The sequence below is a fragment of the Bidens hawaiensis genome, unplaced genomic scaffold, assembly GCF_021521415.1.
Source record: "Bidens hawaiensis isolate Kalapana, Puna unplaced genomic scaffold, B.hawaiensis_p1.1 tig00001032_1, whole genome shotgun sequence".
Lineage (NCBI taxonomy): Eukaryota > Viridiplantae > Streptophyta > Magnoliopsida > Asterales > Asteraceae > Bidens > Bidens hawaiensis.
The window spans coordinates 4,041,725-4,113,112 of record NW_027491060.1 but is presented as its reverse complement, the minus strand read 5'-3'; the positions used below and the strand labels follow the sequence as shown (position 1 = coordinate 4,113,112).

General features: G+C 36.4%; 6 protein-coding genes and 2 pseudogenes across 7 annotated transcripts; 4 read left to right on the top strand and 4 right to left on the bottom strand.

Annotated features, from left to right (window-relative positions):
• Positions 1 to 15,246: 15,246 nt before the first annotated feature.
• Positions 15,247 to 17,829, bottom strand: LOC143553911 (putative phospholipid-transporting ATPase 4). The gene is made up of 6 exons (XM_077043800.1): positions 17,737 to 17,829; positions 17,232 to 17,441; positions 16,926 to 17,051; positions 16,518 to 16,616; positions 16,235 to 16,426; positions 15,247 to 16,175 (listed from the first exon to the last, which is right to left on the bottom strand). The coding sequence occupies exons 1-6, from the start codon at positions 17,791 to 17,793 to the stop codon at positions 15,498 to 15,500; spliced, it is 1,362 nt and encodes a 453-aa protein (XP_076899915.1). The 5' UTR covers positions 17,794 to 17,829; the 3' UTR covers positions 15,247 to 15,497.
• Positions 17,830 to 25,842: 8,013 nt separating this feature from the next.
• On the top strand, positions 25,843 to 26,592 carry LOC143553905 (zinc-finger homeodomain protein 2 pseudogene; annotated as a pseudogene).
• An 11,713-nt stretch (positions 26,593 to 38,305) lies between these two features.
• Positions 38,306 to 40,602, top strand: LOC143553896 (protein CutA, chloroplastic-like). Its single transcript, XM_077043786.1, has 6 exons — positions 38,306 to 38,490; positions 38,589 to 38,707; positions 39,404 to 39,466; positions 39,905 to 39,936; positions 40,046 to 40,140; positions 40,228 to 40,602. The coding sequence occupies exons 1-6, from the start codon at positions 38,342 to 38,344 to the stop codon at positions 40,307 to 40,309; spliced, it is 540 nt and encodes a 179-aa protein (XP_076899901.1). The 5' UTR covers positions 38,306 to 38,341; the 3' UTR covers positions 40,310 to 40,602.
• A 1,356-nt stretch (positions 40,603 to 41,958) lies between these two features.
• On the bottom strand, positions 41,959 to 44,278 carry LOC143555380 (14-3-3 protein 10-like). The gene is made up of 4 exons (XM_077044947.1): positions 43,687 to 44,278; positions 42,473 to 42,595; positions 42,212 to 42,328; positions 41,959 to 42,108 (listed from the first exon to the last, which is right to left on the bottom strand). The coding sequence occupies exons 1-4, from the start codon at positions 44,176 to 44,178 to the stop codon at positions 42,088 to 42,090; spliced, it is 753 nt and encodes a 250-aa protein (XP_076901062.1). The 5' UTR covers positions 44,179 to 44,278; the 3' UTR covers positions 41,959 to 42,087.
• A 2,074-nt stretch (positions 44,279 to 46,352) lies between these two features.
• Positions 46,353 to 48,445, top strand: LOC143553884 (uncharacterized). The gene is made up of 2 exons (XM_077043777.1): positions 46,353 to 46,569; positions 46,675 to 48,445. Exon 2 carries the CDS (start codon positions 46,793 to 46,795, stop codon positions 48,338 to 48,340), a length of 1,548 nt encoding a protein of 515 aa, XP_076899892.1. The 5' UTR covers positions 46,353 to 46,569; positions 46,675 to 46,792; the 3' UTR covers positions 48,341 to 48,445.
• A 1,639-nt stretch (positions 48,446 to 50,084) lies between these two features.
• On the bottom strand, positions 50,085 to 51,407 carry LOC143555362 (uncharacterized). Its single transcript, XM_077044934.1, has 5 exons — positions 51,223 to 51,407; positions 51,063 to 51,140; positions 50,842 to 50,917; positions 50,353 to 50,426; positions 50,085 to 50,282 (listed from the first exon to the last, which is right to left on the bottom strand). Exons 1-5 carry the CDS (start codon positions 51,352 to 51,354, stop codon positions 50,211 to 50,213), a joined length of 432 nt encoding a protein of 143 aa, XP_076901049.1. The 5' UTR covers positions 51,355 to 51,407; the 3' UTR covers positions 50,085 to 50,210.
• A 1,640-nt stretch (positions 51,408 to 53,047) lies between these two features.
• On the top strand, positions 53,048 to 58,675 carry LOC143555802 (glucose-6-phosphate isomerase 1, chloroplastic-like). The gene is made up of 13 exons (XM_077045299.1): positions 53,048 to 53,548; positions 54,413 to 54,535; positions 54,613 to 54,711; positions 54,784 to 54,867; positions 55,113 to 55,256; positions 55,342 to 55,407; positions 55,504 to 55,572; positions 55,665 to 55,772; positions 56,755 to 56,807; positions 57,136 to 57,431; positions 57,514 to 57,592; positions 58,015 to 58,081; positions 58,423 to 58,675. Exons 1-13 carry the CDS (start codon positions 53,048 to 53,050, stop codon positions 58,555 to 58,557), a joined length of 1,824 nt encoding a protein of 607 aa, XP_076901414.1. The 3' UTR covers positions 58,558 to 58,675.
• A 2,026-nt stretch (positions 58,676 to 60,701) lies between these two features.
• Positions 60,702 to 66,426, bottom strand: LOC143555372 (ubiquitin carboxyl-terminal hydrolase 17-like; annotated as a pseudogene). Its single transcript, XR_013139192.1, has 11 exons — positions 65,801 to 66,426; positions 63,582 to 64,641; positions 63,399 to 63,487; positions 63,219 to 63,304; positions 62,973 to 63,135; positions 62,775 to 62,895; positions 62,544 to 62,701; positions 62,365 to 62,449; positions 62,052 to 62,263; positions 61,629 to 61,690; positions 60,702 to 61,542 (listed from the first exon to the last, which is right to left on the bottom strand). The product of XR_013139192.1 is annotated as a ubiquitin carboxyl-terminal hydrolase 17-like (transcript).
• Between the last annotated feature and the right edge of the window lie 4,962 nt (positions 66,427 to 71,388).

Below are 71,388 nucleotides of genomic sequence, written 5' to 3'. Positions count from 1 at the left end.
TTTATGTAATGCTCCAGCCACCTTCCAACGTTGCATGGTGGCCATATTTCATGAAATGATCGAAAACTCCATGGAAGTTTTCATGGACGACTTCTCAGTCTTTGGAGACTCCTTCGATCATTGCCAGAAAAATCTAGACAAAATGTTAGCTAGATGTGAAGAAGTAAATCTAGTACTCAACTGGGAAAAATGCCACTTTATGGTAAAGGAAGGCATTGTTTTAGAACACAAGATTTCTCAAAATGGATTAGAAGTTGTTAGGGCCAAAATAGAAACCATATCCAAACTTTCGCAACCAACTTCAGTAAAAGCCATTAGAAGTTTTCTAGGTCACGCAGGTTTCTACTGACGCTTCATAAAAGACTTCTCAAAAATCTCAAGACCTATGACCAAACTTCTGGAAAAAGACGCACCATTCGTCTTCTCTGAAGAGTGTGTTGAGTCATTCAATACACTAAAAGACAAACTTGTCAACGCACCAATCATGACCACACCTGATTGGACCCTTCCATTCGAAATCATGTGCGATGCAAGTGACTTTGCAGTTGGAGCCGTACTTGGACAACGCAAGAAAAACACTTTCACTCAATCTACTATGCCAGTAAAACTCTTAACGATGCACAAGAAAATTATACCACAACAGAAAAAGAGTTATTAGCCGTAGTATTTGCCTTTGAAAAATGTAGATCCTATTTAGTTCTTTCCAAAACCATAGTTTACACCGATCATGCCGCAATACGGTACCTATTCAACAAACAAGACGCCAAACCTAGACTCATCCGGTGGATCCTACTACTACAAGAGTTCGACATCGAAGTTAAAGACAAGAAGTGAGTAGAAAATGTAGCCGCAGATCACCTCTCTCGTTTAGAATGTCCAACTTCCAAAGAACTTCACAAAGAAATTATCAATGATAATTTCCCACATGAAGTCCTCATGCACATTCAAGACGTAATAAAGGAAAAAGACGAAAGTCCATGGTATGCCGACTTCGCAAATTACTTAGCTTGTAGGATTCTCAGAAAAGGACTTACCCATCAACAACGAAAGAAATTCTTCTCTGATCTTAAGTTTTACTTCTGGGAAGATCCGTACGTATTTAGGATAGGTGCGGATCAAGTCATTCGTAGGTGCGTAGAAGGCAAGGAGGCCTTAGACATTCTCAAACACTGCCATGAAGGATCAACAGGCGGACACCACGGTACCGCCACCACGGTCAGGAAAGTGTTTGATGCAGGATTTTTCTGGCCCACTATATACAAAGATACACATACTTTGATCCAAGCATGTGATGCTTGTCAAAGAGCCGGGAACATCTCATCAAAAAATGAGATGACTCAAAAAGGCATTCAAATTTGTGAAATCTTTGATGTATGGGGAATAGATTTCATGGGGCCATTTCCTAACTCATTCGGAAATAAATACATCCTTGTAGCAGTCGACTATGTATCTAAATGGGTAGAAGCACAAGCTCTTCCCACCAACGATGCTCGAGTAGTTGTACGATTTCTGAAAAAGTTATTTTCAAGATTCGGAACACCAAAAGCCCTCATCAGCGACAGAGGTACTCACTTCTGTAACACCCTGATGACTAAGGTCTTAGCACGATATGGGGTTCACCACCGCCTGGCAACACCATATCACCCGCAGACCATTGGACAGGTGGAAGTCTCGAATCGAGGAATTAAGAGAATTCTGGAAAGAAATGTTGGGATGAATCGCAAAAATTGGGCAGAAAAATTAGATGACGCAATGTGGGCCCTCAGGACGGCCTACAAAACTCCCATAAGAACGACATCCTTCAAGCTCGTTTACGGGAAAGCATGTCATCTACCGGTAGAATTGAAACACAAAGCCTACTGGGCCCTTAGAGCAGTGAATTTTGATCTAACGTCCGCCGGAGCAAACCGGGAAGATCAAATTCATGAGCTCGAAGAACTAAGAACAATGGCCTATGAAAATTCCTGGTCATACAAAGAAAAGACTAAACGCATACATGACGCTCATTTAAAAGGAAATAAAAAATTTAAAATTGCGATCGTGTACTGCTATACAACGCTCGTTTACGTCTTTTCCCAGGAAAACTGAAATCACGATGGTCAGGTCCATACGTAGTTGAAACAATTTTTGACTATGGAACTATCGAAATTTCAAATTCAAACGGCCAGAAGAATGGACATCGATTAAAACCATATATCGACGGTCTACTTGAAGAAGTGTTGGAGGTATTAACCCTCCAAACTTATTAATTAAGAACGTAAGGAAGTAAGGTCTGACCAAGACCTTCTAAAAACTAGGCACTGTAAATATTTTACTCAAAAAAAAAATAAAAAACTTATATAAAAACACGGGGGCGTGCTCTCAAAAGCACGGTCCCGTGCTGAAAAATGCGGGCCGGCATCTACGCTGCAAAAATCTCAGTCAGACTGGTTTGTAATTGAATTGTCAAACTAAAAACATGGGGGCGTGCTTCCATAAGCACGGTGCCGTGCTTGGTTTCCTGTTTGGTTATAAAAGGCACCTTGTGTCATTGCATTCCTTGCACAAACCAAAACCAAAAACCTCTGAAAATTCAGCATGCCAACTGAGATGAATGAAGCAATTCCCATTTCTCGACAACCGAGAAATGATGCCCGCCATGTTTCCAAAACCGAGCTTCTCTTGAAACTTCAAGAACTCGTGAAAGAACTCACCGAAATGAATCTCCTTGCGGAGATGCGTCTAGTTCAACTCACCGAATCGGTGGAAAACATGAAAATGGAACTCCGAGACATCAACGAGCAACTCCAGTTTCAAGTTCTTCGTTTCACGTACTTTACACCACCAGGACCATTCGAAGGAGGAGAGTCTTTCGGAGAACTCTAGGAAACTTTATTTTATGCTTATATGTGTGTTAAAAAGTGCATTAGGCACAATGTGTTAGGACTTCGGGCTTAACCCGATTATTTTCTGTTCTTAGGAAATTCGGGCTTATCCCGCAACTGTTCTAGGATCTTGATTTAATGAAAATTAATTTTTAGATTACCAAACTTCCATAATATCACAATAAACGTCACTCTAAAAATTCCGGATCATGAATTATGTTGAAAACTAAAATAAAATTTACTAAGACAAAAAGCACGGGGCCGTGCTTTCCTAAACACGGCACCGTGGTCACCCTAGAATCTTCAGCATGATACGCGCTGACTCCGTACAATTCTCTGAATCAAAAACATTTATTCTTCTAGCAGCACGGGGCCGTGTTTCCAAAAGCACGGGGCCGTGTTCAACTTTCTAGTCTCTATATAATGCATGCATAAACTAACTATTCCATTCACACCAAACAAAAACTACCTAAATGGAAGGAAAAAGGGTTGAATGGAGGCCAGTGAAGAAAGGGAAACAACATAAATCTTCCCACCTTGAGGAAGAAATCATGAGGTTGCAATGTATTGTAAGAGACCAAGTTGAAACCAACTTGCAAACTGAGGCTCGAGTAGTCGAGTAGGTCAACAAAGTGGAACTACTCAGGTTCGAAAACTTCCATGTGGTGGATGGCCACCACAAGGATGTAACTTCCAAGCTCAACTTTCTCAACCGAGAACTCGTCACGCTAAACAAAAAGCTTGACGAACTTGTGAAAGCCAAACGAGCACCACCACACATCCAGAACTTGTTTGGGGGTGGTGGCCATTGAAGTTCTCACTTTGTTGCAAGTTAGGTTGTTCCCGCTAGGATAATGTGTTAGGACCCGAGAATTGTTGTAACTTTATCTATCTTAAATTATGTCTTTACTTTTGTGTTTTAATGAAGTTTAGGATTTTTAATTACCAAGTTTAAAATAACCAGGAAATAAAAACCCAGTTAAAAAAAAACCAGCTCGACAAATAAACAAAACAGTACTGTCTGCACTTAGCAGCACCGTACCGTGCTCAAAAAGCACGGGGCCGTGTTTTTGGTGTCTGGGCAATTACGAGTTTCAACTTTAATAAAATAACTTTCTATCACTTCCAACCCTATTTTTCACTACGGTAACCGCCGAAACCTCAACTATTTCACGAATTTCTTCATCAGTTCATCAATTCTAAACCTAAGGTATGCTAATTTAACAAATGTATTGTCTAAATTCGTCATTCTAGGTTTAGAGTAACCCTACAATTGTTCAAATCAACCAAATCGGGTCAAAACCCGAAGAGGGTATAGGTTATTATACTTGATTGTGATGAATGGATTGTTGAATGATTGATGGTTAGGGTTTAATTGAAAGAAACAAATCGGGTTTTGGGTTTTTACACAAATACCCGACCCACCATTAAACCCAATTGATATAACCAGTTAGAGACGTAGGTTCGAGTCTGAGTAAGTTAGAAATAGATAGTAAAAACACGAGCCGTGCACAGAACAACACGAGCCGTGGTCAACCAAAAGTTAAACTTCAAAGGAAACTGAACCAGAAGCATCAGCACGGGGCCGTGCTTCTGAAAACACGCCGCCGTGCTTTGCTCTCTGTTTCAGCAAAATGAAAATTTTTCATGAGTTTTGACTAATCTAAAGTGTAAATTGCAGATGGCCGAGTACGGGGACGATTTTCATGCATTCTAGTCTTCGGAAACAGAAAGAAAAAGGACCAATTGGCTAACGAAAGATTAACATACTTCAACAATAAATATCCGGAAGCCCATTTCCGTGCATGTGAAAACACCCTAAGACACGTAAACCAATGGGACCGCTACCAAAACATTGTAGAGGGACCTTGGGGACGGGTTTTTAACCAAACTGGGGATTCGGTTACAGAACTCACAAAAGAATTCCTAGCTTCGTTCAACTTCAAAAGAAAAAGTTTAACATGTGGGATACTAAGGCGATTGAGTTTCGTTGTGGGGGTGTTTGGCATACAACCTCTGTCACTCAATTAGGAATTGATCTGGGTATTTACACGGCCGAAGAAACTGACACGGCCATCTGGTTCGAAGCAAAATCAACATTCACAGATGAAGGTGACGATGATGAAGCCGAAGCGGGTGTCATAAGGGAAGAAGCTTGGGAACAATTAAGTTATGGAACAACAACATACAGGCCAAGCGTTTCTAAAAGCACAGCATTGCGTGACCCGCTGATGAGATACATCCACCGGCTGTTGAGTCATACCGTCACGGCTCGGGGTCAGAGCGAAGGGGTTGTCAACCTAAAGGATCTTTGGGCATTATACTGAATGAAAAACAAGATACCTTGCAATATCACAATGCTTTTTTGCAAACTTTACATGTCAAATGCTACTGCCCGAGGGAACTCCCCGATTTTCGGTGGTCCCTGGATCTACAACCTCTACAGGGCCTATGGTGCAGACACAGAAGGAACCCCAAGCCCGGACACGATCGCTCCCAACCTTGACTACTATGAAAGCATGAAAATGGTTCAGGAAATCAACCCGGGAATGTGGAGATTTTGTGACAAGAACAACCAAGTGTGGGACCCGGAAAACCCGTCAGAAATGATGATTCAGGATGTGCATGAGAGAAGACAGTCACCGCCCAGACAACAACGCCGCCGTACCTATCATCAGAGAGGAGGGCCATCTTCATCAGGGGCCGGCCCCAATTCATCACATGATAGCCGATACTCGTTCGAGGGTATATTTGGACTTATTGATCAATTTTCAGCTAACACTACTGCCTCGTTTAACAGGATGTCAGAACAAATGGCTGCCGCGGATGCACAGCGAGCAACCGAATACACAGAGACGAGGCGGGAGATTGAGTGTTTGGGCTATCGCATGGACAGGCAGTGGGGACCATTTGACCCGGATGCGGGTAACTGATGATTGGTGGCACAGGTAGTTTGGGCATGGGTTGGCAGCATTTCATGAACTTATTATTATTTGTGTTTCGAACAATTTACTTTTCATCGTACTTGTTTATTTGTGTTTATGTTGGTTTGGATATTATTATGGCCATGAGTGCCAAAAACATTATTTAGGACTAATTTAGCCCAATAGGGCAAGGGATGGATGATTCCATACCCAATTTTCAGCAGTTTATGCTTGGTTGTTTGTGGTTGTTTGCAGTTTTATATTATACAGGTACAAAAGCAGGAAAACGGACGAAAAACAGGGGACGCTCTGTCGAAATTTCGTTAACCCTTAGGGAAGTAACTCTCCATTTTACCCATAATACTAAACTAGAATTTTTTCATGAATCTTGTCACATTGAGGACAATGTGAGATTCAAGTGTGAAGAGGGGAATTACTTGACCAATTGTTTGTCCAACTAATTATAAAAATTCTCTAAAACAAAGATTACTCTAAACCTAAAAAGAAATCCAAGAGAATTTTTTGCAAATAACCAATCATTTAAAAGTGAAAAAATAAGAAAAAGTTTTGTAATATTGAGAATAAATTTATGCAAAATATGGCGTTAATACCCAATTCCTCCGTTACTGTGGGATAAACCTCATGCCGTATAAATATTTTTCGGAAGCTTTGAGTGAGTCATATGTTTCGTGTGATTTAGAACTTGTCGCAATTATTCATTTCAAGACCGCATGAAGCGTTGTATAAGGAAGAAGGTAATATTTACACAATTCATCAAACCCATTACAAAACCCAATCACTTTATCCATTTCCACCGGTAAAATACAACACTGGTCTTTTACCGGCAGACCCTAAAGAACTGGAAATGCATTCTTTCGATTTCAATTTCCTTTGCTGCATACACTTCACAAAACCTAGGTTGCCTCCAGAAATTAGGGAGAGAATCTTTCTCTTTAGCAATGAGGTGAGGAAAAAGTGGCGCCAAAACGAACAAAGGCCACCATTCTGTGGAATCTCCAAAAACGCAATGAAGAGAAGAGCAAAAAGATATGAACGATGCTTAGGTTGCGGAAACTGGTCCCACGAAGGAAGATGTAGAAAAAGTCAAACTCATTCTCAGCATGAATATACCGAGCTAATGAGCGTGGGGGCTATTAGGCTCAAAGCCGAACGATCCGTTAGAGTTGGAAGTTATATTCAGAACAGGATTGAGGAAGAATTGATCCACATCCTCGATAAAACCGGTCTTGACGATCTGAACTTAAAAGAGTCATTAGGCATATAGAGAAAAAAAAACAAAGACGAAGAAGAAAATGAGCTAACCATTGAAGACATCTCAAAACTCCCGACAAACAGTGAAAGTTGAATTTACCATTAACCCTTGAACCACCACAAAATACCAATCTCTACTCACACTAAACCGAAACCCCTTTTTACCTTCTAATCTATGCAACCCTTCAAAAGGTGGAGATTTGAACTTGTTACAAGCTTATTTATCACAGGTTGCATTATGGCTAAGAGTGTTCACATACCTACATCACAGGTATAATCAGATATAAAACCGAGTGTGAGTGAACATTGTGAGAACGTGACGTTTTGCATAAACGGAAGCTCATAAAAATAAAAAGTTTTCTCTCTTTTATCACTAACATAAAGTTTGGTTATTTTGTTTCATCTTCTTGGAGCTCGCTGAAGGAATAGTTATAATCTAAATTTGCTGTTTTTAGAGGATATCTATAAGGAGATTGCTTGAGTACAAGCAATGTTCAAGTGTGGGGATGTTTGATGTACATATAAATATACATCTTTTCGGCATCAAATAATCTCTAAAAACTGTAATTTTTATCTAATAACATAGCATAAAAGGCTACTTATCATAATAAAACATAATTTCAGGTGAAACCAAACCCCAAACAAAGAAACAAGCAAAAAGACGAAGAAAAACAGAAGAAAACACAAGAAAACAAAGAAACACGCCCCCATGTCTCAAGAAACACGCCCCTATGCTTCTGAAACAAGAAAAGACAAAATCTGAGGTCAAAAGCACGGGGTCGTGCCCATCATGCACGGGGCCGTGGACGGGAATACAGAAAAGACAAAGAAGAATTGAGCACATGTCACTAAAATACACGGGGTCGTGCCTACTAACCACGGGGCCGTTGCCAGCTCACACAAAAGACAAAACAAATCTGGCACATGTCATAAAAATACACGGGGCCGTGCCTGCTAACCACGGGGTCGTTGCCACGTCACAGAAAAGACAAATCAAATCTGGCACATGTCATAAAGCTACACGGGGCCGTGCTCATCTTGCACGGGGCCGTGCCTCACCATCCAGATTGCCTATAAATAGTGGCTCATGTTGCATTCATCAAGTGTGCCTTGAAAAGAATTCTCTCCAGTTTTCACTTATAAAAACACACACTAACACTCACTTTGAAGATCTCGTGAAGAGTTTGAAGGTTTGGAGGTCATCACCACTAATCATCATCATCAACCATCATTACCATCATTAAGAAGAAGGATTCATCTACATTTGGTTAGATTGTTCCAAGTTTGATCATGTATTTGTTATTATCAATCATCTTAATGTTTATCATCATTCTCATTATGAGCTAAACTCCTTTTACCATCTAAAATCTATGAAGAAGCTTTGTTTTACTTGATAATTAATCAAGACATGTGATGTAGTCTAGTAAAGTACATGGTTATATTACAATTATCTTTTGATGAGAAATGTTTCACCATCTTAAATCACTAAATCAAAGTTGGTGGTTGTCAATATCATTGGCAATCGTTCATGATCGATTCATGTTCTTGAAAGATAGAAATACTTTGATACATTATCGAAACACGGATCCTTATATTGTACTTTGAAATGATGAGATATAAGTTATGGTGTATTTTTCTAAACCTTGGTAATCCGAAAATGGTTTTGCTTAGGATATCAAATTAGCTAAAGAAACCATATGTTAACGGAATGTGTAATTATAACCTACATAAATCAACCAAGGGGAGGTTGTGTGATGAACAACAACCATCCGAAGTTGTTAGAATTGGTATTTGAGAAATCGAAGTCAATCCTAATCTTTCTACTTTACGAAACTACTTGCCAACTTAAATCGACATCATTGAGATGGTTTGACATTAGGAAAGGGTGGACTTTAAAATGCGCATACTATCTCCTTAGTGCCGAAGATGCTCACTTTGGGTTAAGGATTTATCTATCATATATTGCTACGGCAAGTTTATCACATGTCTACATATTAATTATCAATGCTAAAATGGAGTGGATTCTTGATCTTAGATGGTAACCTTCGCATAATTGAACAACTCGTTTAGAATCTCTTTTCTTGGTCACCTACATATTATATATAAGTATTATATTTTATAAAAAGTTCAAAAATTAACCCCAAAATGATTAAAACCTCTGATTAAAGTAAAACAACGATTTATTATTAGAAACCTTTGTATCCACGGATCGATACTTGGTTCTTACCAATACGATTCTACATATACGATAGGTACACTTGCCTATTTTGTGTGTGTTTAGTATTTGTAGAAATCACTTTTATAAATTTAAAACACGATCTTGTACAAAAGAAAATCATTCCATCCTCTTATATTTTATAAGACGCACACGCAAGCATCAACAACATACGCCAGGTAGGCACCACACCCTCGCCTTAACAAACCCTCGGCTTTTATCATCGAAATGACATTAAGCCTAGACCTTTCCTTATCACCATAAACCGTCACCTCACTACCATCCAAGGACTTTAACCTTACTATCCTTCTCTTACACACTATCTGAGCTTCATACTCAGACAGCCAATCCATCCCTAAAACCACATCGAACCCTCCTAAGGTCATAACATACAGTGTAATAGGGAACTCATGTCCCTCTAACTCTATCTTACAGTCCTTAACCATTCTCATTATTTTAACCGATGTATCACTAGCAGTTTCTACGATAAAATTTTTGGACACTCGGCAACATTTCATTTTAGCTAGTTTACTAAATGGCGTGGCTACGAAACTTTTGTTCGCACCCGAATCAAATAATACAGAAGCGGAAACACCGTTCACTAGAAACGTACCTGTGACGACATCGGGAATCTGCTTGGCTTGTTCTTGAGTCAGCATGTAGGCTCTGGTCCTTGGTCTTGTTGCTTCAGCATCCTTCTTCTCACTTCCACCAGCTTCACCACTCGTACAAGTCCTCGCCAAATGACCTGTCTGTCCGCACTTATAACATGCGGGTTTTGCCTGGCAATCCTGAGCAAAATGCCCCACCTTGCCACATTTGTAACAAGCATTTGACCCTGATCTACATTCCCCACCATCGGACTTTCCACACTTATGACACACATCAGACCCAGTGCCCCACTTGCATTCTCCAGCGTGCGTCTTCCCGCACGTCCTACATGACCTCTTCTCCCACACTTTCTGTCTCTTATCTTTCGAGTTCCATAACTGAGTACCGGGTCGCTTAACAAGAGCAACCCACTTCTTATCTTTCTTTTCTTCTTCCACCACAGCGTCATCCGCAGCCAGGTCTGCATAAACCATCCCTGCGAGTTCGACAGCAGAGTCAAAGGTAGCAGGTTTACTTGTCCTAACTAGCGTGCAGACTTTCTGTGGCAATCCCCTCACATAACACTTGATTCTCTTAGCTTCAGTGTTAACCATATTGGGCACCAACCTAGACATTCTGTTGAACTCGGTGGTGTACTCACGATGTGTCATCGTTTCGGCCTTCAAGTTCAGAAACTTCATCTCCGCCCTTTCAACCTCGGCGTCAGCACATAACTTCTTCATCACTAACTCCTTCGAATCCTCCCACTTCATCACTTTGATCTCTTCACGGGTCTTCCTCTGCTCCACACTCTCCCACCAGTACATAGCTTCCTCTTCAAACGATTGGGTGGCATAACCGACGGCTTGATCGGGACGGCACTCGCTAATGCGGATAATTTTATCCATGCCGGTTATCCACTGAAGAGTAGCGATTGCGTCTCCCAACCCAGTCAGCTTTGGCGGGTCACATCCCTTGAAGGACTTATAGTTGCACCCACCTCGGCTTCTCTTCCTGTCATCAACTTTCACAGACTTAACCACACTCGAGGCCTCTCTTTCCCCTTCATCATCCTTCCTACCATCATCTCCTGCCCCTCCAGCGGTTCTTTCACGGCTCCCAGCAGACCCTTCAGGGGTAATATTCTTTACAGCAGTGGTTACAGCTTGAACACTAGCTGCTTGAATTGCAGGATCCAGTTGAAACCCTTCGTTGTTGTTCGGGTCTCTTCTAGCTGCGCTTCCTTCATCTCCGGTGTTGGAAGCGGTCTCAACCGAAGGTTGTTGGGCATGAAGAGGCCTGCCACGACGTCTATTGGGGCCCTCAGTTCTCGCAATCACTCCAGCTCCTGCATTGCCTCCCGTTCCAGCCATCGTATTCTAAAAAGGGAAAACACAAACGTCATCACTCAAGGAACTATTTAGCACAAGGATAGTAAGGCTAACAGGTAAGAACATTGGCCAGCTGTGATTAGATGATCACGTTACTTTCCGTGTCCTATACACTTCCCTTTATGAGTCTATTTGTGCTGGTTCTACTTTAAACAGTTAGTCCATCAAAGCAATCAATTAATCCTATCCCTATCGTTCATATAACCTTCCTTATCATTTCACATACGTCTTTTAACTATACACATTACCTTTACTGAGCTTGCTTGAGTGACACATGGCATTCTTGAACTGGCATCTTCTTACTTAAATCCCATTCTCTGTTCGAGTCTAAGCATGTAGGATGCTTAAATCTCTCGAACTTTGCTCTGATACCAACTTGTAAGGCCCGTTACCGGTGCCTCACATTTGGACGTTGGATTTACTCATAAACGCAGTTCTAAAATCAGAGTTAATTAAAACATTCGCGGAATATTATAAACTGTCAACCATCCATTACAAACATCCATAACTTGTCTTTTAAAAGCATAACATAAAACATAGTTTCAAAACAACATGAAAAATCTTCAGATGCCAGCCTCTTCAGTGTTGCCATGTGTCTCCCTCAAGCCAGCTGTCTCAGTCGATTAGCCTGCGTGCATACTAAAAGTCAGCTACGCTGAGTGAGTTCTAGTTAATCAGGCAACATACAATACATTCACATATTTACCTATGCACCCGAAGGTACATGCCTTCCTACTATCTTACATACTTACATACTTGCGTACTCTCATTCATTCTTTCATAATAGCATACGTACTTTCATTTCATACACATACGTTTCAAAGAATTTTACGTCCTAAAACCTTCGCCGATATTATTAGGGTCGGTCCCCTATATTCGCCGATATTATTAGGGTCGGTTCCCTACATTCGCTGACATTATTAGGGTCGGTTCCCTACATTCGCCGACATTATTAGGGTCGGTTCCCTACATTCTCCGACATTATTAGGGTCGGTTCCCTCGTTCTATCTATACCTTCCGTACCTTTCTATACATTCTTAATTATAACTTTCATATGTCGATACATTAACTATACATCATATCTTTATACTATCCCTTAATGGCACATAATATCCGAAGATCATTCATGCATCGTCAAGCATTCATTTATACATAAATCATATAGGGCATACACTTACCACTTAAGGTGAGTGTATTAACTAATCACATTGAGTATGCACGCAGCCCCGAAAACATAACAAGGAAATGGGGCTAGAAACTCACCTGTATGCGGTTACGTTCACCTTTAATGGCAATCCCTTTCTTCAGTTGTGCTCGGCTGATTGTATAATAATTACACGTATCAATTAACTATCACTACTCATATCATCTTTCTAGTCTTAGTCATTACCCACAACGAACGGGGGTCCGGGGGTAGCGCCCCTGGCAGCGGGGTCTAGGGGCGGCAGCCCCTAGCAGGGTCCAAGGGGCAGAGCCCCTGGCAGGGGTCGAGCTGCCAGGTCAGCTTGGAAAAATTTTATTTACATAAACTGTCTTAACGCATTTTCCATTAGGATTTTAATTCATTTTCTAAACGAACTTAACTTTTGGCGAACTTAATATTCGGCGAACTTAACATTCGGCGAGGTTAGTGTTCGGCGAACTTGGCTTTGGCGAACTTATACTAGGCGAAGTTCACAGTAGGCGAGCTTGTATGCTTAGCGAACTTATACCAGGCGAAGTTCACAATAGGTAGCGAAATTGCTGGGCGAACTTGCTGTGGGCGAAGTTACCCAGCTGCAGCTACGGCTTGTCCCAAAACCTCTGTAATCAGTCGGTTTTCAAGGTGTAATATATCGATAAGATGTTAATAATTCGCGCAAACATTCCTTTAGCCGTTTTTGGGTAAAACACGACCCGAAAGTGCGTAAAGCTTGGACCTTTAGATTACAACGTTCAATTGGTTTATTTCTAACGAGCCATAGTGGCCGTAAGTTCGTTAAGTTCGTCTCTAATATCAAGTTTACAACTTTACGTTTCATTCATACCCGATCTATTCTAGACTCAAGTTTCAAGGCTAACCGTCTATAAAAACATAAACTTTAAGATCGAAATCATACCTTTACGTTTTGTTTGGCCTAGGCTAGCTTGTTTATGAACTATAAATCTCGTGTATGGCTCGAATAGTCAAGATCCACCAAAACGAATGTTCACTCGACCTCGCTTTCCCTCTTTCTCTCTCGGCCGTAAGGTGGTGTAGGGTGTGTGTGTGTGTGTTATGAGTGTGTTAGAGAATAAGATGGTAAGAATGAGGATTTAGGGTTTTAGGATGGTTTAAGGGGTATTTATATCCCTTAAAACCCATGGACCTAAGGCCCATTACCCTTAACCCACCATAATTAATCCAAGTCCATGACATTTTCCTTGCTAGTATTAATTACTTATTTAGGCCCAATAACTAAACGCGACTTTATTTTATTAAATATGGAAATTTAGGATGTTACATCGATGCTACCGAGCATCCCTGGAAAATGCCATCTAGCCTCGTGCGCGGCGTAAAGACGTGTAATGTCGTGTCTTGTTGGTTTTCGTTGAAACTCTTTGCCATACAATTTAATAATCACGTTACAAAAGAATTGTGGACATTCACGTAAAGTTCTCTCAGACATTTGTAAGTATTCATCGAATTGGTCGGGTGGGTTACCTGTCGCTAATTGACGAATAGCGGATGTGCATTTTTGAAGCGCCGTAAAACTTCGTTTGCCCCTCGCGTCGTAAGATTCTAGAAACCATTCTTCGTTTGCTTCGACGTTGGCTACAATCTTTAAAAATAAAGATTTCGGCAAACGAAAGCATTCCCTAAACGTCTCGTCATTGTATTTCGGCTCCTCCACAAAATAGTCGTTCATTAGCACTTCGTGGGCATGTATACGATCACGCTCCACCATTTTTTTCTTTGGACGGCTCGCGCCTTCAAGTTCGTTATATAACAACGGGAACCATTCGAGAATGTCATCGTCCGAAGACGAAGAGCTATCGGTGTCGAAGGGAACCAAGTCTTTCGGAAATTCCATATTTTTTGTTGTGAATGAGGGGAAGATTGAGAGTGTTTTGAATTGGATTTGGTTATGTTTTGGTTTTATATTGGTTATTTTTTTTTATTTAACCCCCCCCCCCACCTCCCAACGGCTCCCTCCCCCTAACGTTCATATTTTTCTCGAAATCTCCCCCCTCACTTGCTTGATAGCCATCACGCACACTCTCCCCATCACGCTTGATGGGGACCGGCGGCGGTGTGCGTGAGGCCATCACGCGTGATGGGGTCCTCACCACGCACCAGCACGTCCTCTCTCATGTCACACATGACCAATTTATTGAGGGGGGGGGGGGTCTAGTGAGACCGGTAGAGTAAAGAGTGTCATGTGGCTGCCACCTAAGATCAGTAGATAAGATCAGTAGGTTGCCCACTTGTAAATACCTATCAACCTAAGTGACCAAAAGACACGTAGCCATGTCCACACAAACAAAATGAAAATTCATAAGTTGCCTTGTGTTTTGTGTATTTTTATTTGGATTTTGTGTATTTGCTAATGCATCATGAGAGCAAGTATGAACATGACTTTATAGACTAGAGACTATTGTTTTATAAATAAATTAATGTGAATAACTATGTCATCTTTTGAACCAGGCTTTTGTCAGCTCCACCTCGTTTATAAAAATTATAATAATTCTATAAGTGTTTCAAAAACGTTTTTGCTATTTTCATGGTAGGCCATTAAACCATTAAATCAAGCTATGACTTTAGATATCTTACTTGATAAGGTCCCAACTTAAAAATGCTAATATTACATGGGCTTTGAGAAGTAGGATTTTTTTTTCTTGTTTTGTTTGAGAGACCGCGTTATATATTTTATCATTTTTAACTTAATAAATTTTCCTCCACTCCCATTTTGATTTAAAATAAAATTATTTCAGACTACTCCTTAACCTATACTAAATATGTCCCTGAGAATAGCCATTGCCAAATTGGCAATGTCAACGCATATGATATTGACCATTTTCACTTTGCAAAACAGTCCTTGTAATATTCTAAATACCAGTGTCAACCTATACTTTCTCCATATATCAAGAATGAATTAAAAAACCAAAAATTCACCAGAAAATATAAAACCTACACATAACTATAAACATGATTCAGAACTTCTATAAAAAACCAAAAAAAAAAAGAAAAGAAAAGAAAGAAACTTAAAAATCAAAACTACTATGTTCTTGTCGCAGCCAAAGCAACACGAGGACTCAAAACCGACGATTTCTTCTGCAACATTTGTCTAAAATGTCTAATCTTAGCATCAACTCGTGCAGAAAACCCGATCTTCGTTTCTTGTCTAGCTTTGGATCTTTCACGGGTCCACATATGCTGGTCTTCAACGTGTTTTTTATAATACTTAATTTCTTGAATAACATGATGGTCCATCGGACTAAACGATCTCTGAACCGAAATATGAGCCATATACGGGAGATTACATGCAACCGTCACTAATATAGTGGTCAGCCAGAATAACGGAGCGGGCGCGAGAGCTTCTAAAAAGATTCCATATGCGTTTCCGGAATATTCCGGAGGCAGCATGCCGTATATTATTAGATACGCGTACCATGCAATGATACTGAAACCGATTAAAATGTGTTGTATCCAAGTGAAGTGACTCATCGTGAGAGCGATTTGGCAATTTACTGCGTAGATGACGCATGTGAACATGGCGGTCCCCAGCGTGGTCATGTCGGCTGTCTGCCCGCCTGCCCGAAAAGCTTGGTCATAGAATATTATTATGTTGAGAAAAAAGACGATAAGGGAACAATATAGCCCGTTTCCCATCCACCCGAGTATCCGGTACCAATCGAAAAATAGGTTTTTCGGCCCTTGCTGGTATAGTGCGGGAAACTGAAATCGTTTAAAGAGGCATAAGTATTATACTATTATGTTTGGAAGTAAAAGCTAACCTGTAAGCAAATCTCAGAAGAAACATCTTGTTCAAAAACACAAAGCGCGATCACAGGCAATGACGTAAGAACAACATTGAATAAGATCATATACCAATCATCATACACTGACTGGCCCGAGAAGCCCGTGAATGCCTCGAAATAGAACAATGTAAGCCCAAAGGCAATGTTTTTGTAGAAGAAATAGCATATCTGTGTCAAAGAATCATTGTCAATAATCAATATAAATATAAATATATATACACATTAACAAATAATAGTCCCAATTTGTTTATATCTTTACCATTTGAGCAATTCTTTTGTAACACCAGTGACCGTGTACAACCAGAAGCCTCTCAAGAAACCGAAACTGAGCAATAGCAAAATCACTAGCCATCACATCCTGCACATATTGTCATAAAGTTTGTAAGCCAATAACAAAAAAAAATCTAAAATGATTAGTTACACCATAATGTAACATTGTAACATAATTTCACCATGTATTGAAGGTTAAACAGTGATGTGACCCCAAAATTTATGATGATGGTGTGATGTGCTATGTCACCATTTCAATCTAAACTCTAATGTGAATTTTGGTGTAATAAACCTTTTCTAAAACGTTGTTTCTTTTAAAACCAATTACACATGTGAACAAGCTTCAAAAATCCATTATTATTGCTGAAAAACAAGTTTGCATGCATCAAATACAAACCTGCATTCCTTCAACACCACTAATTCCAACACCAATATCGGCTTCTTGAATCATTCCAACATCATTCGCACCATCTCCGATTGCTAAAGTCATTTTCCCCGTGCCCTTTTTCACCAATCTTGTAACCTAATGTCAAAACAATAATAAAAATGTAAGACTAAAATATTTTATATGAAACCAAAAAAAAAAGGTGACCAGAACATAGGTCATTAATGCTATTATGTTTTATTGCTAACAACCCTGTCCAGACTATTTCCACCCAAAATTGTTTTGACCCATTACCACATCTATTTTAAATGATCTTACCATAGCCTTTTGCTTGGGAGAAACACGACAACATATAACAGAAGCACAATCAACTGCTAAACTCAAGAATTCACGTTTTAAATCTTCCTCTAAAGCATAAGTTAACGTCTTTCCATCAATAACCAATGCAAATGCAGCATGTGGGTCCTTTTCAAGCTTTATCATTTGAGATGCATTAGTGATTTGCATTGCAATGTTCTCCTTTACAGCCTGATCATAACATAATAAAAATAAATAAAGAATTAACCGCATTCCATAAATGAAACTAAAGTTGCAAATTTTAACTGAATTAGTTTCATAAATATCCTTCTAAGTATGTCATATTTACCCTGCTGAAACACTAAGTATATCATATTTACCCTTTTGACAGCCTGATCAGTAACAAAATAATATTAACTAACTGCACTTTACATAAAGTGACATTAAATGTTGGCTTTTTTTAACTAGATATGTAGTTTTAAGTAAAACTGTGAAGGGCCTTAATTTAATAACAATAATGAAGTACCTCTTTGGAATCTTGGTTTAGCATGTCAACATTAGTTGATATACATATTTGCTTCATGCCCTGCCGAAGCAAACTGCATGCAAACCTGCACAAAGTAATCATTGCAATTTTAAAAAGAGATATAAAATAATTTGTTGTGACCACTATGTACGTTAATGGATTCTTTCTTTTGTGGAGGTTACTAGTGGCGTGAATTCTTTTATTTTTTGGAGGTTATTAGTGGCGAAATTTTAACAAAAATGTAGAAGACGGAGTTAAATACCACAAAAACCTAACATGGATATCATCCTCTTGCGTACTCAACATTTAATATTCTATGTATGTTCATATAAATTTACGAGTGAAGTGACCTCTAGATATTATAATACTTTCTCTAATACAAGCAATCTTTTACATCAACAAGGCGGGAAGCATTTCAAAAGATTGTAAATGGTTATCCATGTCAATTTAAATAGAATTTAGTGAAGAAACTTATCAACTGAAAAAAAAAACACGAAGGTAAGATGAATTGGGTTTCCGTCTAGGGGTGAGGGGTTCCTAGCCGGACTTGGAACATCTGATAAATGTGGACAGTTGAAATCCATACACATACAGATTCGAAAGAAAAAAAAATACAACGTTGTTAAAAATAAAACAATTATACTATTGAGGATAAACATTAAAACGGAGATAACCAAAATCATATATAATTATCTGTAAATATTTGGGTATGAATTATGATTTTGGGTTATCTCCATCTTCATGTTATCCTTACTACAAATAACCGGTGTATTCGATAAAATGATAAGACAACAAACCATGTTTTCATAAAGAAAACTAGTTTGTTTTTATTACTTATATGGGCTTTAGAGGTGACTATCACGGCATGCAACAATCAAGTTTGAATTATCATTTAATTATAAGTTTACATGTTAAGCTCGTTTAATTATATGGGTTGTGTTTAAGTTATACTAAGTTTAAACATGTCGATCAATCAACCCAATAAAAACTATTATTAAAAAAAATAAATGTATAGGTTCAACGTGACGAATTGTTAACTCATTTAAAGCACCTCGAGCTATTTAAGACTCATTTACAAACAAATTAGCCCATTCAGCATTTGCCAGCCCGTTTAAATAAATGGGTTACAAATGTCATGTGTTAGTTTATTAATTTCTAACCCTCAAACATGAACTTGCCCACCGACACATCTGTCACCCATAGCTAGCATCATAATCATACATTCTTTAAGCGATCTGGCGTGATACCTCGTCTGGTAAAAGAGACTAAGAGAGTATGAAATGGCGAAACTAGCCTATTTTGAAAAATGTATAACTACACGTTTAGAACATTACTATTAAGTAATTCAAAACAAACGTTGTTATTTTATAGTATTATACTTTATATAATAACCATTCGTTTCCAGTTTATAAGTGACAATAACATTTTATCTGTTTTTTGTACTCTTTTTTGAAAAGTGGATGATGGAATCAGGGATATTTAAGTGTATTGTGGTCCTGACATGGATGGTTCGACATTTTCAATAATGACAAATCATTCGTGGTGTGATCAGTTCCAACGTCACTTTAAATTTGCATTCCTTTGACAAGGACAGTACATTATTATTCAAAATTTTCTTCATAGAATGTCACAAGAATATACTTTTTTTTCTTGAATAATTAGCTTCGTCTATATTGATATACATTAGTTTTGTATAAATTTTCCACCAGAATATTCTTATTTTCTGTATTTCCTTTATACAAATACTTTAATTAACACAAATTATTTTTAGTAACAAAGTATTTGTTTTTATAATAAGTTGATGATGCCCTCTATATGTAATTATGACTTGATACAAATTCATTGTTTTATATTCTCCAAGCCATATCGATATTGAAGGATCAAGAGATGAAAATTGCAATAAGGCCGTCTCAATCTTTATGGGACCTAAAACACATCATAAAACTGGGGCATTTTAATAAAAAAATTTGTGATTATGTTTGCGACACAAGATTAAGTGATTTTAAGTGATTCGAACTCATTTAGACACACGCTAACCCACAAATTTATTTATAGAGTTTTCAGCTTCATTTAATGTTAGAAATTCACACCCAAATCACACGATCTAAAAAATTCATGTTAAGTACACATTTCATTGAAAATCATACATCCACACATGTAGGTAAATCAATGATAGGAAAATATAAGCTTAGAAGTGTCAAGACCCGGGTTTGTTTAACTTATAATATGTTACACACACACACGATACCTGAATGTGATAACATCTTATTACAAAATGTTCTAAATAACTAGAACAAACCGGCGAGATGATTGGGATGGATGAGTACGGTTTATGGATATAACCACCAACAAATCTATACTATATATAATACACCAAACAAGAGCAAATTAAGACACTAGATTTTAAAAGATTTACAATTGCTTAAGCACATGGTACAACTATAAAGAGGGACAAAGTGGTAATTGAACATTATCTTTCTCTATAATAGTTACAATCTTAGTCCTTCAACTTTATTTAAGTTTTTATAATTTAGAAAATAATTACAAATTTAACCTCTATCTTTTGCCTATTTACTCCTTTTAATTTCACTTTAACTCAACTTCCCCCACGATTTTCAAAAGCTTATAACTTTTTCGTATGATAATATTTTTTATTTTAAATTGCACTATAAAAATGAGCGTTTTATCCTCTTTAATTTGAGTATGGTATTGTCATAGTTTGTTTAAGTTATAAAATTGACATTTTTTGTGGTCCAATTTTGATCGTCTTGAATTAAACCGTGAGCAAAATCATTAGTAATGGTATTTTGTCGTCGAAAATTGAAACCGGAACGTTGAAAATTGAAACCAACCAAACCGAATCATTATCAACGATTTGGTTCCGATTTGGTTTGTACTTTGATAACAATTTGAGTTTAAAATAAGAATGATTAATCCAAATATACCAACAAACGGCTTCACGATTTCAAATAAAACAATAAACGCCCATAAATATATTACATTATTACTAAGGTATGTGTTTCCCGCTGCATCGCGCGGACACCCGTCTAGTCATCTTACAAAGTACAAACGAGGATTTCGAATCCATCCATTGTTGATGGGTTTGTTGGCGTACGGTCCAAACAAACTAAGCCCAACATGGTTAGTTTAAAGTACTAGACACCATAAACGAGCCCCTAGCCCAACAACCCAATAAAGAGATGTATACATACACGATACAACATGAATAAATACACAATTACTATCTAATTTCTCTCAAACCAAAATTTAATAATAGAATTGTCAGTTGTTGTATGTTTAAATTTAAACATTATATTTGTATATATGTCGTGTACAAAATAAAAGACAACAAAAATACCATTAGAATTGTCAATTATTGTAGTAATCTAAGCAGATAAACTCATTCAGGTAAAAAAGTACACATAAAAAATGCATCAGTTATGAAATAAACATAAAAGTAATATTACATTTGTGTAATAATTCGACAACAATAGAAGTAAAAAAACTTAGCATTACACGTGTGTAGTACATGACTTGCTTGCTAGCTTACTCTTCAACAGTAGCTAATTTCAAGAGATTATATTGCTTATGTGTATTATATAAAATAAAAGGCTAACTTGTAGTTCAACAACAAAAAAAATGCAAGAGATTACATATTAAATTGCTGGAACTTGAAGCAACATCAGCATAGGAGCTTGATTGGGCATTTTGATCAAACAGAACATGGTCTTCATTGACTAATAACTATTAACTAATGATTTTACCCGCGCCTCGTTATGCGGGTTCTTGTGTTTCTACGTTGATTGTTGTGGAACCAAGACCTGCAAAATGCAGCAAGTAAAACAAGAATTTATTTAGTTAAACACAAAGGTAAAGAGTGACAAATAACTATAGTCGCATTCAAGGAGAAAACGGCGACCCAACCGAGCAATACACCAAAGAACACATACATAAATAACAAACACCCATACTACTTTAAAACACAACTATAATTAAATAAACAAAATATACTTTAACACCTTGTAAGTGCAAATGTAAAAAAAAATATCCTAAAAGCAAGTGTCTATAACAACTAAAACAACCGATGCGCGAAAAAGCTACATATAAATATGAATATCAAATTGAACAATTCACAACTAAGCTTTAAAAACGGAATAGCCTAACTAAGCTTCACACAGACGACAAGTGTAGCGGTAGCGTAGCGACGCAGTATAGAAATTACGAGTATCGAACACAATGACACATGAGGTGGCTTAAATTACTTAACCCTAACTATGTTCTGCCAAATAAATATAAATGTTTTATTTTATTTTATAACTAACTTAACTGACTTAAGTAAATGACTTGACTTAACTAACGGGAAAACTTAACGAAACCTAACGGGCTCTTGGATATGATGAAATGGAACCACGTTGGTAAGGATTCTCAGCGATTATCAACAATAGTGTTAACTAACTCACAAAACCAGATTCAAAGATGAACTACCTAGATAAAGGAGAGGTTAAATAGGTTCATATGGTCAGTTTTACTAGAAAAACTCTCAACGATGCTTAGACAGCTCGTTATTGCTTTAGAACCTCTCATTTCCGTAACTTAGTGGCATTACACATTTTTTTTCAACCCGTGGAAATTTTGGACGAAAATACCCTTTTTGGAATTAATAAATCTCAAACCCTAGCGTCATTTTTCTTGCCCCCTTTTCTCAATCGATAGATCGTAAACCTATTGACCTGCGGGTCCCCGATCTTGATCTCTCTTTTTTATGCAAAGTAATCACCTTTGCTCCATCTACTCTTGATCGCGTTGCTTATTCGCAATTTGCTCCGATTTGCTTGCATCAATTTTGCGCCAACTATTTCAGCACAATTTACGATATCCTTAGGTAATTTATACGTTACTTTTGTATCTTACTCGATCAATATGCCTCTTTTATGAGTTGTTGTTTCTTTTCAGATTGATTTGTTGGTAAATTTTAACTAGTTAATAGTTTGATCGTTAGATACAAACTACAACATTTTCTAAATACATTAGATTTTTAAGAATTTGCTTTTGTTTCAATTAATAAAGAAAGATTTAGATTCTAATTTATTTACAAATATTTTGTGGAACCCAACATTTTTAATGGATTTGTTATGTGAAGTTAGATCAATTTGGACATGATTGAATTGTCTTCAATAAATTTGAAAGATACCATTCTTGAGCTCCTAAGGAAATCACGCATATATATTTTTTTTCATATTTAAAATTTTAATATTAAAGATATTTAAAATCAAATTGTAAATGAATGGAAGTCTACTGTTGTTCATCACACCAAGTAAAGGAGCGGCCAATGGGTTTCGCTCGTGTATAGGTGTTTCAGAAATCCGAAAAAATAAAGTGATTTATACCGCTCCTAATTCTTATTCAGGTATTCGTGTCAGATCGATCCGAATAACTAATTCTGATTTGGATCAGAATGGATACGGATTTTTAAAAAATTGGGATTACTCAGATTATTCAGATATTCGTTTAATCCAAATAACAACCATGTTTTTAGTGGTATTTACCGGGTTTGTATGTTCATTTAGACCATTATTTGAAGGAAAAAAATTGAATTTGTTTCAAGACAAATTTGTATTTTCCGTTTTGCATGCTCTTTGTAATTCTAAACTAGTCTAATGTTAGAAATCAGAAATAAGAAAAAAAAACAAATTAAAAATAAGTAATCTCACATTTTATGTATTGCCCGATAATAATTCATCTTTAAAAATCTATGTCACCGGTCCAACCTTTCAATTATTTTTTTCTCAATGGACCTCCGTCAAAAAACATTTAACGTCGTTGAGTGTTTTTCCGAATTTCAAACCGATGTTTTAGAGCTTTTGGTCAGAAGAAATATAAAAGTCGACCGACAGTAAAACTTATCTCAAAAGGGTTATTCAAATGGTTGATTTTTGTTAATTGGAAATTCAAACACCCGAATTGAAACATTGTTTCGTTATTTAGATCATCTGTTCGAGATAAGTTTTACATCCATCAACTCGTATCATTCATCCGATCAAAAGCCCAAAAACATCTGTTTGAAACTCAGAAAAAAAAAAGCTTAACGATGTTAAGTGTTTTTTAACGGAAGTCCATTGAGAGAAAATAGTCGAAAGGTTGGACCGTTGGCGGAGATTTTTAAAGGTTTGATTAGTATCAACCAATACATAAAACGTGCCAAATTATTTATTTCCAATTTGTCATGAAAAGAATTATTAGTTGGTTTATATCGGATTGTTCAGTTAATTTTGGATTATTTAGATTTTATACGAATCCCATCTGAATTGAATTATGATTGATTCGGTTTGGATAGGATTTCAAATGGACTTCTAAAATTTTCAAACTCAAGAAAACCGAACAACATGTTATCTGTAACATCTTAGGCAAATCCCACATAGGCAAATCCCACATCGGCATGGACAAGAGAGATACTTGGTTTATAAATAAATGTCCTGCCTCTTAAATCACCAACGCGTTTTGGGTTTAACGATAGTGGACGAGAGGAGGGCTCCACAGTTAAGCGTACTCAGGTGAAAGTAGTACTGGGATGGATGACCTCCTGGGAAGTCTCAACCTGGGCAACCAAAAACAAATCCGTGAGCTCTTCGTGAATAAAGCGGACAATATTGGTTGTACGAGGAACCGGATGTTACATTATTGATCTGAACCAATGAGCACTCCTAGTTTCTTGTATTTAAATTCTCTAAACTAAATCCATGTGATAATTTTTTTTTTTGAAAGTGTTATTCGGTTTAGACCAATTATTAATCCATATATTTCTGTAGCACAAACATACACATTTCTTATAATACAATCTCCTTCCAAATAAATTGTGAAGTTTGTCACAGTCTATTGGTATATCACAAATTTGAGAGTTGGTTGAAATCGTTGCAAGTGAATGATAAGATGGAATTTTAGGTTTTTAAAATTTTATTAATAAATAAAAGTAAATATATATTTTTTTATTTTACCGTATAAACAGTTAAAAAAAATATATTGTACAAATAACTCACAAATTAATTGTTTCTTTTTCCACTTTAAAAGGAGATGGATTGATCTGAGCCTCAAGTTCCCAATTCCTTTCGGCTTTTGGTTCCGGTTCATTTGAGAGCGTACCCGAATCAGTTGTATCTATGTATTTATATGTAAAATGACCTTGATAGGGATGGCAAAAATAACGTAAGCTCGATAAAAATGACCGAAACATCTGATGAGTATTTGGGAAATATACGACATTTAAATAAAAAATTTCGTATGTAAGGAACGGATATGAGATAAGGTGATACTCAGCCTGATTACTCAAAATTATAAACCTATTTACCCAAACCATTTTCACGAATAATATGCCCGGAAATTTTTACTTTTACTTTCCCTTAAATTTGTCTAATAATGCTTTTATTTTATTAGTTTAATTACGTTGAAAATGAACTTTTCTTTGGTAAAATGTACTTTGATAATAAAATCAACAATTACACCTTCAATATTTCAAATATTTTATGATGATAATTTGAATACAGATTATCATAATTTCAATAATTAGTAGTTATTAAAATCATTAATTTATTTATTTAAAAAATTAAAAGAAAAAAATATGCTTGAAATTTCAACGGGCATTCTTTAACCAGATACCCGACATGTAATTACACACAGATACCCAACATGTAATTACCCGCAATACGTGCTAGGTATTGCATAGAATCTAAGACATGGTTTTATAATCAGCTGGTATAGTACTACTAGAATACTAGGAGTCTGCTACACGTATATGGGTCAGAAATGCGTAGCGAACACCCATTTGTGACAAAAATTCTATAAATTTTGCGAAAAATCTATAGGTCGGAAGTTGCTACGCATTTTGGATTAGCTATTTTAAATTGTTTTTAGTATAGCTATGCAGTTGTGACACAAATTAACTTCCTACATGTTTAGTGTCATTCTTGTTTGTTAATTTTGTTTGCAATTTTAAAATGGTTTTAAAAATGATAAACACGAACAATAAAACAGAAAAAATAATCCAGATTTTTCTGGTAAAAATATGCATTGTGGTATTTGTTATATTAATTGAAGAAGCAGATTGTGTATGTTAATTAGTAGACTGCTGATGTGGTATTTGTTATGTTTGCTAAAGCAGCAACAAAACATATGGCGAATCAAGAACAAGCTGCAGCTGGTAACATGGGGAGTAAGACCTTTGAGTATCAGTTTTTCCAATTCTGCGAGTGTTCAAGAAACCGAACACTCAAGGCTATCCCAAACATTGACGGATGCCTGAGGTTTTCCCCAAAAGGAGCTAACGGAACCAGGGATGCGTTGATTTGTGGCGCTTGCAATTGCCACCGAAGCTTTCACCGCAGAGAACTCATTGTAGTTCAGACACCCGCAACAAGAGAGTGTGTGAACAATGATCAACCTTCTGCCTTGGGAGTCAACTTGGGAGGCGGGTCCAGTGGTGCTGGTGGCAATTTGGAAAAGCGTGTTAGAACAAAATTCACTCAGGAACAAAAGGACCGGATGCTGGCATTCGCACAGGAGTTGGGGTGGCGCGTCAAGAAAGAAGACGAGGCGAGTGTTGAAGGGTTTTGTGTGGAGATAGGCGTCGACAAAAAGGTTCTCAAGGTGTGGATGCACAACAACAAACACACCTTGGGTAAAATGCTCTAGTGATCATAACTCACAAACAGTACTCATGGAATAGTTTATTGACAGTGTTTTTTAAATGCATGGTTCTGGACTTCTTGTCATTGTTGCTTTACTTTTAACAGTTACTTGTTTCATGTTGCAAGGTTTTGCATTTGTCACATATCCTAGATTCATTTACTTTTATCTCTTTAGCAATTTAATTTCTTCCATATGTCAAACTCACATTAACAGGTTGTGTATCTTGCTTCTTTAGCTTGTAATAACTAAAAACATTGTGAAGTGATCAAATACATATATGATTAAATATTATACTAGGTTTGATAACTGTGTATTATATGGGTTGAATAAATGAAACACTAAATAGCTACTATAACGAAGATTTAGGAATTATAAAACGATAAGACGAAAATCAATTATGTTATCGAACTCAGCTGTTTCTAATTAAATCAGTCTTTAGTGAAAATATGTAAACTTATTTAGTGAAAATATGTTTTCACTTATTTTAGTCACAAATAATTATTAGTATTTGTTTTTAATATATGGCACGATCGTGTTCTTCTATGTAAGAGGGATCATGGTGAACCAAAACATGTCCAAAATGGTGTTGAGAAGAATGCTAGACAGACAAGTTCATGTTGTGGCTGTTGTATCCTAGGAGACAAACGAGTTTACCTGAGTGGCCCAAAATCTGTTTTAAGGGACCTTTATTCAACAAAAATCCTCAAACACTCGTCCACTCCCGCATTTCGTTTTGCTTTGAGCATCTAGTTTTGTTTTTCTTCCGTATTTTAATTTAGCTTCAAGGAAGTAATAGTGTGCTTTGTATTTCGTTTCTTCTGTTTCCTTATATCGTAATTTGATATATAGTGAAAAGTATTATCTTTTATATTTGTGAAGGGTTGGCCTACAAAAAGAAGCTAAGAAAAAGTAAGTTGGGCTCACAAAGTTGTGCACGTCGTTTCTATGTTTATAGGGTTAAGACGTGAGATAATTGAGTGGCTTTCGGTTTTTGAGGGTTAAAGAAGTGATGTAATAAAACATTAACAACCAATACTTGTTTATACCAACTTAACGTAACCTGTTTCCTAATTGGGATGAGTACACACATACGATAACTAAATGTGATAACATCTTATTACAAAATGTTCTAAATAACTAGAACAAATCGGCGAGATGATTGGGATGAGTACGGCTATGGATATAACCACCAACAAATCATCTTACAAAGTACAAACGAGGATTTCGAATCCATCCAATCAAATGTGTTGACGGGTTTGTTAGCGTACGGTCCAAACAAGCTAAGCCCAACATGGTAAGTTTAAAGCTAGACAGACAACCCAATAAAGAGATGCATACATACGTAATACAACATGTATAAATACACAATTACCATCTAATTTCTCTCAACCAAAATTTAATAATAGAATTGTCTGTAATAATTTAAACATTATATTTGTTTATATATACTATACAAAATAAAAGGCAACAAAAATACCATTAGAATTGTTAGTTATTGTAGTAATCTAAACAGATGAACTTATTCGAGTAAAAAGTACATATAAAATATGCAACAGTTATGAAATAAACATAAAAGTAATATTACATTTGTGTAATAATTAGACAACAATAGAAGTATTAAAAACTTAGTATTACACATGTGTAGTACATGAGTTGCTTGTTGGCTTACTCCTCAACACTAACTAATTTCAAGAGATTATATTGCATATACGTATTATATAAAATAAAAGGCTACCTTGTAGTTCAACAACAAAAAAAAATTGCAAGAGATTACATGTTAAATTGCTAGAACTTGAAGCAACATCAGCATAGGAGCTCGATTGGGCATTTCATTCAAACAGAACATGGTCTTCAGTCACTAATAACTAGTGATTTTACCCGCACCTCGGTGTGTGGGTTCTTGTGTTTTTACGTTGATTGTTGTGGAACCAAGACCTGAAAATTATACAACTAAAACAATAATTTATTAAGTTAAACACAAAGGTAAAGAATGACAAATAACTACAGTCGCATTCAAGGAGAAAATGGCGACCCAACTGAGCAATACATCAAAGAACACATACACATATAACAAACACCCATACTACTTTAAAGCGCAACTATAATTAAGAAAAAACAACATATACTTTAACACCTTATATGTGCAAATATAAAAAAAAATATCCTAAAAGCAGGTGCCTACAACAACAAAAACAACCGATGCACGAAAAATCAACATATAAATATGAATATCAAATCGCACAATTCACAACTAAGCTTTAAAAACGGAATAACCTAACTAAGCTTCACACAAACGACAAGTGTAGTGGTCGCGTAGCGGCGTAGTATAGAAAGTTCGAGTATCGAACACAAGGACACATGAGGTGGCTTAAATTACTTAACCCTAACTATGTCCAGCCTAATAAATATTAATGTTTTATTTTATTTTATAACTAACTTAACTGACTTAAGTAAATGACTGTAAGGCCCCGAACCCGGTAGCCCTACTTTAGCGTCGGATTTACTCATAAACACAGTTCTTCAAATCAGAGTTTGTTAAAACTTTTTGCGGAATATAAAACATCAATCATTTGTTACAAAACATTAAATCTTTTCTTTGATACCATAACACAAAACTTTATATTTAAAACATCTTTACTTCTTTCTTCAGATGCCAGCCGTTCAATCCATGCCATGTTCCATCCTCATGCTAACTCTATAATCAGCTCACCTGCGTGCATACTAAAAGTCAGCTACGCTGAGTGAGTTCCAGTTAATCGAACGCCATACAATACATACACATACATACATATCCGAAGATACATATCCATACTTTACTAGTTACCCTTCTGTCCTACATACATACTTACTACCATACATACATACATATCTACAATCACTAACCTCAGTCTACCGAGAGTACGTTCATAGTTCACCGTCTATACCTGTACTCAAGGTCGTGAACACGTACAAGGTTCGCAGTCCTTACCTATGTTCACCATTTATGGTACGTACAAGTATCGCGGTCCTTCCCTATACCATAGTACATCCACAACACGTACAAGGTTCGCAGTCCTTCCCTATGTTGCAACCTAATTCATAGCACGTACGAGGTTCGCAGTCCTCCCCTATGCTACAAAATCAGCACGTATAAGGTTCACAGTCCTTTCCTATGCTGAAATACATCCACAACACGTACAAGGTTCGCAGTCCTTCCCTATGTTGCAACCTAATTCATAGCACGTACGAGGTTCGCAGTCCTCCCCTATGCTACAAAATCAGCACGTATAAGGTTCACAGTCCTTTCCTATGCTGACGCCTATCTACATTACGTATAAGGTTCGCAGTCCTTATCTACGTTTACATATATCATCTACTTCACGTATAAGGCTCGCAGTCCTTAACTACGCCATCACCAGCCGAGTCTATGTCCGACAGAAGCTAGAGGGATTTGCCATCCTAACTTACTATGTCGAACGTAGAACTCACATGCCATTCGTGTACCTATATACACATACTTACATTATAACAGAAGAACACTCTAGGCATCCTTTACCTCATTCATTTAACAACCATACCCCTTGTCGTTACGTGCAATATCCGAAGATCGTTCACGCCCCGACAAGTATTCATTTGAAATATTCATACATCTTCGATATATAATATTCGTACCTTTATTTTTAACCTGACAGTACGCGCAATATCCGAAGATCGTTCGCGTACCGACAAACAATCATTCATATCTATCACACATATCACATATGACATACACTTATCACTTAGGATAAATGTATTAACAACACATCGAGTATGCACACAGCCCCGAAAACATAACAAGGAATGGGGCTAGAAACTCACCTGAACACGGTTACGTTCACCGTTAATCGTAATCCCTTTCTTCAGCTGTGCACGGCTGACTGTATAACAAGTACACGTATCAAACAACTATCACTACTCATATCATCTTTCCAGTCTTAACTACTACCCACAACGAACGGGGGTCCGGGGGCAGCGCCCCTGGCAGCGGGGTCTAGGGGCGGCAGCCCCTAGCAGGGTCCAAGGGGCAGAGCCCCTGGCTGGAAGTTAACCCTCGGGCGAACTTAGCTCTAGGCGAAGTTAACCTTAGGCGAACTTAGCTTTAGGCGAAGTTACCAGCTAGGCGAACTTAGCTTTACAGCGAAGTTGCCATCAGGCGAACTTGGCTTCAGGCGAAGTTGTCATCAGGCGAACTTGGCCTCAGGCGAAGTTACCAGTTAGGCGAACTTAACTTTACAGCGAAGTTGCCATCAGGCGAACTTAGCTTGCAGGCGAAGTTCATCAGGCGAACTTAGCTTGCAGGCGAAGTTCATCGCTTTGAAGGCGAAGTTGCCCAGTTGCAGGCGAAGTTGTCCAGATCAGCCGCTGTTCGGTTTCTGTCCAGCATTTTGAGCGATTTTAACACCCTTGCTATGGTTCAATATCACCCACTACGCTTCCCGACCATTTTCGGTCGCTTATACACTAAAAAGCTTGGATCTTTAAACTTCAAAGATCAAGAATCATACCTTTTTGAGCTTGTTTGGATCTCGTTTAACTTGTTAACACACTAATCGCTCTCTCTCTCTCTCGGATCTGCCCGTTCCTCTCCTCGGCCCGGCGGCGGTGTAGATGGTGTGTGTGTGTTTTTGGAGTGTGTGTGTAGAAAGTAAGGAAATGAAGATATTTTTGGGTTTAGGGGATATTTATATCCCTGAAATCCCATGGACCTAAGGCCCATTCTCATTTAACCCGTCTCCATTAATCCAACACTAGCCCGACTCATACCAACTCCTACTCTGTTATTTATTTCCTGACAACCCGAGTAAACTTTCCCTCTATTAGTAAGTATTATAATTAATATCACTTTGAAATTTCGGGATGTTACAATGACTTAACTTAACTAACGGGAAAACTTAACGAAGCCTAACGGGCTCTTGGATATGATGAAAAGGAACCACCTAGGAAAGGATCCTCATCGATTATCAACAATGTTCGAGTGCTAACTAACTCATAAAACCGGATTCTAAAAGAAATACCTAGATAAAGGAGATGTTAAATTGGTTCCTATGGTCGGTTTTACTAGAAAAACTCTCAACGATGCTTAGACAGCTCGTTATTGCTTTAGAACCTCTCATTTCCGTAACTTAGTGGCATTTCACATTTTTTTCAACCCATGGAAACATTGGACGAAAATACACTTTTTGGAATTAATAAATCTCAACGCGTCATTTTACTTGCCCCCTTTTTCTCAATCGATAGATCGTAAACCAATTGACCTGCGGGTCCCCGATCTCGATCTCTCTTTTTTATGAAAAGTAATCACCTTTGCTCCATCTACTCTTGATCTCGTTGTTTATTCGCAATTTGCTCCGATTTGCTTGCATCAATTTTGCGTCAACTATTTCAGCACAATTTACGATATCCTTAGGTAATTTATACATTACTTTTGTATCTTACTTGATCGATATGCCTCTTTTATAATTTGTTGTTTCTTTTCTGATTGATTTGTTGGTAAATTTTAACTAGTTAATAGTTTGATTGTTAGATACAAACTACAACATTTTCCTAAATATCTTAGATTTTTAAGAATTTGATTTTGTTTCAATTAATAAAGAAATATTTAGATTCTTATTGATTTACAAATATTTTGTGGAACCCAACATTTTTAATGGATATGTTATGTGAATTTAGATCAATTTGGAAATGATTGAATTGTCTTCATTTGCTTTGATAGGTAGAGGTGCACAAATCAGGTTTTTTAAATACTCAGGTTCGGGTATGGAACCGGGTTTAGGTATGACCGTGTATTGAAAAATCGGGTATTGGTAAAAACCGGGTCGAGTTCGGGCCCGGGTATTGCCTCTAAAAACCATACCCTATGCATCGGGTTCGGGTCGGGTATAGAACCGGGTATTTTAAAACCAGGTATTTTAATACCCTATTTTCGGGTATTGAAGAAACCCTATTTGTGTGTTTTTCGGGCTTTTTTCCGGGTATTTTTTAGGTATAGATTGCGTTTTTTAAAATGTTGCACTTTTTAGGGGTATTTTTCATGTATACATCATATATTTGAAATACTCAGTTTCGGGTATTGGAAAAACCCTATTCCGGGTATGGAACGGGTTCGGGTTTTCGGATATTATCGGGTACAAATCGGGTCCGGTTTGGGTTCGGGTTTTAGTACCGAAATGCATACCCTGTCCGTACTCTACGGGTTCGGGTATTAAAAACCCAGGTAATAAACCAGTTCCGAGTTTTTATTTCGGGTCTGGTTTCGAGTTTGGGTTTTTTTTCACCTCTATTTACCATTCTTGAGCTCCTAAGGAAAACACACATATTTTTTTTCATTATTTAAAATTACAACTTTTAAGGATATATTTTAAAATCAAAATATAAATTGTAAATGAATGGAAGTCTACTATTGTTCATCACAAACTAAAGGAGCGGCCAATGGGTTTCGTTCATGTATGGGTGTTTAAGAAACACTAATCGACCCCGGGCAGATTACGGGTAACCTGGGGGTTAAATAGATGTTTCCCACGAGGGGTTAGATCCGGCAAAGATGGTTCTTCTGATAACCTACAAAACAGACACCGTGAGCTCGTCACTGAGAAGGGGGGGGGGGGGTACCTCCTTGTGACCACCCTCCGGCGTGAGAATCAGACTAGATTGCTCTTGAATATAAGTGTATATTAAGAGAATGACTAGAGCAGATATCAGGATATGAGATAAGATATAAGATGATCATACCATTCCAAGGTGTTGGGGTATTTATAGCCGAAGGTAGGTTTCCAAGAAGGTATAGCCGGCTGAATAGTATTCCTGTTCTACCAACTGTGGCCTACGCACGTGCCATGCTGTAGTTGGTGGGTAGGCAGCGGCTGATAGTGACCAGGCATGCTGTGTACTATTCCTTTTCCACCAACTGTAGGCTATGCACGTGGTATGACAGGAGTTGGTGAGTAGGCATCGGCTAATAGTGACATTAGGTACAAGAGCATGCTGCTCGTTGTACTGTTGTCAGTGAGCTGTCGTATCTTTGGTCAGATCTTTTGTCCATACCTCGTCAGGTACAGTACAAAAGATCCTCCAGTATCGTACGGACTGGCTCTTTTGGGCGGGAGTATTCCCCCTCCCGCCTTTGTGCGGGAGTGTTCCCGGCTTGTTCATTCCTTCTTCAGGTGACATTACTGAATTATTATGAGAGTTAAGTGCCTTGTGCGTGTAGCCTTGCTGCGCGGGTAGCCTTCCTTGATGGCTAGTATCCGTAGCTGCGGGAACAGGCGGAGTACTTGGAAACCATTGGGAGGCTTTTCCTGCGTGGAGAGCTTGCGTACTGCGCGTAAGGACGTCACGTCTCTGAGCATGGTGGGTCCTGCGGATCCAGTTGGTTTCTGCGCAGACGTCTCTCTTTAAGGTGAGTCTTGCAGGTCCAACCGCGCAGACGTCTCTCTTTGAGGTGAGTCTTGCGGGTCCAACTGCGCAGACGTCCCTGTTTGAGGTGAGTCTTGCGGGTCCAATTGGGCTCTGCTGGGACCTACCTCTTCAAGTCCCCCCAGTCCAATGTTCTTCTCATGAATTGTTAATAAGTGAGGTGAACTTTTTGACTTAAGCAAGGGGTTTTGAAAAGGGTTTAGATTTAAGGTTTTCCATGGGGATTCTTCCCGCGGAAGTCCTAATGTCACATGCAGAAATTCCCGACTTTTCTGCTTGATCTTTGGGTATGATGCGGGTAGGTCTGTAACCTCCTCGCAAGTCAGGAGCGTTGAGTTCCACTTGTGTAGATTCTCCATGAGGTTTTGGTAGTTTTGAACATAGTGATCAATTATGTTAAACAACCAATTCCATCTTGGAGCTTCTCACAATCTAGTTCTCGACGTTCCCGCTATGCGGGGATGTTATTCCTGTTTCCGCAAGCTTGGCCCAGAAGATCCTTCTTGGTTTCATTTCCCTGCGGAGTGCTAGGTATGTGAAGGGTTTTGCCTTGACACTGTACCCGCACTCGTCTTATAATTACTTTACTCCCAAGGTATTCCTGGCTTCAATTCCCTGCGGGTGCTAAGTATGTGAAGGGTTTTGCCTTGACACTGTACCCGCACCCGTCTTATAGTTACTTGGTTGCCGAGGTATTCTTGGCTTCAATTCCCTGCGGGTGCTAAGTATGTGAAGGGTTTTGCCTTAACACTGTACTCGCACCCGTCTTATAGTTACTTGGTTGCCAAGGTAAGGGGACGGCGGAAAATAAAAAACTAGACCGATATATACAGCTCCTAATTTTTATTTGGTTATTCATATCGGAGCGATCTGAATAGCTAATTTGGACTTAGATCAGAATCGGATATGGATTTTTTAAAAATTGGGATTGCTCGAATATTCGGATATTCATTTAATCCAAATAATAAACATGTTTATAGTGGTATTTACCGGGTTTATATGTTCATTTCGACCATTATTTGAAGGGAAAAGATTGAATATATTCAAGACTTAATTGTATTTTCCGGTTTTGTATGCTCTTTCATTCTAAACTAGTCTAATGTTAGAAACAAAAAATAAGAGAAAGACAAATTGAAAATAAATAATCTCTCATTTTGTGTATTAGCCGATAATAATATTATTTTTTAAAAATCTCTGCCACCAGTCCAACCTTTCAACTACTTTTCTTTCAATGGACATCCGTTATAAAATACTTAACGTCGTTAAGTGTTTTTCCGAATTTTAAACTGATGTTTTAGGACTTTTGATCGGAAGAAGATACGAGTCGACTGATATAAAACTTAACTCGAAACGGTGATTCAAATTGCTTGATTTTTGTTAATTGAAATCTCAAACACCCGAATTGAAACACTGTATCGTCGTTTAGATCACCATTTCGAGATACGTTTTACATCAGTTGACTCGTATCCTTCTTCCAATCAAAAGTCTTAAAAACGCCTGTTTGAAATTTAGGGGGAAAAAAAACTTAACGACGTTAAGTCTTTTTTAACGGAGGTCCGTTGATAGAAAAAATAGTTGAAATGTCGGATCGTTGGCATAGATTTTTATAGGAGAGATTATTATCAGCCAATACACAAAAGGTGGGATTATTTATTTCCAATTTGCCAAGAAAAAAAACATAATTTGGTTTATTTCGGATTGTTCAGTTAATTATGGATTGTTTAGTTTTTATCTAAATCCGACCCGAATTAAATTCTGATAGATTCGGTTTGGATCGGATTTTGAATAGACTTCTAAAAATTTCGAACTCAAAAAATCCGAACCAAATATTTTGTTATCGATCTGATCCGATGAACACTCCATGTATTAAAATTTTCTAAACTAAATCCATGTGATATTTTTTTAAAGTGTTATTTTGTTTAGACCAATAATTAATCCCCTATCTTTCTCTAGCACAAACATACACATTTCTTCATAATCCAATTCCTTCCGAATAAATTGTGAAGTTTGTCACAATCTGTTGGTCTATGGCAAAAATTGGCTATCACAAATTTGATAGTTGTTTCTTTTTCACTTATAATGAGATGGATGGTAACCATCGTCAATCACTGATCTGAGCCTCAAGTTCCCAATTCCTTTTGGCTTTAGGTTCTGGTTCATTTGAGAGCGCACCCAAATCAGTTGCATATGCATTTATCTGTTTGTAAAATGACCTTGACAGGGATGACAAAAATAACCTAAGCCTGATGAAAATGACCGAAACATCTGGGACATGTACGGCATTTAAATAAAAACATTTCGTAGGTACGGAATGAATATGAGATTTGGTGATACTCATCCCGATTACTCGAAATCATAAATCTATTTACCCAAACCATTTCACAAATAACATGCCCGGAAATTTTAAATTTTACTTTCCCATAAAACTTGTCTAATAGTGCTTTAATGTTAGTAGTTTAATTACGTTAAAAATGAACTTATGAAAAAGAAAAGAGAAAAATAATCCAGATTTTTCTGGTAAAAATATGCATTGTGGTATTTGTTATATTAATTGAAGAAGCAGATTGTGTCTGTTAATTAGTAACCTGCTGATGTGGTATTTGTTATGTTTGCTAAAGCAGCAGCAAACATATGGCGAATCAAGAACAAGCTGCAGCTGGTAACATGGGGAGTAAGACCTTTGAGTATCAGTTTTTCCAATTCTGCGAGTGTTCAAGAAACCGAACACTCGAGGCTATCCCAAACATTGACGGATGCCTGAGGTTTTCCCCAAAAGGAGCTAACGGAACCAGGGATGCGTTGATTTGTGGCACTTGCAATTGCCACCGAAGCTATCACCGCAGAACTCGTTGTAGTTCAGACACCCGTAACAAGACAGTGTGTGAACAACGATCAACCTTCTGCCCTTGGAGTCAACTTGGGAACCAGCTCAAGTGGTGCTGGTGGCAATTCGGAAAAGCGTGCCCAAACAAAATTCACTCGGGAACAAAAGGACCGGATGCTGGCATTCGCACAGGGGTTGGGGTGGCGCGTCAAGAAAGAAGACTAGGCGAGTGTTGAAGAGTTTTGTGCGGAAATAGGCTTCGACAAAAAGGTTCTCAAGGTGTGGATGCGCAACAACAAGCACACCTTGTGTAAAATGATCTAGTGATCATAACTCACAGACGGTACTCATTGAATAAGTTTATTGACAGTGTCTTTTGAAGGCATGGTACTTCTGGACTTCTTGTTATTGTTGCTTTACTTTTAACAGTTACTTGTTTCATGTTGCAAGGTTTTGCATTTGTCACATATCCTAGATTCATTTACTTTTGTCTGTTAACTGTTTAGCAATTTAATATTTCTTCCATATGTCAATCTCACATTAACAGGATGTGTATCTTGCTTCTTTAGCTTGTAAACTAAAAACACTGTGAAGTGATCAAATACTTACCTGATTAAATATTATACTAGGTCTGATAACTGTGTATAAAATGATAAGACGGAAATCAATTATGTTATCAAACTCAACTTTTTCAAATTGAAATCAGTTTTCTTTAATTTTGCAAAAATGTAAATTTATTTATTACAAATGGTGAAAATTGAAATAAAAGTGTTGGAAATTTAGTGCAAAATGTGTTTTTATTAACTTATTTTGGAGACAAATAATTATTGATATTTGTTTTTAATATATTTATTATTTGGTATGACCGTGTTCTATGTAAAAGGATCACGATGAACCAAAACGTGTCTAAAATTGTTAAGATGAATGCAAGACAGACGGGTTCATGTTGCGACTATTGTATCCCGGGAGACAAACGGGTTCACTTGAGGGCCTGAAATCTGTTTGAAGGAGCCTCTATTTAGCATAAATCCCCAGCCATACCGGCATTTCGTTTTGCTTTCAGTTTCTAGTTTTGTTTTTCGTTCGTATTGTAATTTAGGTTCAAGGATCTAATAGTGTGCTTTGTATTTTCTTTCTTCTATTTCCTTGTATTGCAATTTGATATCTGGTGAAAAGGTATTATCTTTTATTTTTGTGAAGGGTTGGCTCATAAAAGAAGCAAGGAAAAAGTAAGTTAGAGCTCACAAAGTTGTGCACATGGTAATGAACAGTTACTTTCAGTTATGTCTTCGGTGATCATAATCAAATGGTTTCTATGTTTATAGGGTTGAGACGAGAGAGAATTGAGCGGGTTTCGGTTTTTGAGAGTTACAGAAGTGGTGTAATAAAACTTTTATACCCGATACTTGTTTATACTAACTTAGTGGTCAGTAACTTGTTTCCAACGGCTAGAATCGACAATTAAAAAAATAATGCTAACATCAATAACCGTTAGTAACATGCTTAGAAAAACCGTATTTTGCCTTGAAAACTCCTAATCGGTCTCTAACGTGCGGTTACTCTACCAAGTATTACCCGGTTTCAGTTTCGGGTCGGGTTCGGTTAATCAGTTACAAGTAGTTCAGTTCAGTTGGCCTATTGAACCAGCCCATTAGAATAAGAAAAACAAGAATGGCAATTTCATTTTCAACACTCACATCACTCGTCTCATCGTCGGCAGTTCGTCGGCGATTACCGTTAGTCGGTGCCTTCTGTGTGCTCAGTTTAGGCTTTCACAATCTCCATCCTTCATTTTCTTTCACCACTGTTCCCTCATCTCGGTACTGTTATTATTAATTTATTATTGTTCCCCCAATTCATTTCTAGGGTTTGTTTGTTTGTTTGTTATTGGCTTTTGTACTCAATTGAATTGGTTCAGGTTGAGTTCAGGTAGCAAAACACAGGGCTTTCACAGTACTGGTATTAGAATGGAAGCCTCCAATCAAAACACGGTGCCGAGTATTGTTGTCTACGTCACTGTGCCCAACAAAGAAGCAGGTTTCGACCTTAATGTTTTTTTTGTTATTACAATATGAAAAACGTAGGGAACCGTTTGGCGAGAAGTTTGTTTATGTTCGTTCATTGAATTAGCGATCATGAACGAACATAAACACATGTTTCGTTCGTTCATTTATCTTGATTTCTTGATGAATCATCTACTTAATGTTATACATTTGTTTGTGTTCATTTATGTCATTTATATTCGTTTGTCTTGAATTATGTTTGTTTATGTTCATGAACTATTTGTTTAGATTTAAATGAACGAACGCGAACATGTTCTTTTTCTTAAATGTACGAACATGAACACAATTATTTGTCCAATAAAAGTATTTGTGTTCGTTTAAAGTTAAATGAAGGAACATGAACATGGCCTTGTTTGTGTTCGTTCGGTTCGTTTACATGCCTATGAAAATGTATTTGATCAATGTTTGCGTTGATTCATTTAGATACTTTTTATGTTATGTTTTTGGAGAGGTAAGGTGGTATGTCTACGACACACCTCTCCCATACCCTACTAATGACATATATAGCTATGAGTGGGATGTTGTGACCCGTGGTTGTTAAGTCAATTGCAATTTTTTTAAAATTGGAAAATAAGATTGGTTGTTTAACAAAGTTTTGTTGATGAATTTATGACCAAATTTTAATGAGATTGCATCATTCTTGTTGCTTGATTTTGTACCTTTTGTTTAGGTAAGAAATTGGCAGGAAGCATTGTCAAAGAAAAGCTTGCAGCTTGTGTTAACAGAGTACCAGGTATCTGACTTCATATCATAATTTTTATAACTGATATTCTTCTCGTTGCATAATTGTTATAATTTTTATAACATTGTTGTGTCTGCTATTGAAGTTAATTGATAAATGCGAAGGGTTTATCTTTTGCTTTGTAGCCATTGTACTTTAATGACAAAAAATTGTTTAGAAATTCGGATATAGCCTTAAACCAGTAATTTTTTCTTCTGTGGCATAGGCATATAATGATGCGTGTGTTACAGAAGTTACTGATTTGTTAAACCGTTTTACTTGGCTTTTTTTAAAAACAAATCTTAATGTGAACATGAAAATTTGTATGAAAAGGTAAACGCTTCATTCTGCACATTTGGACATTTTTGGTCAAGAAGCGCCAAACATCACGTATATTGAACATATGATTTTAAAAACGAGTCACGTGGGTCTTTTTTCTTTTGAGTGCAGGTATTGAGTCGGTGTACCTGTGGAACGGTGAGGTATGATTTCTATCTTTGGCTTTTATAGCACCCAAAACATTCAAAATATCTATTTTATGTTGTGAGTATTTACATCAGCTTAAAGTGAGTTTTACACTTTGTTGTGCAGATACAAACAGATTCAGAGGAACTGCTCATAATTAAAACCAGAGAATCCCTTTTGAATGCTCTAACCGAGCATGTCAAGCAAAACCATGAATATGAGTAAGGGCATTTAGTAACAGTCATTAAGGAGTCGATTTGAATTTTGCTTGTGAACTAATAGTGTATATTTTGATGATGGTGTCGCAGTGTGCCTGAAGTGATTGCATTGCCTATAACCGGTGGCAGCATTCCCTACTTGGAATGGCTTAAAAATAGCACCCGGGAATGATCAAGTGAGATGTTTGTGGTACTGGTGTGTGATTTAAGGTTACTATGGCTCAGTGATGATGTGTATGTGTTCAATAAATATAAAGGATGGATCTTTAAGAGGCAAGGTGACTTGATAATCTGATTGTGTACCTGGTCAAATAAACTAGTTATACTCAAAGGCTAAAGTGTGTCAAAGGGATCAGAGTGAGCTTGTATCCAGTTTACATAACCGAGCTGAAATAGGAGATCGAACTCTGCTTGGTCCCGTCTGGTTCAGTTTGGTCTGGTTTGGTTTTTAAATAATAAGACAACAGGTAACTTTGTTGGTGATTCAGTTTGTTATTAAAGTTAACATACAGGTTCAACTAGGTTCATACTTCTCTAAAATAATAATAAATGCCAAGTTTCATAAGTAATAGATCAATCAAAAAGGGTAAAATTAGATGGCAGCCTAGGATCATATTAAGAAAATAGTGAAGAAAGAGGTGACACTCGGCCAGAAGATGAGCACTTTTCTGTAATTTATTCACTGGTGTTAACATAAGCTTATTCCTTTGGTGAAGAAGATTCAAATTTTTAATGAATATGGTTAATTCTTTTTCTTTTGGCTTACCAGATAAACTCGATTAGGTTTCACAAACTCGCAAAATCAAACAGATACCACTGTAGGATTTTATGCATCTATTTAATAATTGTGCAGAATAAGAAAGATACAATGACTATTTAGCATTTCATTAAGAATGTTCACAGAATCTAAGTTGCTAGAATAATGAAACCAAGATCACAACCATAGTAAAGTTTAGGTGGATGATTCAACTAGATGAAATCCACAACATTCCAATGATCAAGGTTGCAGGCCCACATGTCATAACACCAGGAGTCGAACCCTGTCCGGTTTAGTTGTGCATGGAAAACCACCACAAGCTGAAACCAACTTCGTCTCAGTTTCTTCTTGCACATGACGGTCAAAGAAAGTCAAGGGAGGTGGACAGCTTCCAAGGATGACTCGTCTAGAGCTTGGGCTTGAGACTCGACCAAATGGTATAATATTATGAGATCACAAGCACATTATGTATAACACCCTCACTTGCGCTTTTAAGTTTTCGGCTAAACAGTATAGTTGTAATAAAATTGTTGTTTTCCCTTAAATTCAGTTACACATGAAATCTTTAATTTCATTTATGTTCCTTCGAATTCCTGAAAACAAAATCACATTATATTATTTTTATTGTTTTTTCCCAAGCCTACCTGTGAAGGTTTTTTTATTGTTTTTTCCCAAGCCTACCTGTGAAGGGGCTTAAACCGTCCCTAGTTAATTGATGCTACATATCTGACTCGAAAACCTGCCTGTGGGAACCACCACCACCCAATTAACATTGCATTTAGTTGAAATTTCACTATCTATTGATATATGATCCAAGTCAACCCAACTAACTTTTGGCAACATACATATTTTTTATAGAAATTATTAAAATAAACAAGTAAAATATATCAACTAGAAAACGACCCGTTGAGCTAGACGTGCTCGCATGTTAGACATGAAATTGACCCAGCCCATTAACACAAAACCCGAACCTGTAAATTTTGTGTGTGTTCTCGTATCATGTCATACATAGCTCACCTGTTCAATCTCAACCTCCCTCCATAACTCCATTCAATGTACATAAGTGAGATTTGAATAAGATGCAAGTTGATCATTAATGAAAGTGCAAATTCTTTTATCAAGGTCAAACATATGAAACAGAACATGTTCAGATTAGCCAGGGTACAAATGACCATATAACACACTTAACTACTTTATGGCTCATCCAGCTGATCCTGCAATAAACCCAAAAAGAAAGTCATTTTCTATACTACAAACGATAATATATATACACATAACTGTGTGTGTGTGTGTGTGTGTGTGTGGTGGGGTATTGACCTGTGCATCTGAAGTCCAAAGGGTGAGATTGTCCCTCAACAGTTGCATGATAAGAGTGCTATCCTTGTATGAGTCTTCACCCAGAGTGTCCAGCTCAGCAATGGCTTCCTCAAATGCCTACTCATTTATAAAAACAACTTATTAAGTTTCAACAACCATTGAATTTAAAACTCATGCAGCACGCGCAAATGATCTTAAATCTTTAAAATTAACAGAGAGACGCAATAAAATCAAGACAAACAATTCACATATGCAAGTTACCTGTTTGGCCATGCTACACGCCTTGTCAGCTGAGTTCAGAATCTCATAGTAAAACACTGAGAAGTTAAGTGCAAGACCTAATCTTATCGGGTGTGTTGGAGCCAATTCCGCCAGTGCAATATCCTTCACAAACAGAATAAGATGCAAATTAATTAACAAGTATAACATATCCATATAAGCAATTATTCTGTAATCTCAATCAACAATTCGATGAACTCAATGCACTGATTATAACTTTAAACCAAACAGCACAGCACCTATGTAAATCAAATTACACAAACAAATATACAACAACCTACAAAAATTAACAGAAAACCGAAAAAATATCTAACAATCTACTTTTTTCAGAATTAACAGAAAAAATGAACAAATATATTACAATTTACCAGAATTAACAGAAAAATGAACAAATATATAACAATCTACAGGATTTAACAGAAAACTCAACAAATATAACACAGAAAATTGAACAAATATTTAATATTTGACAGAAATTCACTGAAAAATAAACAAATATAGAAGGAATTAACAGAAAACAGAACAAAAATATAACAATATACCGGAATTAACAAAACACTGAACAAACATACAAGGAATTAAAAGAAATTGAACAAAAATATAACAATTCACCGGAATTAACAGAACGTTAAACAAAATACAAGGAATTAACAGAAATTGAACAAAAATATAACAATTCACCGGAATTAACAGAACACTGAACAAATATACAAGGATTTAACAGAATTAGAACAAAAATATAACAATTCTCCAGAATTAACAGAAAACTGAACATACATATAACAATCTACATAAATTAACAGCAAACTAAACAAATATATAACAAGCTACAGGAATTAACTGAAACTTAAACAAATACAAATCAATCTACAGGAATTAACTGAAAATTAAGCAAATGCAAAACAATCTACAGAAATTAACATATAAACAAATATATAACAATCTACAGAAATTAACAAAAAACTGAACAAATATATAACAATCAACAGAAATTAACCAAAATATAATAATCTGCAGAAACTAACAAAAAATAGAACAAATATATAACAATCTACCGTAATTAACAGAAGCTTGAATTAATATATAACAATCTGCAGAAATTAACAGATAGCTAAACAAATATATATGAAATTAACAGAAAACTGAACAAATACATAACAATCTACAGGAATAATTAACAGAAATTAAACAAATACCTGAGCAGCTTTGTAGGAATTCATAGTAGCCTCAGCAGCCTCCTTACGCTCATCACCAATTTTAAACTCCGCCAAATACCTATGGTAGTCTCCCTTCATCTTCAAATAGAACACCTTCGACTCACCAGTAGAAGCCGACGGGACCAGATTGGAGTCCATAAGCTTCAGTATCCCAGAGCACACATCCGACAGCTCATTCTCCACCTTAGATCTGTAATCCTTCACCAGCATCACGTGCTCTTCGTTCTTCCGTGACTCCTCCTTCTGCTCGATCGACGACACGATGCGCCACGCGGCTCGGAGCGAGCCGATGACGTTTTTGTAAGCCACGGAGAGGAGGTTACGCTCCTCGACGGTGAGCTCGGCTGACGGTGTGGTGGTTAGGACGAGCTTTTCCATGAAGTGGACCATTTCCTCGTAACGCTCGGCTTGCTCGGCGAGCTTGGCTAAGTAGACGTACTGGTCTCGGGTTAGGTTGTCTGTGGTGGCCATGGGTGGTTGACGGTGAATGGACTGGTGGATATGTATGAATATGATGGAGTTGGAAGTGGAAAGAAAGTATCTTTTGGGGTTTGGTTGTGTGCTTCTCGGTGTCTGGTTTAATCGGTGTGACTGATTTAATTATATTCGTTGGTTTATCCGTTCGCTATTTTGTAGGTAAGTTGTAGTTACATTATAATAAAAAAAAGAAAATTGGTTTTTATTAGTCCTAAATATTTTATTTTTGCCGGCGCTAGTCCCAACTATCATTTTGGCTGTCAACGTTCCCAACTTTCACATACGTTGAATCCACTAGTCCGCGACTAACTCCGTTAGGTAAAATCTGACGTGTCGTCCTAGTTGTCAAAATCCGATGACATGGGCATCCTATGTGGACCGGCTGTGTATTATAACCAACGTTTTATACTTAAACATTATACAAACATAAATTCCCAAATTATACAACCCTAAATCCCCAAATTCTCTCTAACTCAAGAACCCTAATTCACTTTTAAGAGATGTTTACCCTAGAAACACGGGCAAGGAGGTCAGTCTGCAGACCGATTTGATCGTCTTCGAACAGAGAAACGCCACAATTACGTGAGAAAAGTCACTGAGCTGGCGACACAGTTTTTCATCAATCCGTCATCTAGTCAACCTAATGTGTCTGGACTTATCTTAGCTAGATCTGCTGATTTAAAAAGCGAGCTGAGCCGGTCTGGTATGTTTGATCATCGTCTACAGGCCAAAATCTTAAATGTGGTTGATGTTGCTTATGTAGGTCGGGACGGTTTCAGACTGACCTCCTCACCCGTGTTTCTTGGGTAAACATCTCTTAAAAGTGAATTAGGGTTCTTGAGTTAGAGAGAATTTGGGGATCTAGGGTTGTATAATTTGGGAATTATGTTTGTATAATGTTTAAGTATAAAACGTTGGTTATAATACACAGCCGGTCCACGTAGGATGCCCATGTCATCGGATTTTGACAACTAGGACGACACATCAGATTTTACCTAACGAGTTAGTCGCGGACCAGTGGATTCAACGTATGTGAAAGTTGGGACCGTTGCCAACCAAAATGATAGTTGAGACCAGCGCCGGCAAAAATAAAATAGTTGAGACCAACAAAAACCAATTTTCCTAATAAAAAAACTAATTAGCTAACCCTATAAATATACCAACTGAACTTGTACTTTGTTTTTTGAAAAAGAAAATATATATATATTAAAAGGATGATGGTTAGAAAATGTTAATCAAGCATCAAATAAATGCATCAGAAGCATAGGGTTTTTTAACACTCAAAAAAAGAAAAAAGAAAAAAGAAAAAAGAAAAAAGAGAAATCCTCAAAACCTATCTTGCTCAAAAACTTCTAAATTCTTTCTCGAATATCAAAGCTTCAATGTATTTACGCGCCACTAAAGGGTCAATTCAAGACAAAACACTTGCTAAAATCAAACCGAACCCACGCAAAATGCACTGCAAAACCGACCACAATTCAATACACAATAGTTTCCACAATTCAAACACTATTTAAACCGGAATATACCGGGAGGTTCAATAGTTTAAATAGTTTACATTGTAAAAAACTAACTCAAAGTACATTAATAAGCACACTTGAACCAAATATCACACATAAACAATGATCGGGTCAGAATGCCAGATAGAAAGTTTGTACTTTGTATATGAAGTTAGTCAATTATAAAAGATGTAAATAAACCAACCTTGGATTTGCATGATACATAATTGGTTGATTAATGAATCTTCTTTTACCGTGGTTACTCGTTTCAATTTTATCCGTTATGTTAAAGTCATTTTTAAAAATTATGGGCCGCAAAATTGACTTGCTGGTTTAAACTGGTATTTAAGAAAAAATAGTGACTAGCAAACCGTCCAAAAGTATGAGTTCTGACTTTTAAATACCGGCTGCCTTACGAAAATCCGGTATACCCTGGTTTTAACAATTTTCTTTTCATGTTGATCACTCATGTAGTTATGTAGTTATGTTTCTAACACCAGGTGCTCTCATAGTGGGGCTCGAATCTCATAGAAAGTTATCACAAAACCTGCAATCTCATTTCTTGGCTTCACTTTCTCCACCAAGGTATCGATCCCTTTTTTTATCATATTTTTTATGCTTAATTTGTTACCCTGTATTCTCGCAATTAGAACAAACAGTTTCAAAATTTGGTCTTCATTGCAAATTGTTTCTGTAAGTAATTCATTCGATACATGATGTATGCAAAAGTTGAATCAAGATGAATTGAGTTCGGTTCAATGTGTAGTTTAGGGTTTATGTTGCACGCACACCAGGTGTTCGATAAAATGCCCATCACAAACTTTCACTTTACAACCCAGGTCATAAACAGCAATGGGTTTCTTTCATCATGTTGCATGCACACCAGGTGTTTGATAAAATGCCTATGGCAAAACTTGCACTTTAAGTGGGAGTGAATTATCTTATTTGATAATTGTAGTTATTTTACCTTGTATTTTGTGTAATCTTGCAGTTGATTTGAACTGCTGCTAACCTTCTACTTCTAAGAGCAACCACAACAACGAACTTCACAAACCGTCACATCAGTTCCACCTCAAATTCGAAGCACCTATTTTTATGTGGATGCCCTAATGCATTCACTTAAACGTAGAGCTGGTATGGCCCACCGATTCTCAACGTCTTCTTTTAAAGAACCTTCTATTGTTCCCTGGATCTCCCCCCATAATTACATTAGAGCCAAATCCCCAAAACCCGACCCTCCAACCGAACCGTTAACAGAAATCCCAAAAAAATCCAAATACATTTCTCACGAATCGGCTATCAAGTTGATCAAACACGAGAAAGATCCACACCGTGTTCTTAATATTTTCAACAAGGTCACTAATCAAAGAGGTTTTAATCACAACCACTCGACTTATGCTGTTACCCTCCACAAACTCTTGCGTTTAAAACAATTTGAACACGTGGATACCGTTCTTCATCAAATGACATATGAAACCTGCAAGTTTCATGAAAGTATATTTCTTGATCTTATGACGCATTTCTCAAAATCCTCACTTCATAATCGGGTTGTGGAGATGTTCAATAGCATCCAACCAATTGTTCGAGAAAAGCCTTCACTAAAAGCCGTTAGCACGTGCTTAAATCTTTTGGTTGACTCAAATCAAGTTGATCTAGCAACAAGATTTCTGTTGCACACCAAAACGACTCTTGGTTTACATCCAAACACTTGCATTCTCAACATTTTGGTCAAACATCACTGCAAACATGGGAATCTTGAATCTGCTGTTCAGGTGGCTAATGAGATGAAATTATCAGACGCTTCTTACCCTAATTTGATCACATATTCAACTTTAATGGAAGGTTTTTGTGAAAAAGGAAGATTGGAAGAAGCAATCAAGCTTTTTGAAGAAATGATTTCAAAAGAAAGGATCATTCCCGATGCGTTGACTTATAACATTCTGATTAACGGGTTTTGTCGAGGTGGGAAAGTTGACCGAGCGATAAAGATAATCAACTTCATGAAGAAAAACGGGTGTGAACCAAATGTGTTCAATTACTCGACTTTAATGAATGGGTATTGTAAAGAAGGAAAGTTACAAGAGGCGAAAAGGGTGTTTGATGAAATGAAAGGTGTTGGCTTACGTCTTGATAAAGTCGGTTATACGACGTTTATTAATTGTTTGTGTAGAGGTGGTGAAATCGATGAAGGGATAAGGGTTTTGAAAGAGATGGAAGAAAAAGGATGTAAAGGTGATCATATTACTTATAATATTATACTTGTGGGATTATGTAGGTATGATAGGACTTATGAAGCTCTTGAAATGGTGGAAAGATTACCTTATGAAGGTGTTTATTTGGACAAATCTAGTTATAGGATTGTGTTGAACTCGTTATGTAAGTTAGGCGATTTGAAGAAGGCAACAGAGTTGGTTGGTGTGATGGCGAGTAGAGGATTCGTTCCTCATTTTGCTACATCAAATGAGTTGGTGCTTGATCTTTGTGAAGGTGGAAGTGTTGTGGATGCAGTGATGGTGGTGGCCGTGTTGGCGCCGATGGGATTTAACCCTGAACCGGGTGTGTGGAGTCAGCTTGTTGAGGTAGTGTGTAGGGAAAGAAGGCTGCTTGCTACATTTGAACTTGTTGATGTATTAACAAAAGAATTGGAAAACCAATAGTTGGGTTATTTTATATTTATTTTTATTACAGTTGACTTTTATAATTTGGTTAGGCTTGTATAAATAACCGAACTATTACACCCAATCTTTATATTTATATCTATAAAGGTAAGCAGGGGTCAATTATAGATTAATTATTGACATAAGAAATTAAACCAGGTTCATGATTACACCTGAAAAAGCCTTTGTATGTTTTTAACTATTTTCGTAATTAAGTGCTGCAATAATAACTTATATAATGTAATTACACAAGTAAAATTTCTTACCTAAGGGTGGACGGGCACCCACGGGAGGGGGTGTGGTGCTGCCCGCCCCCGGGGAACAACGCCCCTTTAGGGGCCGTCCCGGGAATAAGAAACCTTGATTGGGGTGTGTCTGCCGCTCCTCCCAAGTCCCGACCTCACAACAAGTATATGAACGTTCGAACAGTAGCTTTTAAATAAATAAATAAATTTACCCTGTTAGTTTAACTCATATTCAATCATTTTTTAACACAAAATTTCACTCTTTCATCTAATATTTCTCTCAAAACTTAACAAATGGCCCCGAGAGCAAGCCCGAATCCGTGGACCGACGATGACGAGATTGCTTTGACAATGGCTTGGATAGATGTGACGGACCACAACAACGCGCAACAAGACCAGTTCTAGTCAGCAGTCCATGCCGTTTATCTAAATTAATTTGGTGTAGTTGGTCGTACCAAACATCAACTTTGTTCAAAGTGGAAGGATTTGAAGACCAATGTTATGGAATTCAACCAATTGTACATAGCCACACGTGCCGAACGGCCCAATGCTAAAGATTATAAACCAATTGTATAATCTTCGAGATTTGATCTTTGTCTCAGTTTTCATCTTAAATATCATCATCAAAGATGCCTGAAAAACCTCGACCGTGGCATTTATGAAACCGTTTTCCTCCAAAAGGGGAGTGCCGTCCTTCGTAAGCCCTTTAAAGGAAAAAAGCCACCATCCCATTCCCATCAGCAGTCGTATGTTCAGCCGGAAGCCGCCGTTGCATAGCCAGTTGAGGTTAAGGAAAAGGGATCGCGGCCAACCGGCGTGAAGGAACAAGTGCTCAAATAAACAAGTTGATTAAAAGGCTCAAATTTTGCATGCATTACACAAGACCCACTACTTAATTATGATTTTGTTTGTTTGTATCCTAAGTGCACCGTTTTAGTTCGGTTTCTACTTAATTATGATTTTGTTTGTTTGTATCCTAAGTGCACCGTTTTAGTTCGGTTAATTTCGGTTAATAACGTATATCAAACTTGGACTAAAGTTTAATATACATGAAATGAAGATATAAATATATGAAACTAAGATATTAGTCATGAAATGAAGATATAAATACATGAAAATGATAATATTAAACAATTAATACATATAATGCATGAAATAGAGGGAAAAAAGGCTTGAACAAATGAAAAAAAAAAATGAAGAGCTCGTTACGGTTCGGTTAATTCGGTTTTCGGCTTTTTCGGTTCAATTTTGTCGGTTTTCGGTTTAGTTTCGGTTAACGATTCGGTTATTGCTCACCCCTTATCAGCTTCTTGCTCTCTATTTCTGTTCACATTCTTTGTGGTTTTTATTGATTTTCGGTATCCAAACAACTAAAACATCAGAGTAATGATTAATAATATACCCTAAGTAGTAGTAGTAGCAGCAGTAATATTACAATACAACTTTGGATATGTCAATTGCAGCCGTAGAGATAATAAACCTACGAAGGTTGAGGGCATTGATTCAAAACTTTACACAACAGTTGCAGGTAGCATGAAAACAAATCTAAGACTGCAAGCAAATCCCCCATCACAAGACCAACTGCCTCATCAACACCGGTGCGGCATGTATGTACCAAAGTGCCTTCACAACGAGGAGGTCTTCATCCCGAGCCCATTGCATGTTAAGATCAGACCCTTGTAACGATTAAGATAATCCTGCATCATGAAATATGGTTAGTACACATGTGTGTGTTAACGATCACTAATGTGTAATGATGATGCTTACAACGATGTTGTAATCATAGAGGTATAGCATTCCTTTCCGGTCGTATTCTTCTTTACGGATAGGATCACATAAAACTGCAAAAACAAGAAAACATATGATTGTTAAAAGATTGAATTTCTCATCAATTACCACAAATTCAAATTACCATTAAAGTACTCATGTGTGTGTGTGTAATATATTGGAGAGGGAGAGACGCGCACCGCTACAAAAGAGGTTCTAATAAGACTTAAAGTTGTGAGATTTGATATTCAATCTGACGATCAACCGACCCACTAAACAAAAATGTCCCAAAATCACTAAATGTGTAAAATTCTAAATCCATGATCTAATAAACGGCTTTGGGTTTCTGTACTAGTTCAATTAGTTTTGTTACTTGGTTTAATGATTTGTGTTTTGTTATATTGATTTGTAAAGCATTTTGGCAACCAGGGATCTTCAAAAACTAAAATCTGGTTTGATAATTCGATTTAATTCATTTGAAATTCGAACCTTGGTAAGCCTCGTTGATCTCTTGAAACTTGGAGGTGGCACTATCCTCACCTTTCTTCTTGTCTGGATGCCATTTCTGTCAAAAGATTTTAAACTATTATATACAATACAAACCCATAAAACCAAATTTCAAATAAAACCAAATTGATATTCTGCATCAATTTGGAGCCCTAATTGAACCACAAGAATTGAAGCCCTAAATGAAATGAAGCAATACGTACGAGAGCTAATCGAATGAAATTGGATCGAATTTCTTCTTCGGTAGCTTCATAATCCACCTCCAGTATTCGATAATAATCCTAATTAATAAATAAATAAAATGACAACAAAAAGAATCAAAATCAAGAAACATAATAAAAAAAGGCTATAATTGCGGAATACCTTGGGTTTAGAAATGAGAGAGAAGGTATCAAAATCCAGATAAGATGTGTCTTCTTCTTCTTCTTCTTCTTCTTGGTCTTGTTGTTGTTGGTAGATATGCATAAAATCGCCTTTGAGTTCGTCCCATCTCATTGTGTGCGATGAGGGAGGATGCGGCGGCACAGGATTAGATTTTATTTTTCTTCATGTTTATGTTTATGCGATGGATGGGGTAATATGTTGCCACGCCGTAATGTTTTTTTTTTTTTTTGTGAGAAATATGTTGCCACGCCGATCAACTTCTTATATCCACCATTAATGTGTGGCATACCTTCTAATTTATGCTTAAATCATGGCTTATAATTCTAGACATTGAACTAGCTGGGCTTGCCTCAATGGCTAGGAACATGATGGATGCCCCGGGTTCAAATCTTGATTCCGACCGGGTTTTACCAGAGTATTAAAACATGTCGTATTTTCGAGCGGGGTGAGCCAACTGGGTTTTACCGGGATCGCCAAGCCAAACTTAGAAGCCAGCGTGGATCCCGATCATGTGGCTCAATCATCAATCACTCAAAGTGATTGATAGTAACTTAAACTTTGATATTCACCATAATTTCTCATATAAAAAAAACAAATGGTATAATTGGGGGCTAACGATATCATATTATATATATATATATAGAACCTACTACACCAAATAAAAACGAGTTGAATATAATGAAAATGATATGAAACACATTAACATACATAAAGTCTTGTTAATTGTTTATTGAAAACACACCAATAAAGTTTTAAAGTTTTCTCCACTTCCATTTATTAAACCATATGAAACACTTTTATATTGCAAACAAACGATTTAGATTCTTTATGTATATATCCGCGGCAATTGGTAAAGCTGACGACTCGGTTGATAGTTGTGGCAGTAGTGGTTCAGTAGCGGTTTCATGTTGGCAACAACAACGAGTCTACAATACACGATAGTGACAGGTGCTAGCAGTGATGACGAATGGTGTTGGTTTTGTCGAGTCCGGTTACGTTCCTAAACAAGTGGGTAGAGAGGGACGAAATGGCCAATGGAAAAGTATGGTAGATCATGTATACTAAGGTATCAACATAAGAGAGTATTGTCAATGAAGTTGATCTTGAAGTGGTAAAAGGTCATACAATGAACAAAGTAAACCAATCGACACGTTTAAACGTCTGAGTGAATCATATTTACGATATATAATCCTGCAAAATTACTTATTATTGTTTATAGAAACATTAATTGATTGTGACTAGAGAAAACAAATAACATTTGAATTTAATTAAGAGTTAAAGTGTTACACGTAAAAAAAAGGTTGATAGATTTAAATGTTTTTTAACATCATGAACCCAGAATCAAGTATTATAAAATGAGAATAAATTGGTAAAATAAATGATTTAGCTTTACTTTAAAAAAAAAGCAAGTGTAATTTATCTTTCTAATCTTTAAATTATTATTAATTTATTACAATAACCCGTAAACTCCAGATACAACCAAAGTTTTAACCGGCCTATATGCTTCTTAAGAGTCATTGGTTAGTCACAACTCACATGGGTCACGCCTTTGCATTGAATCTGGTGACTATTATATATACTAAAAAGAAAAAGAAAAAGAATATCCCCACTTTGAAGGGCCTGTCCATCCTTTGGCTATTCCGAAAGGACCATTTTGCAATTAAATAAGAAAACACTCCATCAACATAAGCTATTACTTACACTTGTGCATTTGTTTATATGAGAGAGAGAACACAGAACAATGAAATCAACAACAGCTGCTTTCTCTCTCTAAAATAAAACCCCATTGATTTCATCAATTCCAATGGCTTCAATATCATCAACAACTAATTTGATCCGTAAACCACGCTTTAACCACTTTATAGAAACCACAAAACCTCAGTTTTCAGTTACAACCACTAAAACTAACCACCACCACCACCACCACATTCTGCTGACGCAATCAACGGCACGTGACGTCATTCCGTTAACCACAACATCATCATTAGAAACAGATCCTAAAGCTCTATGGGAGAGGTACACGGAGTGGCTGTACCAGCACAAGGACCTAGGGTTGTATTTAGATGTCAGTCGGATCGGCTTCACCGACGAGTTTTTCAAGGCAATGGAGCCGAGGTTTAGTAACGCGTTTAAGGCGATGGAGGAACTCGAAAAGGGGGCGATATCGAATCCGGATGAAGGGAGGATGGTGGGACATTATTGGCTTAGGAACCCCAAGCTCTCGCCTAATTCGTTTCTCAGGTTGCAGATTGAGAATACACTTGAAGCTATTTGCGCGTTCGCGGAGGATGTTATTGGTGGCAAGGTTAGTTAGTTAGTTAGTTATGTGTTATCTAACTGCAACTTTGATTTGGACTGACTGATCATATTAGGATAATTTGTATTAGTGTTGTAGATATTGCTAGGTGCTAGTTGAGCAGTTCGGAACTAACTAGAAATTAATCATGATTAATCGGATTGGAATTGTATATAAATTATTAATCTTATTCATTGGATTGCATCAATGAGTATATTATTTTCAAATAGTTTCAGAGATTTTGACTGAAAGTTGACTGATTTTGACAGAAACCAATTTTGAACGATTTGGACCGGCTTTGACCGACTACTGAATTTTAGGCTCTATTAGGTGAATTACTGATTGCGAATTTTGCAACACTGATTTGTGTGAGTTTATTAGGTATACAATGGTTCATCTTTAAAATGCAAAATGAATATTAGTTGTCTTGCTTTGACTTCAGATAGCAGGCAACTTAGTTGCAGCTTTTTTTTTTACTCTAATTGATTCTATTAAGTTGTCATATTTTGACTTCGGATGTTTTAAAATTGTTTTTAAATTTTTACAATTAAAGAAAATGTAATAATGAGTTGGAAGATAGAAGCTTGATATTTTGAAGTCAAACTGAGAGTGAATGTGGAGAGTAATGTTATAATGTGTTTAATAGTTTTGACCTTCAACATAACTTTCTAATGATAAATATTATGGTTGATAAATGACTTGTGAAGAATTACAATTCCAAATGTGTGTTTATGATTTCAATCTAAACTAGTACAGAAAATTACATCATATCAATCAATTGAATTTTATGCTCTGTTTTCTTTAAATCTTAGACAAATAAAATGTATCTTAAGATACCTAAGCTTACAAACTAATCTTATTCAAATGATTCAGATTAAACCGCCTTCTTATCCCGAAGGGCGTTTCACACAAATACTGTCAGTTGGAATTGGAGGATCGGCTCTTGGACCACAGTTTGTTGCGGAGGATTTAGCACCTGATAATCCGCCTCTTAAGGTAATAATGCATTTATGATGGGTTATCGATTCCTCTTGTCATTGTTGTTGAAAATATGATTATTTAATGATTACCAGATTAGGTTCATCGACAATACAGATCCAGCAGGAATTGATCATCAAATTGCTCAACTTGGCCCGGAATTAGCATCTACACTTGTAATAGTCATTTCAAAGGTCTGTTCAGGAAAAAAACACGCTATCTCTTCTTTTGTTTGTGTTTGTTGATGATGCTAAAAATTGGGTCAGAGTGGTGGCACTCCGGAAACGAGGAACGGTTTGTTGGAAGTACAAAAGGCATTTCGTGAAGCCGGACTCAACTTTGCAAAACAGGTTTTCATCTCAGGTTCTTCTTTCTGCTTTTTATATTTTTAAAATGCTCCAAGGACCTACATTTACGGAGTAAAGGGGCAGTTAATGTTTCGTACCCATAGCAATTTCTTTCTTTTTGTAGTTTTTATCTTAGTGTTTTGAAATATAAATATTCTGTGTTCTTTGGTTAAGTATATTTATTTTAATTTTGTGTATCAAAACATGTGAAGCCAATTTTTTTTGTGATTATTGGTAATATTATGTAGGGTGTTGCGATTACACAAGAAAATTCATTACTAGACAACACTGCACGGATAGAGGGGTGGTTAGCTAGATTTCCTATGTTTGATTGGGTTGGCGGAAGAACATCTGAAATGTCTGCCGTCGGTCTACTGGCTGCAGCACTTCAGGTTTATATAGTTTCATATAATTCAGTGAAATTGCAATAGTATTGAGATGATTATTTGAATGTCGTTATATGCATGTTGTATTCAGGGAATTGATATCAAAGAGATGCTTGCTGGTGCGTCACTCATGGACGAGGCAACCAGGATTCCAGTGGTATATATAAACGCCTTGAGTGTATATAATTAGGAAAGATTATAAAACTAATGTGCTATAAAACCTAGACTTATGAGGTTGTGTTATTAATGGTAGGTAAAAAGCAACCCTGCAGCGTTGCTGGCATTGTGCTGGTACTGGGCTTCTGATGGTATAGGATCGAAGGTAATTACTGCTTAAACAATCATTTCTTTCTTTTCAGATCTAATACATTAAGCTACTATTAATTCCTCACAAAAAGTAAAATGAATAAACAGGATATGGTGGTACTTCCATACAAGGACAGCCTTTTGTTATTTAGCAGATATTTGCAGCAGTTGGTCATGGAGTCCCTTGGGAAAGAATTTGACCTTGATGGTAATAGGGTATGTATGCCTGCTTCATCATCTCTTCTGTCCTTAACATAATTTATTTAATAAAGTTGGTCTTAATCCAATCAACATTCTCAGAAAACATCGTATGTTTTACAAAGTAAATATTTGTTAGATTTTGGATGCCCCTCTTTTTAGAGTCCTCAATTCTTATTTGCTTGCTATAAAGATGCATTCTTGTAGTATCATATGGTCTTCACTTCCAGATCGGACGGTTATAGTTACCAATGGAATCACATTGACTTCAACATTGGTTTTTCTAATCTTCTTGTTGAGTAATTGTGTCAATTAGTTTTGAACAAAACATCTATCGATTAGCAGTCATAAAGTATGAGGCTTGACATTGACAATCAAAATGTAGGATTGTGCACGAAACGCAACATAATCGAACCGTAACCGGAATAACCGACATAATCGAACCAAAAATAACTGAACGGACCCAATAAAAAACCGATGGTTTGATTTTGTGTTTTTAAAATACTGATTTTTCGGTTTGGTTTTGCATCAACCAAAAACCGAAAAGACCAATTTAAGTAATTTATAAGAAATTAATAAATGGTGTAACCCATAAGCTTTATGTCCAGATGTGTAATAATCAATTAACCAAAGTTTCAAGCCCAACTTCATTATTTTGGCAATTCCACCCCTCCCCCCCCCCAAAAAAAAATAAATAAATAAATAAAATAAAAAAATTGTGTAAGGCCGAATGGAAAAAATCTGAAAAACCAAAACCGAACCGGACTCATTCTTAATACCAAAAACTGAAAAACCGAAACCAAACAATTTTCAAAAACACAAAAATCGAATTTTTGGTTTGAGCCCAAACTCACCCATGCACACACACCTATCCAAAAGTAGCTTTGTTCTTTTCTGAAGAAAGTTTGTGAATAAAGAATACTGGATTATTTCATTTCTCCTGCAATTGAACTTGTAACATGTTTTGACGTTAGGCTAACTTAAGCCATCATTTGTATAGGTAAATCAAGGGCTTACTGTCTATGGAAATAAAGGGAGTACAGATCAGCGTGCGTAAGTTTCTAGAAAGTACAGAGATCACAGTTTTTATATGAGAGATTTATATATTCAGGGGTGGGATCTGATATCAAGTATAAACAGCTTTCTAACGTGAAAAGTGTGGAAGCATTAGAGTAATTATGCTAACACTAGAGTATCCATTATTACACTATAGATATTAACTAGAGTGTTTATTATCACTCCAGTTCAAAACTATAGTGTAATAATAGTTACTCGTGTTAGCATAATGACTCTATACCGTTACACCTCTCGCGTTAAAAGCTGTTTGTATACCCCTTAAAAACTGCTATAATATCATATTTAAATTGGTTGGAACAAACAGGTACATTCAGCAGCTTCGAGAGGGTGTGCACAATTTCTTTGCAACATTCATAGAAGTACTACGTGACAGGCCACCTGGTTACTATTGGGAACTTGAGCCAGGTGTCACTTGCGGTGACTACTTGTTTGGAATGTTACAGGGAACACGCTCTGCACTCTATGCAAACGGGAGGGAGTCTGTTACAGTCACAGTGCAAGAAGTGACACCTCGGTCTGTTGGGGCTCTAATTGCTCTTTATGAACGCGCAGTTGGTATTTATGCATCACTTATCAATGTCAATGCTTACCATCAACCTGGTACACATTAATGTTTTTTCTTAAAATACATGTTTGATCTTAAAAGTCAAAGGATCATAAATGCTTTTGTTTTACAATTCAGGAGTTGAAGCCGGGAAGAAAGCAGCAGGAGAAGTCTTGGCTCTACAGAAGCAAGTTCTTGCAGTTCTCAATGAAGCTAGGTATGTATTTTTCTGAGAAAATTGCACAAATGGCCATGTGATTTGACAATATTGCAAGTTTGGTCTCCAAATTTTTAAAACACTTTTTTGAACTCCTAACATCGTTTTCATCACCTTTGATTTTTCACTGATCGAACGTGAAGTCGACATTAGGAGATTTGGAGTTTGAAAATAGTAATTTGGGTTCCAAGTTTTAAAAGATTCAATTACCTCACATGAATGACATGATATAACTTACCTGTTAAAACAAAATGCGACTAATTGTGGGGACTAAGTTTGCAATATTTTGAATATAGGGACCAAACTTGCAATATGGTCAAACGACAGGGACAGTTGTGCAATTTTCTCTAATTTTTATTTTGTGAGCTCATTTTATATAATGTGAGGAAATATAAATGCATTTTTTTGTATGCTTTTCACAGTTGTAAGGACCCTGTTGAACCATTATCAATCGAAGAAGTAGCCGATCGCTGTCATGCTCCTGAAGATGTATGTACTTTTCTTTTTTACTATTTAGCTATTTATTTAGACCATGTTCAACTATATGAATGTGTCAATGGGTCAAATGATTATAATAAAAAAAAAGTAGATGAAAAGCCAAATGAGTCTAAAGTCATTCAAAGTAACTGCATATTATGTGTATGCAACGTTGTACCCAAAATATTACTATTATTGTAATAATATAATTTTAGCTGAAAATTTCTATAATAAATTAGACAAAAGGTGTTAATGTGACATCAAAACTCTACAAAATAATTACATGAAATCACATAAAATTATTACTTTTTTTTTGGTTTCGTTGTTAACTTCTTGTATCTAATTTTTGGCAGATTGAAATGATCTACAAGATAATAGCACACATGGCAGCCAACGACCGAGCTATCATTGCTGAAGGGGACTGCGGTTCACCTAGAAGCGTCAAAGTTTTTCTTGGAGAGTGTAATGTTGATGCGCTGTACGTGTAAGCGTGCTCTTGGGAGCATGCCGGGACAATACTTTTAGTTATATTCAAAGATAAAATGTTTTCAAAATAAAATAAGAATGTTCATTCAAATTTGAGGAATAACGCATATTTCGACAATACTGGTGACTATGGTTTTGTTTGTGTGGTGCCGATTGACAGATCATTGAATGATGTAGCCATTTTGGGTATTATTATCAATAATTTATGGAATGCTTTGAATAATTTTAGTCTATAAACATTATATGCTGTAAGAATAAGAAATCACTCATTATTATTATTATTTAATTTAAGTTCTCTAATTTTGTTAACTATAAAGTGCAATTTATAAGACCATGGCTGATGCGCCGTATTTGTGATGCTTTTCGCATTGGAGTATTGTGGGAGGGAAGAGAGGGAATGGGTAGAGGAGAGTAAACGGTGATAGGCAGAGTGATGTGGCATATGCCAGGGGTGTTTAAAGAATCGAATTTCGAATACTCGAATTTTGAAGTTTTGAAGCTGGATTTGAATTCACTGACTGAATTCGAATTTGATTCGAAATTTCCAAGCTATTTGAAAATTTTGATTATTGAACTCGAACCCAACCGAAATTTGATTATTGAACTCGAAGCGAATTGAATTTTGAGTTTTTCGAGTCTTATTCGACCATTATACACCCCTAGTTGACAAACTGCTATAAAAAATCAAAATCAAATAACAAACTATTAAACGAAGTAACAAACTAATTGATTTTCCTTCTTGAAATAGTTCAGTCTTGATGTGAATAACACTTTTTTTAAACAGCATGTAATGACCCGCACCTTTACTGACCCGGCACGCCGTCTACTTTGCCAGGCCTAAATTTAATTACTACCATTACTCTATTCATAATATTTGTTCTGTTTTTAAATGCTGCTGTAGTTAGGCGATACACATACTACTTTCCAGATAGGTATGAATTATTGCATTGTGATTGATAGGAAGGAAGTATGGTAGAAATTATAGAAACTGCTCAGGCTAGGAAGTGGAAAAAACTGACATTCACTGAATCACTAATGCATGCCCGAATTTTTGGTACCTGGACACCACTAAAAGGGCCGTTTATGACTTGACATGTTTAACAGGACACCTTTAACTAAACGTGTCATTTCCTTAAACACGGGCATGTTTAATAAGTGGGTTACGCGACACATTTAACATGAGTAAAGGTATTCAGTTTAGTAGCACGAATGACACGACATGGTTGCATGAATGACACGGAATGTTTATTGTTTAACACGATTATTGACAAGATTCACCAAGTGTCATTAAAAAAATTAATTGGACACAATTAACACGATAAAATAAAAGTACCAAAAATCAGAGTCCATATTTAATCATCCATAAAACTATGTCATTTTGATAAACGGTTATGAACATTCGTGTCAACCTATTCACCCATTTAAGTCAAGTTAAACGTCTTACGAGTGTCATAAACAGGTTAAGTCCTGTATAGACATGTTTTAATCGTGTCGTTAACTGTGAGCATCAATTCTGGATTACAATCAAATTCCCAACAGAGGTTGTTCTATTTGCACCTTTTCGTTAAGTTTCAGTAGGCAATGAATCAACTATAAGAAGAAAATTATAAGGAACCAGTTATAACAAGTCGGACCAGATCTAAATTATGAAGAACGGTCTGGTTTTATTTTATATTTGAGACTTGAGAGGGCTTACAAAGTTGCAAAAGTCAGACCAGAACTCCAATCAAAGACTGAACAGAGAATATTAAAATGGACTTTAAACTGATCCAAAGTCCAAACCATATACCTTGCAAAAAATTTATCAACTATCGGCTGACAACATTTTTATTAGTTACTAGCTTGTTGATTTTACTGTAATCTAGTACAGTAATTTCACTATCCCTCATAAAAGAGAATATTAGATGTGTATTAAGTAAATATCAGCTAACTCTCAATGATATGATTTCACTTGTAATGTATACAGGTACAGCCATTTCTATAGATGAAGCCTGTAAAGACACAAAAACATTTCCTAAAGTCCGACCCAATGGAGCAGATGCAACAAAAGCAGCTGATGGGGCGCGCCTTGCCACCAGTCAGCTGCTGCAGCTATATTGAAGCAACAATTGAAGTCTGCAATCCACATTAAAACAGATGTAACCAGTTTTAATTCCGTAATTCGTTACATAAGTTTTGTATCCACATTTGTTACTCATAATATCTGTAGATCTACAGTTTTGATTTTTAACTTTTATCTCTATGCATTAATATTCACACAATACACAAGTTAACCAACACAGCATGTGAATACCATATATACGGATATATTATATATAGAAGGGAAGAGGGTGACAAAATGTCGGTAGGCCCCACTCTTTTAACTGTTTTAACAAGAGCCAACATCAACAAAAGCAGTACAATACATACAATACAGCCACCCCCTAACCCCTACCCACCACCCCAAAAAACTCCCTACCTGTTCAATCACTCAGATCTCACTCGAGCCGTCGTTGATCTTCTCAAACCTGGTTTTGAGGTTTCCAAAGGGTTAGCAGGCTGCCCGCCTAATCTATCAACCTTAAAACTATCACTAAACCTCTCATCATCTTTATGGTAGACACTAGGATGCCTAGAGTACAAGGGAGACGGGAACGACGACGATGATGACGACGATGATGACGACGGAATCTGAGGAGTTTGCATGCAAGTTCCTCCATAATGGGCTGCTGCTGATGCTGTTGCTGTTGTGTTCTTGATCCCAGTCCCATGATTCCATGCTGCTTGAATCCCTCTCTGTGCTGCAAGAACAGGATTCTGACAAGATTCCAGAACCGTCACTTGATGAAGATTCCTCTTCAAGAGACCGGTGACGAACGGTAAGATGATCGCGGTTAACATCCCAAGGAGATCTTAACCCGTATGATGTTGGCTTTTTGTGTTTTTTTGGATCTTGGTGGTTGCGCGATAATAAGGTGCGTATCACCCGAGGAGCGCGTGGCGAGCACCTAGAGGTTGCATTTATATCACAAATTGTTAGTGTATTGAGTCGGTTTTAAACTTATACTATTGCAATAAATTAGTAATAAGATACCTTGCATACAGAAGCATGTATGCTCCTTTGGTCAACACGCTCTGAACATCCACCTCTTTCACCTGAAGAACAAAATTTTTAAAAATGACATGTTTTTTCTCTTTAAAAAAAGAGAAAATTGCACAGATTGTCCATGTGGTTTGATGATATTGCAAGTTTGGTCCCGTAATTTTAAAACTCACAAACTTAGTCCAAACATTTGTGAGATTGGTGCACATTTAGTCCTATGTAATGTTTGGACTAACTGAAACTCACGATGAGAACTAAGTGTGCAACCCTTTCACAAATGTTTGGATCAAGTTTGCAATTTTTAAAATATGGGGACCAAACTTGCAACGTGGCCAAATCGCAAAGACCATTGGAGCAATTTTATTTAGAAGAAACCTCGAAACTGAATGAAAGATAAAAGTGGTAAAATCATACCCTGTTGTCATCCATCTTGAACCACCGATTCTCAACGTTTTTAACATAACACACACAATGACCAGAAAACGCGTCATTCATTTGATCCAGGTGAACCACAACGCATAAAGGCTGTAAACCGGGGATTTGTCACTCGTTCCACTCACATACGGGGCCATGTTTAGAATCTCCGGGAAGCGAATCGATTTGTTAAGCTTCCCATATTTACCAGACTGTAATCATTCAAATAAAACACACAAGTCAAAAATCATTTTTCATTTTGATATATGTAAAGTAACTTTTTTAATATATATAAATAAGTATATAGTAATACTTGAAACCGCTTTAGTGCGATAGTAAGGACGTTTGGAGCTTCCAGCAATGTCAACGTCTTTTTAGCTTTCTCATAGGATTTACACCTGAAAATACATTATATAAATTTATATTTAGAAAAAACCAATAAAAATAGCATTCCTCATGTATCAAGAACAATATAACAAATTCTAAACTAACCTGCTGCACTTATACTTGTTTTCACCATCTAGTATCTCAGTACACGTATATTTATCCAAAGCTTCTTCTAAAGTTGCTATATTGCCTTCGATTTCTACCGTTAAATCCATCATCCGCTCGTTTCGCTCTGATTTGCCTCCACATTCCATGCACTTTATCTACAAAATCAAAACATGTGCATTTAGACACTCACATTTTGAATTGATTTTCTTTTAGTGGACACAATGTTACCTTAGATCTTAGATAACCACCAAAAGTGAGTCCAACTAAAGTTGTTTCTTCTTCTAATGAGTTGGTGGTGTTTGTTCCTGCTTCCTTTAAGCAAACTGATTGTAAAGTATCAATAGCATACCTGCAACAACAATTGCTAACTCAGCAAGGCTACAATAAATAAAATGTTTTGAAATATATAAAAACGAGCTGGTGCACCTTAAAAATTCATGCGCATCTTCTTGTCTCCCTTGATTAAGGCTGCTTCCAATAGTTTGTATCTGTGAAAGTATGCGAACAGGAGACAGTGAAGAACTCCCATTTTTGGCCTTTAAAACAAGACCTTCAAATTCACATGTGAAACACCAGTCTCTTTTGTTACCTAACATTGAATGACAGCAAAGCATAAAAGTTAGTATTTTCTAAATTAATTCCATAAAGAAAGTTGATATAATAATGACTCACATGCTTTCGAGTGAAGTCCTTGAAGAAAATAAGCGTTTAAAGGTGGTGTGTGTGTCAAACACTGAAGCACAGCATTGGCATAGCAGCTGCAAAATATTTAGGCGTAAATATATACACATTAAAGAAAGATAATAATAAACAATTTGGTGTGCACGTTAATCAATGAGTAGAAGCTTCTACCTGTTTCCGCAATTAACAAGGCCAAAAGGCCGCAATTGAACCTGCTTCCAGTTGTAAAGCTTGACAAACATTTCATACGAGAAAAGACCCTGGTATACAATATCAATTAATAAGTCAGTTTATAATTATAAATCTTTTAAATTTCATGGTTCAAAGATAGCATAGATTCCGGTGTTATAATACCTTGAAGCTGTATTTATGTGCCGTTTCACTCTCTGCTCTTTGTGAACAGTGACGAGTCAACTTGGAGGACTTGGGCTGGTCAACAACCTTCACTGTTGATGTCTTTCTTTCCTCATGAACAGCTACAGGTTTTGGATAATTTGATGCAAGCCTGCTGGTAGATTTTAAAGGAGATGATGTAACGTTCTTGGTGTTGACCACATGAGTTGACTTTTCAGGATTTGCAGAAGGTATGCCACCAAGTGATCTATTAGAATCTTTAACAGGTGATGAAGAAACTTTAGTTTCCTTAAACATCGATTTAGGCAAATCACTGTCACCAACCACATCTTTAGGTTTTAATGTTTCTGAATGATATTTTGGTGGCTTTGTGGACTTGATTGATATTTCTTTTGACATAACATTTGACTTCTTAGACCCTGACCCATTTGGAGAAGAGACATCCAACATGGTTGTGTTCTTATCGGAAACATCAAGCTCATCCAATGTGGATTTCTCGGAAGAGGTTGTTGAAGGTTCAGAAAAGGAAAAGCCATTAGAAACAACATCTACCCGAGAAGATGAAGTCGACTCATTTAAAGTAGCGTTACGCAATACGGTTGTGTGCTTCTTAATTGAAACATCAAGCTCATCAATGGTGGATTTCACAGAATTGAGGGTCCCACCCATAGGGCCATATGAGATTGGTGTAGGTTCAGAAACAGAAGGCCCATCATCAACACGAGAAGATGAAGTTGATGATGTTTGATCAACCTTTACTGAGCCAGCGGATGATTCTACTGTCACAAAGTTTTCAGACGTGTCTTCTGAATCCCCTGAACTGGTAGAAGTGGTTTCAACAGAGGATCTACTAGGGGTAGAGAAAGGAGAATATTCCTCAGACGAAGAAGGTTCAAAAGTTGATCCCACTTCAGGTTGTTTTGCATCTGCTGAGGTGGCTTTGGAATCTTTACCATCTTCTTGGTTGGAAAAAGTATCTTTAACAGGTTTTACAGGCACATAAGGCCGGCATTCATCTTTGTGACCTTGTCTCCAGTGAATAATTTGACATCTTCCAGAGCTGTAATTAATTTGAAACGTAACTAAATGTTAAAATATTACAAGAGCTGAACACAATTCATATCTGAGAAATTTTGAGCTTCAATGAAGAAAATATAAAACACATGCCATAAAAGGGTATGCATTGACACAAAATAACAAAACAGTACAATCACGTACTCAAAATGATCAAATAACAAATGCATCTAACAAGCGCTAATCAACTACAACAACAAAGTAGATTATGCAGGTGGACTTTTTGGTTCAAGCAACACAAACAAAATTTAGCACTGCGTAATTACAAAAAACAACATATCCAGCGTAAAGAAGTGTGTGCGTGTGTGTGTGTATTTGGTCTTGAAGAACTGTACGATTTAACTAAATTGTTAATATGATAACTATTCACACATATATCTGCACACAGAATCACACACAAACTCACAAAGAATCAAAAACTATACAACTTGACGATACTTTTAAAATACATGTACATTTCATACATTCTAATCTTTTAACTAAACTAAACTAAAAAACAAAATATCCCATGGCCGTCGGTTTTTTCACAACATAAATTATACAAAACAGCTGCTGCTCATGCTAACTATATTTATATAGACCTATCATATCATAACGCGCCAAAAAACAGTAACCTCCTAGAAGTTTCCAGCCTACAAAAACATACGTTACACTACGCCAATGGCTTCATGTCACTATGAGCGTATGACACGCATTTACGAGATCTAAAAAATTAATTAGATAAAGAAAAAACAACCTTTTAATAAAATGAGCAAAACTCCCAAACAACCATCACACTTCAAACAAATTCTCAATTTAATTAAATGAGCAAAACGGTAAATGAGACAGCATATTAGTTCCAAGAAACGCGGACACAGCACGTAAAACACCGACCAGCTCAAATCACGTGCAATTAACCAAACAGATTTTTTATCATTAAAAAAAGCTATCACCGTATACCTAATCCAACCGATAACTGCAATATTTCATAAATTTCAACTTTTTTGCCATGTCAAACCTTCAACATTAGTTTTAGCATCTCTTCATCTACTGTAATACTTTTAACTAAATTACACTGCTTAAACACTTCTAATCAATTTCCTCTAATAAATTATATAAAAACATAATTCAGATAAAAAACAAAAATAATCAAGGGTTAAAGTTACCAGTAACGAGCAGCTTTACACTTGGCACACCGTGTGCTAGTCGGAGAGAAGCACACCGCACATTTATACACCGGCTTCAACGCCGGAACCGGTGCAGGTGCCGGAGGTACCCAAGCTGAATATTCCGGTGACCTGACCGATGAACTAGTATAAGAATAGGATTCAGTAGCCTCAATCTCAGCTCTAGCCGCCTCTTCCGATGCAAACACCAACAGCCGTTTAATCTCCTCACTCCTCGCCGCCGCGTGTCGCCACTTCCGCCGAGAAAAAATCCGATCGCCGGAAGAATAACAAACAGTACGGCCAGGACCACCAGGTTTGGAAGCCCTGGATCCTTTCTAACAGGCATGTATTATGTAAAACGACGACGCATCAAGTAGAAAGTTATTATGATGATGAAACCCTAATTTTTCAACTATCATAGATTAGATGAGATGAGCTCCGTCAAGTTGTTAATTTGAGATTCAACGGTTGGTAAAGTGAAATTGGTGATGAATTGATGGGTTTGTGAAGCAGTGGTTGGTGGATTGGTGTGGTGAAATTGGGGATTTTGGAGATCAAGAGAATTTAGGGCTTTTGTCTGAATAATTATAATAATAATAATAATAATAATAATAATAATAATAATAATGATAATGACAAGGAAGAAAGAAACGAATTTAGTTTGACGAGTATACACAGACAGAGACAGTGTTAGGGTTAACTAATATTCCGACCCAGGGAAGTCGGATCTTCGTTAATTAACACGTCTTTCTTTATTTGTCGGTTAGAAATAACCAAGAACTTGCATCTGAGGGTAAAGTTAAAATACAAAGCACAACAAAAATGAGAATGGTGAGAAGAAATCTAATCAATTGATTTTAGATTTGGTTGGTGAAGATTAATTCAAGAATAAAAATTAAATAAAAATATATGAGAAGGGCATGAAGGTAATAACTCACTTATGAAGACTTTCGCTCTCCACATGCAAGGCACATGTCAATTCCCCTATTATTTTAAAACGTCTATATTTTTTCATAGGATGTTTTTTTTAGAAATTTTTTTTACCAAAATAACGAGCATTTTTTTATCTTTAATATGAATATCATATTGTTATATAAAAATAAAAAAAAGTTGATGGGTTTTTTTGTATTGTGTTATTTGGTTGTCAATTGTGTTTTTCTATGCATTGTGTCATATATTTTGGTCATTGTGTTTTTCAACTAATACTCATATTAAAAATGAAAATTAAAATAAAGATTGTCACTGTGTCTTTGTGCTCAACATTTGCTTTATGTTGATTGTGTATTGCGTTCAAGTCATTGTGTAATATGTAGATTCCATTGTGTTTTACGTTTATGGTCATTGTGTTATATGTATTTACCATTGTGTCTTACGTTTAAGGTCAATGTGTTATATGTATTTACCATTATGTCTTACGTTTAAGGTCATTGTGTTATATGTATTTACCGTTGTGTCTTACGTTTCAAGCCATTGTGTTATATGTATTTACCGTTGTGTCTTACGTTTAAGGTCATTGTGTTGTATGTATTTACCATTTTGTCTTACATTAAAGGTCATTGTGTTATATGTGTTTACCATTGTGTCTTACGTTTAAGGTCATTGTGTTATATGTATTTACCATTGTGTCTTACGTTTAAGGTCATTGTGTTATATGTATTTTACCATTGTGTCTTACGTTTCAAGTCATTGTGTTATATATATTTTACCATTGTGTCTTACGTTTCAGGTCATTGTGTTATATGTATCCATTATTGTGTTTTATGTTTCAGGATAATGTGTAATATGCATTCATCATTGTGTTTAGTATTAGATAATTTGTTGGTATTTTTCATTACATTTACATATTATTATTACACAACGGTGTTATTAGTATTTAAAAAAAACACAATGATCAGTTGAAAGACACAATGGCGAAAAAACACAATAATAAACAGAAAGACACAATGACGAACAAATACACAATGGTAAGCAAAAAGACACAATGACGTAAATTATTTTTTATTCTTATATAACAAAATTATACTCATAATAAAGGTAAAAAAATGCTTGTTATTATGGTGAATTTTATTTTATAAAAAAAATATCATATGAAAAAGTTATAAACAGTTATAAAATGATGGGGGTATTAACATGTGCCTTGCATGTGGAGAGAGAAAATGTGTAATATTACTTTTATACCATTTTTCCTTAGTTCCATACTTGACACATGTCAATTAATTATGGTTTTTCATCGTTCTCATTTTTATCCACCTTTGTAGAATAACTTGACACTGCATCTTAACTTATTTTTTTATTACTTCAAATGAATAAATAAATTGCTACTGTACTTTAAAATTGTTGTGAAACAAGCATAATAGCCAAATAATATGAGAAAGAGATGTAGGGAGAAAGATGAAGATTTCATTAATGTGTGTCTTACAATAAGATACAATGATATGTATATATAGGAAAAGATAACTTGGAGAATAAGCCTAATCTATATTAGGTATTGATAACCATAATAATATATATATTTATAACACTTCCCCTTGGTTATCAACTCAATACGCTCGGATATGCTGCCTCATTAAAAACCTTGCTAGGAAAACCCAGTGGGACAAAACCATAGCTAAGGGAAAAAGAGTGCAGTGCGTATTGTCTCCCCCTGATTTATATATCATTTAAAATGATAGATATCGATCTTCTTAGAAAGTTACCCAAAACTTTTGTAGTCAAACATTTGTGTCTTCGTCCCTTGACATTTGAATCTTTAAGTTGAATAATATTGCATGATATTCACGTGAAAACTTCTATTGCTTCATCTGCTAAACACTATGATCTTGTTGTGTTTCTCTGCATCAACAAGACTAACCAAACTTGTTTTGATGGGTTAGTGAATTATAAACACATTCATTTCATGCATGAAATATATGTTTTAACCCATTCTGATGTCTCCTAGAAGGACACATGTTGATAAATATAAAAAAAAAGAAAATAATAATCATATATAGCTAACAGTACGACATAATTCACATATGCATTTAATTATGGTATTTCCGAACCAATAATATTTCATATTCATATAGAAAATGATATAGAGTCATTGTTAAACATCCTTTAATGTGCTAAAAGGATTAAATTTGTCAATGGTAAAATGCCTTCACATTTTCTAGATGCACTTTGAAGGATTTGTAAACATATAATTGCACACATACTCGAACTATAAGTCGAGTAATAATCGTACCGTGTCAAAGTCTTTCAAAAGAATTTTCTCTTTAAAAGCTCATAAGTTTCTCTCGTTGATGTATACATCATCATTATAAACTGTGATTATAATGAACTATTAAAAGTGAAATTTTGATAAAAGTATGGTTAATTATATCCAACTTATCTCCCTCTTTATCAAAATATCTCTTGACACATCCCAAGCTCATTCCGAATAATTTAGTCCATCGATGCATTTACAATCTATCATGGACTTCTTTTCAACCTGACAAATTATGCATACACATTCACTTTTCCAGGATTTTTGCTGCATAAACTTGCTCACTAAGACATCATTTTGTATCACATACCAAAATTCCATATTGTACAATTTTTTTGTTTATTTAGATATTGTACTCATCATGTACATTCTCTTCTATGTATATTCTTATTGATGCACAAGAATTCCATAATAAAGATGTATCAATTAACCTTTCAAGTATTCAACTACCTTAGGAAATTCTTCAGGAGTTCCATTTATGTTCAACAAATTCAATAATTGTAACGTATTCAAATATGACTCTATACACAACAATCATTGTGTTATTGAAAACTTACTTTACATGATTAGATAAATCAAATCCTTTATAGACTTTCTTGTAAACTTTCAGCATCAACTGAATCACAATATTTTATTAAATTCTCTCTATGCATCAACTATTACTCAACGCTAATTATATATATAAATAAAATTATAACGACGCCGACTTTATTTTGATTCCATATATCTTTATAGACATGATACAATATAGTTTATTGAGAGCTCTTTGTTTTCAGGTACCTAAGGTTCTTCAAGAACCATCATGTCTAATCTCTTTCAAGAGACCTTTTATTGCACCTCAATTTGACCATCTTTATTACTTGCTCCAATTTTCGAGGAAATTTTAACTTTGGAACCGATCAATCTACCACGCTACAAGCGTGCATTAGAATTATTATCAATATGCGTTTGTCCTTCCGGGACATTTATTAATTGAAGCATTAGCAGTTCGTATAGGTGTCTTAGCTATGCACTCTCTTTTGGTCAGTGAATCGTCTGGTAATTCATTCGTTAATATTTATTCATGAATTATCCTTTGAACTTTTAATTCATATAATTTAGTTTGAGGATCAATGATAATTCATTCCAACTAAATTTGTTTTCCAATGCTTTAAATCTCCCCCCTAATGTTGGGAATATTGATTCACTAAAGTGAAAACTAATGAGCCATAAGCAAATATCTCATAAGTGGCTCTACGTATATAATCATAAATAATATTTAATACCGACATAAATTCCCAACTTTCTGTGTGACCTCATCTTTGTGTTTTATGGTGGATTAATTTCAGTATATAACACACACGGAATATTAGATGAGAAATGCTTGGTTACTGACCAAAAACCAATTATAATGGGGAGGGAGTATCATAACTTGCTGGCTTGATGTGAATTAGTTTCTAAGATATGTAACATCATATGTACTCAAATTCAAGCATGAACCTTTGTTCTGGTTGTCACACCCTGACCGATGGCGGATTATACATCGGGGCGCCACGTATTGTTTCATTACTCGTGACACTATTTGGGTGTCAATATTTAATAAATGCATTTTCATTGCGCACGCGCAGAACACAAATCGTAAAGTAACATAAATCATATCATAACTTAAAATATTCAAATAACATAATTCGTCTTGTTACATTTTAATCTAGGTCCAAAGAAAAAGAAAACATCCTACGTGTCCTTGAGATTCCCAAAAGCAGCTACAGCAAACCTGAACATGTGTTAAAATAAAACGTCAACACTTGCGTGTCGGTGAGAAATCAAGTTTAATAGATATAAATAGATAATAAACACTGCGCGCAACATGTGCTTAACTGGAGTTTAACATAGGGTGTAATCAGATTGTAATCAAGCCTTAGATCATAGCTCATAGTTCAATCCGTGCTCCCAATTGAGCACAAAAACAAGAAATCATACATGCATGTGTAACAAAACAAGAAAACCGTAAACGATAGGTCTCCCGTGTTCATCTAATGGATCCATGAAAACTTCGGAATAGGCCGAACAAAGCGGTTAATGATTCACACATACAAATAAACAGCCAAGTAAACGTCCATAACACATGGGGTTTTGCGCACATAAATTTCATAAACAAGTTTAAGACTCAAGTTGTACGAACACATGAACATCCCAAAACGTTAAAAATAAAAGGGGATTAAGTACGAGATTACTCACCTGAAAAAGGTGTGTTGAAAGATAATGCAAGAACCAACTTTTAAACAAGCACAAGTTAACCTATAAATAAGAGGTTATTGGTTTAACGATTGGTTTTTATGTCTTGAATATATGCAGTAAGTCA

What these genes read in the sequence shown, in the direction of transcription:
- LOC143555802 (XM_077045299.1), top strand. Translation starts at nt 53,048, where the DNA reads ATGGCTTCAATATCATCAACAACTAATTTGATCCGTAAACCACGCTTT. An exon ending in AGGATGTTATTGGTGGCAAG is followed by an intron (nt 53,549 to 54,412) that starts GTTAGTTAGTTA and finishes CAAATGATTCAG; the next exon opens with ATTAAACCGCCTTCTTATCC. An exon ending in TTGTAATAGTCATTTCAAAG is followed by an intron (nt 54,712 to 54,783) that starts GTCTGTTCAGGA and finishes AAATTGGGTCAG; the next exon opens with AGTGGTGGCACTCCGGAAAC.
- LOC143553896 (XM_077043786.1), top strand. Translation starts at nt 38,342, where the DNA reads ATGGCAATTTCATTTTCAACACTCACATCACTCGTCTCATCGTCGGCA. An exon ending in ACCACTGTTCCCTCATCTCG is followed by an intron (nt 38,491 to 38,588) that starts GTACTGTTATTA and finishes GAATTGGTTCAG; the next exon opens with GTTGAGTTCAGGTAGCAAAA. An exon ending in AAGCAAAACCATGAATATGA is followed by an intron (nt 40,141 to 40,227) that starts GTAAGGGCATTT and finishes ATGGTGTCGCAG; the next exon opens with TGTGCCTGAAGTGATTGCAT.
- LOC143553911 (XM_077043800.1), bottom strand. Translation starts at nt 17,793, where the DNA reads ATGAAGCAAATATGTATATCAACTAATGTTGACATGCTAAACCAAGAT. An exon ending in CTCCCAAGCAAAAGGCTATG is followed by an intron (nt 17,052 to 17,231) that starts GTAAGATCATTT and finishes TTTTGACATTAG; the next exon opens with GTTACAAGATTGGTGAAAAA. An exon ending in CTTCTGAGATTTGCTTACAG is followed by an intron (nt 16,176 to 16,234) that starts GTTAGCTTTTAC and finishes AAACGATTTCAG; the next exon opens with TTTCCCGCACTATACCAGCA.
- LOC143555362 (XM_077044934.1), bottom strand. Translation starts at nt 51,354, where the DNA reads ATGAGATGGGACGAACTCAAAGGCGATTTTATGCATATCTACCAACAA. An exon ending in GATCAACGAGGCTTACCAAG is followed by an intron (nt 50,427 to 50,841) that starts GTTCGAATTTCA and finishes TTGTTTTTGCAG; the next exon opens with TTTTATGTGATCCTATCCGT. An exon ending in TCTATGATTACAACATCGTT is followed by an intron (nt 50,283 to 50,352) that starts GTAAGCATCATC and finishes TTCATGATGCAG; the next exon opens with GATTATCTTAATCGTTACAA.
- LOC143555380 (XM_077044947.1), bottom strand. Translation starts at nt 44,178, where the DNA reads ATGGCCACCACAGACAACCTAACCCGAGACCAGTACGTCTACTTAGCC. An exon ending in CGTGTAGCATGGCCAAACAG is followed by an intron (nt 42,329 to 42,472) that starts GTAACTTGCATA and finishes ATAAATGAGTAG; the next exon opens with GCATTTGAGGAAGCCATTGC. An exon ending in TTTGGACTTCAGATGCACAG is followed by an intron (nt 42,109 to 42,211) that starts GTCAATACCCCA and finishes GGTTTATTGCAG; the next exon opens with GATCAGCTGGATGAGCCATA.
- LOC143553884 (XM_077043777.1), top strand. Translation starts at nt 46,793, where the DNA reads ATGCATTCACTTAAACGTAGAGCTGGTATGGCCCACCGATTCTCAACG.